This window comes from Onychostoma macrolepis, chromosome 18 (genome assembly GCF_012432095.1).
Source record: "Onychostoma macrolepis isolate SWU-2019 chromosome 18, ASM1243209v1, whole genome shotgun sequence".
In the NCBI taxonomy this organism is placed as follows: domain Eukaryota; kingdom Metazoa; phylum Chordata; class Actinopteri; order Cypriniformes; family Cyprinidae; genus Onychostoma; species Onychostoma macrolepis.
Genome location: NC_081172.1, coordinates 822419 through 892500, shown reverse-complemented (window position 1 = coordinate 892500; position 70082 = coordinate 822419). Strand labels below are relative to the sequence as shown.

Genomic DNA, 70082 nt, shown 5'->3' with positions numbered 1-70082 from the left:
TCATTCAAACACGCCCACTGAGTGGGAAGATTTGCATAACACCGCCCAAATGTTTTCGCAAAGAAAGAAAGTGTAACTTTCATTCTCGCTGTAGTGTTGTTGTCATGGAGACTCTGTGTGTTTCCAAATATGGTAAGGGGCGTAACATTTCCATCACACGCTTGAGGTATTCGGCCAATCACAACACACTAAATAGCTGGCCAATCAGAGCACACCGCTTTGTTTGTTTGTTTTCAAAGTGTATTTTTGTGTTTTGAATTGTGGTTGCTGCTGTAACAATCTAATTTCCAGTGAAGGATTAATAAAGTATTTAATAAATAAAATAATCTGTTTTTTGAACCTTAAACTGTGTAAACACATTGCATTACACCAAAAACACGAAATAATGTTATTTTTAGCATCGTCATATGACCCCTAACCCTTTCCAACTGAGTGACATGAAAATTAATGTGTTCATTGGTAGCTGATGCAATGTCTTAAACCTGAAATTATTATTTTTTAAATCCAGTGGTCAAATGGTTTCTCAAACGGAAGGCTGCATCCTCCGGAGGTCGCATTTGTAGACTGCATGCGTCATAAAGAAGATCTTAAGTGTAAATTGTTGTAATATGCTTATGACTCGCGAATATAATTCTCCGTTAACTGAAATAAACCAGGATTGATGACGTACGCAGCCTGCAAATGCGACTTCCGGAGGATGCAGCCTTCCGTTTGAGAAACGGCCATAGTTACAGAAAAACTACCCAGCAGCACCCAGTACAAATATTAAAAGTAACCCAATATAATGACCCAACAGGCTGAACCCAGCATTTTTTAGAGTGTAGGCTACTTGTCTGATCTCAGTCTGATATTTGTCTCACTCCTCTGTCTGTCTCGTCTCTTCTCTGTTTGTTTCCACACTGGAAAAACAAATATCATTCATAAGACATCAGTACTAATGTTGTAATAGAAAGAAGGCCTGTCCCAGAACTCTCTCTGTGTGGCCTCCATCGCGTCCACATGGTTCGCGTCTGTGCGTGCGCGCGCATGCGGTTGCGTGCGAGACTCCGGCGGCGCGCGTGCTCTGGGGTTTGATGTGTAAAAAAACAACCCTGTGTACTTAAACGAGTGTATAAAAGCAGAATCACGCGCAAGCCTTGTAAAAGTAAAAACACAGCATGTGTAGTCACGCATCCCCTTCCGCCATAAGATCTGAAACTCTGCCGCGCTTTTTTAACCCATAAAATTACACGCGCGCAGAGCAGCGGTGGATTCGCGCCAAAAACTCCAGAGGCGGGAGTGTCAGTAACGGCTTTACATTAATGCTCATTAGCCGAGAAATAACACATTTTCTTGGCAACCCGATATTATACGGGCGATATAAAGTCTCGTTAAGACGTTTGACAGCATGATAAATAAGTGTGTTAAATTCTGTGAGTAAAATAATGTCACATCAAACCACTTAATGAGAAAAAAACCAGACAGAAACAGTCAAAATATGCACAATTACACACTAGAAGTATGTAGTCAGTGATGGGAAACAGTATTGGAAAATCATATCACAAAATTATGTCCTAATATCACTAATATTGATGGCGTGGTTTCACAGACAGGGCATAGTTCAATTAGAACATTTACTAATTTTAATAAAACGCGCCTTGGAAAAATACATTACTGGTGTTCATCTTGAGACAAAACAAAGGCATTGATATATTTTAAAATCAATCAGTGCAAGTTTATTTCATTTGAAACAGCTCAGACATTTTAGTCCGTGACTAGGCTTTCAACCGAGGGTTAAAGTGTTATTTTATGGAAGTCCATTTGCGCCACATAAGAAAAAAAAATCATGCTTTGGTAAAAAAAATAATGATTTTAAAAGTCATTAATATAAGATGAAAAGTGCTAAGTCACAATTATAAAAGCAAAAAAGTCTCATAATTTAGATTTTTCTTCCACTTGGTATGTAATTTCAACTTTTCATCTAATAATTATGACTTGGTATGTCAAAATTTCCACTTTAAAAGTCATAACCTCAACTTTTCATAGTGAGGTAAGCTACAGTGATGATATTCATACTGCACATGCTCTATTAGTCCCTCATCCTTCCTGGAAGAAATCAGCCTCATGTGACCATTTCTTCTACAAAAAATCATTTTCATGGTAAAAAAGTATTTTTTTTAAAGATCAGATTTTTTGTCATGGTATCTAAGTTGTTTACGTGACGCATTGTACAAACATAACATTTTAATCAGAGTTTTCTGAGCTTCTAATAGGCATGTGTCAATGATATTGTATCAAGCTAATTAGCTATATTTATCACGGCTATCAGTGTAGGGACTGTTGTAATATGTTGTTGCAACCGTCCCAGCATGCTGTCCCTTATACGACGACATTGTTTTAAAAGCTTGCCATAACATTACATAATTGCAATTTTATGGATTAATAAAGAACCCCTTTAGGTATCTCTCCTTTTTTAAGTAAATAGGTTAAAAATCTAATTGTTACTTGAGAATGTTTTTCCATTTACTATTCTTTGGTTTTACACAGCCATTTTACCTTATTGAAGACCCTTTCTGTGCACAAATAAAATAAAGACATTGCATTTAATTGCAAATTAAATTACATTTTAATGAATATTGCAACTGTACCCTGTTGTGGGGTCAGTTGCAACATTTCACTTTGTCTATTCAAGTGTAAATTGTGCGTATATATACAGTATGTACACATGTTGCAGCAATATGGGTGAGTATAGCTGACAGATGTGACTTTATGGAATTTAAAATTTTGGCTTTCTTATACAAACAGTCTCTGATAAACTAAAGGAAATGCAAAAAGTGTTGCAACCATGGCAGAAATGGAGTTTCATAGTTGTGTGAACAAAAGTCATTAATGTTCAAATGAAAACAGCATCGACCTCCTGCGGTTCCTTTGCACAAGGGCTTGTGGGTAATATTACCTGAAAAGCATGCATGGATGCATTTTGAAGATCTTAGTAGCCTATACTATTTTGAGTGTGGCTTATTTGGGATGCACTAATTCTGCACCTGGACTGGTCCATCTGGCAACGAGAAGAATTCCTAGTTTATTTAATTACAAGCACCAGAGTGATTCATTTAATGGCGTTTTTTATGTGGCTGCATACACAACAAATACTATAATGAGCACACACAGGTGAGCAGCGCTTTGATCACTTTCAGATTTTTTGGCCATTTTCTGGAGAAAGTCAAGCACAAGCCTGAGTCATGTTTTTCACAATAGAATGAAATACAGCAGCGCCACCTTCAGGCGAATGCGAGAGGTGCCTGCTTCTCCATTTATAGTGTGAACAGTTCTTGCTTTCCTGGGATTTGAACCCATGACCTTGGTGTTGCAAACAACTCATACAGCCTATCACAAAGGCTATAAATTTTGGCTTATGTAAATTTATATATATATATATATATAAATTCATATTAATATATTTATATTAAAAACAAAACGATGTATCAAAGAACAAAACGTTTAATTTAACAAAATGAACAAATGCATGAGAAAGATACAGAATGTAATACATGTTTCATGTGCAAATGTTAATGTATACCATCTTGTTGTTAAGAATTACTAATCTGAGAATAATTCCCATCATATGCTCCAAAGGTCAGTGTATAATTCACACCCTGCCTGTGGTGTGTATGTGTGTAAGTGTGCATGTGTGTGTACGTGTGTATGTCCAGCCCATCAGATAACAGTTCCTGACAGAATTCCTATAGTTCTTCACTATAAACATGTGTGGTTGGTTTATATGTTCTCTGCCAGGATTTTAGGGTTGTTTTGAAGAATAGTGAGAACTGTATTGTTTTGTGGGATGTATGGGTCGCGTTAAAAATAGAGCTTTCTTCTCATGAATTCACAGAACACAATGATGTCATTAATTTTGGGAAAATGATCAAAACAAATCTGAGCTTTACAATACTGGGTGACACATCAGCCTGACATCACAGGTCACAGTATAAATGTGTGTGTGTGTGTGTGTGTGTGTGTGTGTGTGGATGGCTAAGTGTTGCTCTGGTGTCGGTTACACCTGTGGGCTGGTGATAATGAAGGAATCACAGTAATCCAGCCTGTGATTCCTTCATTATCACCAACCCAAAGGTTTAACCAACACCAGAGCAACACTTCGCCATCCACACACACACACACACACACACACACACACACACACACACACACACACACACACACACACACACACACACACACACACACACACACACACACACTCACACACACACACACACACACACACACACACACACACACACACACACACACACACACACACACACACACACACACACACACACACACACACACACACACTCACACACACACACACACACACACACACACACACACACATACATTCTATCTGCATATTAAACCTTACAATCACATATATGAAATTCCACATTATCCTCACGTTAAACTCAATAATACATTACATTACACATTTTAGGTAATATAATCAAACTAATTTTTGATAACTTTTATATTACTTTTTACCTAAATCGTTTATCACATTGATTTAAATGGGATAATCTCATACCATTGATATAAAAATACAAGGAATAGGAAAATATATTCCATTCATTGAAATTAATAACATGAAGTGCAGGAGTTTAATGAAAAGTTAATAATTAATTGAATCATAAAAATGGTAATTTTTAGAATAATATCAATCAAAATAAAACACTTACTAAAAAAGAATAAAATATTTAATTGTTTACCTGCATGTCATGTGATTAACCACATGCAAATGTGATACTTATTAAAATATTTCTTTTAAAATCTCAGGGGTACTTCATGTAAATATATTAGGTGAAAGAAGTTCAGATGACAAAAACGTTTGGGGATGCTTGCATTACATGTAAATAACGTGAATTTGTGTATTTTAAAATTGTGCAGTCTTTGTGTGAACACAAAACCCTTGATTTAGGAGAAAATCGTGTTTTTGAGAAACATTTGTTTTAGATGTTTGTTTTCCTCACAAATCTTTTACGTAGATTCAGCTTTATATCTTTTAATATTGTGATAAACAGAGCTGATTACATGTAATCTGGATTACGTAATCAGATTCCAAAAATTAAGTACTTGTGATTCGATTAAATTACATTTTAAAATACTCAAATTCAGATTTTATTGATTACATGATTGCATAATATTCAAACAATAGTTATAAATTATTCATAATTTATTGATACTCCCTAATTCTTCTTTTTCATCTTTTAAATGTTCCTTTCTAAAATAGTCTGCTGCTTATACATTCAGAAAGTCTTCCAGATGTTTTATGAATCAAACAGTTTACACGTGATTGTTCTGGGATTGTCCTCACACATGCTATTTTGGACTGAATTCTCTAATGTTATCAATCGCAATATGCTCCAGGCTTTCTCTTTGCTTTTTAAGGATGTACTGTTTGGCTTCTTTAATATATACAAAAAGATCAAATTAATGAATATTTTATATTAACATTAAATTAAATTTCATTTCACCACAGTAAATTCACTCATCAAAATCTTTATTTATTGTTTTTTTGAAAAGAGGTATATCCAAACTATTTTACCTTCCAAGAATCTTAAAGCTTTTAGTTAATTTATTTCATCATTTTTTTTTTTTTGATAAAACTTTTGTTTTGTATTATTAATTTAATGTTACATGTATAAATGGTGCTTTGCATGTAATGTCACCGCTTTGCACATGATGTTGATATTTTACAGTATGTTTTCTCTTTGGTATGGAAGACCGTTTCCGCCACTGAATAAAAAATAAAAAAGGGAATTGTAACTTTTTACCTCACAATTCTGACTTTTTTTCTCGCCATTGCAACTTTAGGCTACATCTCAGAATTGTGTTATATAATCTCGCAATTCTGACTTTATAACTCGCAATTGCGAGTTTACATCTCACATTTATGAGAAAAAAAGTCAGAATTGTGAGATAAAAAGTTGGGCTTCCATACTTGGTACCTTGGCATTAAAAAAAAAGAAGAAAAAAAAAAGAAACAATAATTCTTTGGATAATTATTATTTTTTTAAACAAATTAGATGAAGCTTACATATTGGTCTAAAAAATTTCCTAATGCATTTTTCATTCTTTGGACAGATATCCTCCAAAAAGGACGGCTTGTTCTAGTCCTGCACTTTTAGACCTAATAGATACATTTGAATTGGTGGACATTTGGAGACAGAGATTAACAATTTAGACTTGGGCCAATAAAAGTGGATCAAGACAATCTCATATTGATTATTGGCTCATATCCAAAATGTATGTCAAATTTTGATCTAAATGTCGGTATTCAATGTACCCCCTTGACCGACCACAAAACTTTATTAATACCCCTTTAATGGCAGATTATGTAACAGGCCAATGCAGAGCTTCTTTGTGGTAACTTAACAGTTCACTGTTAGAATTACCAGATGTAAAGAATAAAATTAAAGAATGAATTGTTAGCTACTGGAAAGCAGCCACAATTCAAAATTCTTTTGGTACCAATTGGGAGCTTCTTAAGTTTGAGATAGGTGTTTATTTAAGAAAAGTTGGAACTTCAAAAAAAAAAAAAAAAAGAAGGGTTCTTGAAAACAGCCTAATCATGAAATGATCTCAGTCTAATAATTTTGATTGCATGTCTCTGGAGGAAAAATCTGAAATTGGATGAATTATACTTATCAAAGACTAGGGGTGCTTATATAAGATCCAGGAAAAAATGGCTCGAAGAGGGAGAAAACAATTCCACATATTTTTTTAAGCTTGAACAACTATGTGTTGATGGCAAAACTGTTAACGATCCAAAGGAAATAGCAAACTAGTGCCAGTTTTATAAGAATCTTTATAGTTCAAGGTATTCAGAGCAGACAACGTCCTCATTTCTAGACTTAGTTAATTATGTTAAGGTTATATCTGAGGAAGTACAAAGAGCAATTAAGAGTTTGAAAAACAATAAATCCGCATGCAGGGTGTGATGGACTTACAGCTGAACTGTACAAATTATTTGCTGATGAACTTACTCCCTTTTTAACTCAGGTTTTTAGAGAACGTATTGAAAAAGAGGCTTTACCTCCCACATTGATGCAAGGTATCATAACATTAATTCATAAACCAACTTAGACAGCTGGCGACCCATCACACTCCTTAACAATGACTATAAAATTTTCGCCATAATATTTGGTAAAAGATTGTTTGGATACTGTTATCGATGAGACTCAGTCTGGATTTATGAGGGATTGACATAAAATGAATAATATTAGATTAGTTTTAGACTTATTGGATTATAGTGATTTGCTGGAACATAATAGTTTTATTCTTTTCCTGGAATTTTATAAAGCTTTTGATTCAGTTGAACATAAATTTATATTTAAATCAGTGGAAAAATTTGGTTTTGGTGAATATTTTTGTAAGGCAGTAAGAACTCTATATTATAACTGTAGTAGCACAATTAAATTAAAATATGGTACTTCTCCTAGATTTGACTTGTCACGTGTTATTAGGCAAGGGTGTCCATTATCCCCTTATTTACACTGTAAAAAATGACCGTGATTTTAACTGTAAAAAAAGCTACGGTAAAAAACTGTTAAATGGTTAACGGTAAGTTCCCCTAATATATACGGTGAAAAACTGTAATAGACATTTCAGACAAAAAAAACGGTGAAATACCGCTTTTGGAAGTGAAAAAGAATGTAAAATTTACAGGGAAAAACCGTAAATTGACGTTCCCAGAATTCCCTGCGTTGCATTTCAAATTTAGTTTGAATTTGATGTTTTTTCTTTGAAATAACGATGTTTCTTAGTTTTTTCTTATCAGTTATGTTTATTAGGGCTGTATGTTACATCTAATGTTGTTAAATTAATGTTTATTGCATATTTCAGTTTAACGAGTCTCACCATGATGGTGTTTAGTGTTTGTGTGAATGACACTGTGCACCTTCTATACATGTTATTATTTAAAAGCTGCTTGTGATGGGCTTTGGTTCATCATGTGACTCTCATCACCGCCTGCATTTGGTGGTTATCAGTGTATTTCAAAGGTACAAAACAGATTTCAGTACTTCAATAGGTTGGTATATTAACATTATATCAGTTAATGAAATTACGGTATTTAACTGTAAATTTAAGTTAAAACCTAAAATGTTGCTACCGTATATTTTACGGTAGATTTTTTTTTTTTACAGTGACTCATTTTATTAGAAAATCTGTAAAAATAAATAAATAAATATTTTTCCAAACCAGATGGTTTAAGTTTCTTATTAATCTGTAACTATAACATCATGAAAATCTCCTTTTTATAGGCAAATGTTATTAGCTTGGTCCCTCATTTTTAAACATAATTTTACACCTCACTCGTATATAATCTGGAATAATAAGAATCTAAACACAAATCTCGTTTTTTTGAAAATTGGTTTAAAAATGTTATTATTTTTGTGTCTCAACTTTTCAATCAGAATGGTTCAATCTGTAATTACTCTGAGTTTTTAGTTACGCGTGGAATCCCTGTTCGTCCAAAAGAGTTTGCTGACGCAGTGCCACGTGGAGTTCTCATGCGTTTTACAGGTCTTTCTTTTCCAATCTCATATCACTCAGTGGATCTTTGTAAAACATTTGTTGGAAAACAGCGCCTTTCATCATCCAAATCAAAAAAACAATAAGAAAATTAGAGTTTTGTTTCAGATGGAGTAGATTTCTGTGCCTTATGTAATCTCTTATTGGAATGGTTTTGTAACTGATATTCCCTGGAAGAACGTTTGGTCATTACCTCACAAATATTTAATCACTAACAAAATCAGAGAAATTGCATTTAAGTTGATTCATTGATTTTACCCGGAGAAGTGCTCTCTTAAAAGACTTAAGAATGATATTAATACCAACTGTTCTTTCTGTTTAGAAAACCCTGAAACTTCTTTACATTTATTCTGGAATTGTTCTACACAACATCGTTTTGGTGTGACATTCTTGATTTTATCAAATGTTATGTGAATCCTAATTTTTGGCTTTCATTTTCCTGTTAGCTAAATATCATATTCATAAATGTAAATTTTCTAAATGCAAACCTCTTTTTTAAGATTCAAACTTGAAATGAAAATGTATTTTGAATCTGTTGAGTTCTCTACGAACTTAAAAGCAATAAGAACAATGGCTTTGCTAAAGGACTTGGCACTTCCTCTGGACTGAATGACCCTGGACTGTTGTTGTATTGTTATGATTTAACAATAATGACAATTATTGTTTTTTCAAGCATTCAAGTAAAAAAAAAAAAACTCACTTTGACTCACTGCGCATGCGCGCCCTCTAACGGCAGCACGGCGGAATTACAGCAACGCGTGTCCTCACTGAGCCTCCGCGGCTTCCGTCCCAGATGAGCGTCAGTCAGTCAGTCAGTCAGTCAGTGACGGACCTCAGAACTGGAGCAGCACCGAATCATGCGCGCGCTCACCGCGTCCTGACAGCTGCACGCGGCTCGGTTCCGGTGTCGGCGAGCGAGATGGACGGAGGCGAGAGGAAGGTAAGGCGATTTCACGACGCACCGGTTCGATTTACACCCGCTGGCGTCACGTTAGCTTTAGCATTAGCAGCGCTCTCGGGATTAAAGTCCGAAACGACTAATAACGGTGATTTCTGTAATCAAACACTCGCATGTGTGTGATATGAATAATGTGTGTGTGTTAGTCGTGTATAACAGAGCTGACGCGATAGTGAGAGCGACGCGACGCGTCAAAACAACGACGCCCATGTTATGATCAATTAAACAAAACTAGATCAGTTTTACACCGATTAGTCGACTGTTAATGAACGAGTCGGCTATAAACAGCGCAATGAGCCTAATCCACTTATTAAAATACTATAGTAATACTGTGGTAAAGTACCTCAGAGAACCGAGTAAATATTAACGCACATAAACAAGGGAATCATTCAGTACCATGGTATATGTCAAAGTACTATAGTACTGGCGCGTTATACCACAACATGATTATTGATCAGACACAGCTGCTTTATGAAGGTTATTTTCTGTTGATTAGAGTCGCGTCTGTCGAAGGGGATTGTTTGAGTGACATTACAGTGACTCTGATGTTATATGACTGTGATATTACAGTGAGTTCAAGTTTTCACTGGTCATTTGTTGTGTGTGTGTGTGTGTGTGTGTGTGTGCGCGTGCTGGTTTCTGCAAGCTCTGATCACTTCTGATCCATCAGGTTTTTCTGCATTGATCACATTCCTTGCTTGTCTGTGATGTTTCTGTCTGTAGTCTGATCAGTTTCTCTGTTTCTTCTGTTTTGATTCAGTTCTCTCAGATCTGCTCACATCAGTCTCGTATATACGATTTTTAACTTTTAAGATTTTTTTAAGTCTCTTCTGCTCACCAAGCCTGCATTTATTAGATCCAAAGTACTGCAAAAACAGTGAAATTTTGAAATGATTTTACCATTTAAAAATAACTGCTTATTTTCAGCATCATTACTGCAGTCTTCAGTGTCACACGATCTTCAGAAATCATTCTAATATGCTGATTTGCTGCTCAAAACATTTTATTATTATTATTATTATGTTGAAAACAGCTGAGTAGAATTTTTTCAGTTTACTTTGACAAATAGAAAGTTCAGAAGAACAGCATTTATCTGAAATGGAATTCTTTTTTAACATTAGAAATGTCTTTATCATCACTTCTGATCAATTTAAAGCATCCTTGCTAAATAAAATTATTAATTTCTATAACCCCCCCCCAATAAAAACCCCATACTCCTAGCTTTTGAATGGTATAGTGTATAATGTTACAAAAGCTTTTTATTTCAGATAAATGCTTATCTTTGGATCTTTCTATTCATCAAAGAATCCTGAAAAAATTCTACTCAACTATTTTAAATATTGCTGATAATAATAAATGTTTGTTGAGCAGCAAATCAGCATATCAGAATGATTTCTGAATAATCATGTGACACTGAAGACTTGGAGTAATGATGCTGAAAATTAATGTTTTAATTTCTGATTGTGTGTGTGTGTGTGTGTGTGTGTTTGTGTTGTAAGAACACTGCTGGTGTGTTTCCTCAGTCCTCAAGTGGTCCAAAAATTGTAAAGTTTTTAAGTTTCCTCTTTTTTTTTTTTAAGTGACTGATACAGGAAAACCACTAGTTTGTTTATTATTTTACACATTTGAGTTATTCAGAGCTCTTCGATCTAAAACAGGTCTCTTTACAAACTGCATGAACATATAGAAAGACTTCCTTGCATTTGTGCTAGGACCAAAGTGCAAATGTAATGAGGTTCAGCTTTTAGGGTCAGTTTATTATGGGAAGGGTTCGAGTCTCGGTCCTAAAAACACTAAAATGCATAGAGGCAATCCGTTAAAAATGGTCAAGCAACTTGAGGTGAACAAAATAATTGTTTCTGTATGATTGCAAACTCAGTCCCTCTGCCTGCCATCTCTCTCTCTCTCTCTCTCTCTCTCTTTGTCCTGTCGTTCTTCAGCACAACAAACCCTCTGTTTTCTACACATAATCTTGAAACAGAAATGCTGAAAAGACAAAAGTGTCCCTCCTCGCTCTCATTAGTTCAGCCCATAGTGAGCAGACCACCGCTTCTCTCTCTCTCTCTCTCTCTCTCTCTATCACCTCTCTCTCATCACCTCTCTCTCTCTCACCTCTCTCTCATCACCTCTCTCTCTCATCACCTCTCTCTCTCTCTCTCTCTCTCTCTCTCTCTATCACTCTCTCTCTCTCTCTCTCTCTATCACTCTCTCTCTCTCTCTCTCTCTCTCTCTCTCTCAGCCTCATATTCAATTCAATTCAAGTGAGCTTTATTTGCATGCCTTGCACAGTATTGCCTAAACATAAACATCTATAAATCAGTAAGTAAATTAAAAAAAAAACATTTTTCATAAACGAGGTAAAAAAAATTAAGATTGTTTAACTAAAATAAATAAATCAATATAATAAATAAATACATCATGCCTCACGTTCATCTGTACTGAATCTCTGCAGATCTTCTGTCATTCAAGATTTCTTGCACATATTTAACCCCTATGTGTTTATTTATTACATTTTTAGGTTAATTCTATATATTCATACCACATTCTGTTAAATATTAAACATTTTACCACGTTTAAAGGGGTAGTGCACCGAGAAATGATTATTCTGTCTTCATTTATTCTTCACCAATCAAGTTTCTCCAAACTTGTGCGACTTACTTTCTTCTGTGGAAGATAAAAAATGAAACGTCTTTTTGTCCATACAGTTAAAGTCAATAGGGTTTGATATTGATTGGTTCCCATTATTCCTTAAAATATCATTTTTCATGTTCCACAGAAGAAGGTTTGAACTACATGAGGGTCAGTAAATAATGTGTGTGTGTGTGTGAGCAAACTCTAATCTGTCCATTACTTGGTTAATTAGCTTAACGACAGCCTCCATCCTCACTTTAATCCCTGACGCTCAGTTTGAACTCACATCCGTTCATCAGACGTGAGTCTTGATCGCGTACATTTCATCTTCCTGATGTCGAGCCGAATCAACTTTATGTGATCTGCAGGTTAAATCTGGCCGATAGGAGAGTTTACATTTGGAAACGATTATAAAGAAATTATTATCTGCGTGGACTGATGTTATCGTCTGTGATCTGATTGGATGAGAGAGCAGATCTGTGTGTGATGTCACAATCGGAAGAGTGTACAGAGCTCCGCCCACCACCTACAGACGAACAATTACTGCTGTATGCTATAACACACACTCCATTCACACACACACACACACACACACACACACACACACACACACACAGATGTGCCTTTGTTTCTGAGTCTTTGTGTGTTTCATCAAGGAGTCAGGATGTTGTCATTATTATACTTATATATCTTTACTATTACGTTATTATCATATTGCATCTTGGGTCAGGACGGCTCTGACTGGGAAGAGCTGAGCCGGAACCTATTATAGAGCGATATTATGCATTTGCAAAATTCATTAATGTGTGATCAGCCTCAACAATTGAAATCTTTAAGCAAACAGTCTTGCATTCTTTCCCAATTAATGCAAAATTATTTAGACGTTATGAACGGAAATTTGCAGACAGTTTGCCTTAATTTTTACTTCAATATTTACTTAAATACATTTTTTAATATATTCCTGCATAATTCTTAATTTCTGCATAATTTTTCTCTCCTCCTAGTTTAGTGATTTTAGTAGTGCTGTCAAATGATTTATCGCGATTAAAGTTTTTGTTTGCATAATGTGTGTTTGTGTGCTGTGTATATTTATGTATATATAAATAAATACTCAGACATAGTGTATATTTTGAAAATATTTACATGTATATATTTATATTCATATAATTAATATTATTTATAATTACGTTTAATATAGAAACAACATTTTTCTTAAATATATACATGCATGTGTGAGCATTTATATATACATAATAAATATAGACAGTATACACACATATTATGTAAACAAAAAGTTTTATTTTGGATGTGATTAATCATTTGACAGCTCTAGATTTTAGCCTGTCCTGCGACTGTTCTTCTGTTTTATTATATTAAAAATTAAAAGCGTTTATAACACACACATTTTAAACCTGTTGGTGCACATAAAACCATACATTTCAGAATGAGAGGTTGACACTGTTACACCTCTAGTGTCATGTTTTAAACACAGTTTTCCTGTGATTTATAGAGATGTGCGATGTTTGCTGATGCTGTGAGGAGGAAGTGTTTATAACACGCGTGTTCAGCTTGTGATCGCAGCATGTGACGTATCCTGCTGGTTAATTATTAGCTCTTCCTGCTTCGTGATATAATTATGGGAATTTGTTTGTTTGTTGTGTTTCACCTGAGATGCTCAGGAATGTGTGGAATGTGATGACATCACCTGACCAGCAGTCACATGCTCACGTTGGTCGTGTTCCCGCTTTGGATTCCTGTAATTATTTGTTTGTGCTGTAACCCTACTGGACGAACATGTCTGATCTGACATCATTTATTCACCTGCACGATCGCTCTGGACGGCTCAGAATAGTGTACTAGCATACTCTTGTCTGCTGTTAATGCAGTGTAATGATAATTGTATGATTAGTGTGGTGGTGTGCGATGCTGAATTCAGCCACAGACACACAAAATGTGATGCAGGGGAATTTCTGTAGGAGGAAATGCGTGTTTTTCCCGCACAGATCAGCATTTCATATCAGACAGACGCCTCCATCTGATAGATTACCCTTAATGCAGCAGAGCTGTCAAATTCATATTTGATCTTGTTCAACCTATAAAATACAGCATCTGTTGTTCTCTGTTGTTTAAGGAAATCTTTGCATTTGATGTGTTTAATTTTAAAGTGCATTGTTTTGTTATCGCTGAAAATAATGTTGGGTTTCTTACTCTGATCTTAGAGTAAAACAATGGAACTTGTTAATGTGACAGTCTAGGTCTGGACGATATTGTCAATTTATTTTACAATATATTTCTTAAACCTGCAAACTTCTGAAAAATGAATTTGCCAAAAAACCTCCTCTTATAAAACTAGCCTATATAATATTTTAGAAACAAAAATGGTACAAATAAATGAATGTTCACCTTTTATCTGTATTTAGCCTTCATACAAACAAGAAATTTGAAATCACCATCAAATAAACATAATACTCTCAGACGCACCTTATTAATATTAATATATTTAACTTTAAACTATAGCATAGGCTGATTATTTTTATAGATTAAAACAAAAGGGCTTAGTCCAGGATAAAGAATATGAAAAGTGCCCAGAAAACAGGAAAAAACTACATTGTATGGGTCAAAATTATAAATCTTTTATGCCAAAAATCATTAGGATATTAAGTAAAGATCATGTTCCATGAAGATATTTAGTAAATTTCCTACCGTAAATATATCAGAATTTAATTTCTGATAAGTAATATGCATTGCTAAGAACTTAAAATAAATAAATAAATAAATCAAACAGGACAGAAACAAATAGTGATACATTACTGAATTCACAGCAAATGCAACAAACTAATAGCCTACTGCATTTTTGTCACATAGAAATGCACTTGACAGTATAAGCATTGTTTTTGTGCTAGAACGCTGGAAATTTACTGCTAATAAATGCTGTCATCATTTCCTCAACATCATGTCATTCAAAACCTGTATGACTTACTTTCACACAGGTTTGGAATGACATGATGTTGAGGAAATGATAACAATTTAAATTTTTGGGTGAACTATCCCTTGAAGAAATAGTAAACACCTAATTTATATAAGACAGAGACACTGATATTTATCTTTAATCAGCCTCTTACTGAATCAACATTTTACTTCAATTAAAATGAATTAGAACGAAACATTTAAAGAGAAAGAAGCTATTAAAGTTTGTTTACATCGCTGCTTGTTTACATGAAGTGTGCTTTGCCGTGACTGTTTTCAGCCAGAATTTATGATGTTCTCATATCACACAACTGTATAACACAATTCTGTGTCACTCCTGAATGAATCAAGCCATTTGCGCTGTTTTTATTTCTTATAAATCGTGGCAGAAGCGCAGCGGAAGATTTATTTATTTTTTGATGATTTCTGGAGTGTCACTTTGAGTTTTTTGTTACATAATGCACAATGTTAGATTTTGGATGAACTGGAATTGGATTTTTTTTTTTGCATTAAACGACATAAAAATATGGTGTTTTCATAGAATTGTTTATGCGACTTTCGATTATATTTGTTTTATGAGCATTAAAACACTATGCATGTAATAACACAGCTATGTTGTGGCTTTCCTGTAGCTCAAATAGTAGAGCATGGCGCTAGCAACGCCAAGATCATGGGTTCGATTCCCAGGGAAAGCAAGAGCTGATAAAATGTAAAAACTGTAACTTGAATGCAATGTAAGTCGCTTTGGATAAAAGCGTCTGCTAAATGCATGAATGAATGAATGAATGAATGTTATTTCATTATTCTTTCAATAAAAACAATTTAGTGCGCCGCTTGATTTGGTTAATGTTTGCTTAAAGTGCCCTCTTGTGGGCAGCAGCCTTTTTTCTTACTGAAATAGTCTATAGAATATGAATATTAGCAATATTTATGTAAAAAATGAGTGTTACGTTTTTAAATAAAAAAAAAAATGTATAGCCCTTTTGACGGCCCTATAATGCAGCTTAAATGCATACGTGTGTGTGTGTGTGTGTGTTTCAGGATGTGAAGCTCTCTGCTGAAGTAGAACCGTTTATCCCTCAGAAGAAAGGTGTTGAAGCTTCATTATTACCCATGAGTCTGTGCGGTGAGGGTGGAGCTGAGCCCACACAAATCCCCTCCTACCTGATCACCTGCTACCCCTTCGTACAGGAGAATCAGAACAACAGGTACACACACACACACACACACACACATTTGCTTCACTAAATTAGTAACCCCCTCTAATAGATTTCCATTGTTTATCAGATTAATGACATTAAATGATATGAAACTACGTTAGTGATGACTTCACAAGTATAGTTAAACCTGTCCTGCACACATACTGCATTAATAACCTTAATAAACCTTATTAAATCATGTAATGTTTTCTCTTTGTCTCTAGTGTGATATAAAAGTCTATGAAATGCTTTCATGTGTAGAGTTGCATATCTGTGTGTGATTGCCTCTATTCCCAATGGATCCTGCTTCTTTCCCTTCCTGTTCATTTTGAATTGGTGGAAGTGCACACTTTGTGCCACTGTGTGTGTGTGTGTGTGTGTGTGTGTGTGTGTGTGTGTCACAGCTGAATCACAGCATGGAAATGGAAAAAACAGACAGTTTCAAACAGTTTTCCCTGTCTGCCATTGGTCAGACCAACACATAGTCCCGCCTAGGGCTGCGCGATATGGCAAAAACTAAAATCTGGATTTTGTTTTTGTTTGACTGATTCTCGATTTTTACAGTTTTAAACCAGTCAACTTACATTTACATTTATGCATTTAACAGACGCGACTTACAGTGCATTCAGGCTATAAATTTGTTTATCAGTATGTGTGTTTCCTGGAAATTGAACCCACGACCTTTTGCGCTGCTAACGTAGTGCTCTACCACTGAGCCACAGGAAAATATTACTACAGCATGATTCAAGTAAATTATTCTTTATAAACCCTCTGGTTAAAAAAAATCTATTCCAAGTGCTCCACACATAAAGATGTAAATGTTTAACAAGTCACTTGTTAAATATCTTCACAGAAAAGATGCATGAACTACAATTACATCTTGTACAAACTTGTCTTATACATATTATATGTTCAGAAATAATGAGGAAAACGCTTAAAAAAAATCTCAAAATTCAAAGTAATTCAAAATGATTGAAGGTATAACTCCAGTAGACTATTATTAAAGCAATGAACAGCAGCTTTCAGTCTGTCACCGTGATGCAAACGTGAAATATCAGATTTTTTATTCGATTGCGCTGCTTTTTCATAGTTTTTCTGTGTAAACATGGACGCGTTTGACTGTCGCGCTCACGTCTCATGCATGAAACGGCTTTATAAAAACGAAGCGCTCGAGTTAAAAGAAGTTCACTCCCATCTTCTTGCATGTTTACTCTCTTCCACTGTCTGCGTCGCATCTTTATAACTCAAAAGCACATTCTGTGTGAATAGCACCTCGCGATATGAGCGTGTCTTTTCTCTTTACTGTTATCATTGGCATATTGTCAAAGTGTCTAATTCTAATGTTTGGTAATATTTTTATTCAAAATCATAATTCCTCAATTTATAAAAAATTAAATCATGAACATTAAATTCAAATTAATTGATCAAATCTGAAAAATCGCCCAGCCCTAGTCCCACCCCAAAAATATATTACATTTAGTCACTTAGCAGTAGGGTTGGGTACCGAAACCCGGTACCAATATGGCACCAGTACCTAAGTAACTGGTATGTACTAGAACCGAATCAGAACAGAGATTTCGGTGCCATGCTTGAGCGATCGATTAAAATATTTTTCCTTTGTTTCTCCGAAACGAACATAAGAAGCATCATCACCAGCAAAATGTATATTTTAGTCAGAGTTATAGCGTTCTGTCTGTTTGGCGCTCGTTCTAAATGAAGTCTGTGAAGTTTAGCGGAGAATCGCAAAGCAAAAGCTCACGCACTTCTGACAGCAAAATGGAAATATTTCCATGGCTTTCTAACATTTACAGATGGAGAATATGTAAGTTCACATTACCTGTGAAATGTAAGTATGCATTAGGGAAAACCGCACGTCTCAAACACATCAAACAGCACGTCTCTGTCAGCGGCACATGCAGCCTTTCTGTCAGAGCCGCTTTAAACTTAAACTACAAACTATAGGCTAGTATATCTTACGAGTTTTTTTTTTTTTTTTTAAAGCCCTTCATATAAAGCTTGTCATGTTTAGAACAAATTGTATTATGCACTTTCTCTGCAGCAGTTCAGTCTGTGTCCTCCCTAGATATTTTTTCAGCTGCGCTCGTATCAAGCTTATAAAGAATATATCGATATATCATAGTAACTCGATATACCGCCCAGGCCTAGCTTAAATTAAAATGCCTAAAACTAAAATTATCTTGTATTCACGTTTTTAAACCTGTTGTCCAACAAAAGAGAACATTATAACCTTTATAGTCCACAGCAGTTAAATGCTTCCTTTTGTGATCTGATGTAGCTTCTTGTCACAGAATGAGGCAGAACATACAGTGGGGCAAAAAAGTATTTAGTCAGCCACCAATTGTGCAAGTTCTCCCACTTAAAAAGATGAGAGAGGCCTGTAATTTTCATCATAGGTTTTCTGTAAGTCTTCACAAGGTTTTCACACACTGTTGCTGGTATTTTGGCCCATTCCTCCGTGCAGATCTCCTCTAGAGCAGTAATGTTTTGGGGCTGTCGCTGGGCAACAGCGGGTTGAGATCTGGAGACTGGCTCGGCCACTCCAGGACCTTGAAATGCTTCTTCACGAAGCCACTCCTTCGTTGCCAGGCGGTGTGTTTGGGATCATTGTCATGCTGAAAGACCCAGCCACGTTTCATCTTCAATGCCCTTGCTGATGGAAGGAGGTTTTCACTCAAAATCTCACGATACATGGCCCCATTCATTCTTTCGTTTACACGGATCAGTCGTCCTGGTCCCTTTGCAGAAAAACAGCCCCAAAGCATGATGTTTCCACCCCATGCTTCACAGTAGGTATGGTGTTCTTTGGATGCAACTCAGCATTCTTTCTCCTCCAAACACGACAAGTTGAGTTTTTACCAAAAAGTTCTATTTTGGTTTCATCTGACCGTATGACATTCTCCCAATCCTCTTCTGGATCATCCAGATGCTCTCTAGCAAACTTCAGACGGGCTGGACATGTACTGGCTTAAGCAGGGGGACACGTCTGGCGCTGCAGGATTTGAGTCCCTGGCGGCGCAGTGTGTTACTGATGGTAGCCTTTGTTACTTTGGCCCCAGCTCTCTGCAGGTCATTCACTAGGTCCCCCGTGTGGTTCTGGGATTTTTGCTCACAGTTCTTGTGATCATTTTGACCCCACGGGTGAGATCTTCGTGGAGCCCCAGATCGAGGGAGATTATCAGTGGTCTTGTATGTCTTCCATTTTCTAATAATTGCTCCCACAGTTGATTTCTTCACACCAAGCTGCTTACCTATTGCAGATTCAGTCTTCCCAGCCTGGTGCAGGTCTACAATTGTGTTTCTGGTGTCCTTTGACAGCTCTTTGGTCTTGGCCATGGTGGAGTTTGGAGTTGGACTGTTTGAGGTTGTGGACAGGTGTCTTTTATACTGATAACGAGTTCAAACAGATGCCATTAATACAGGTAACGAGTGGAGGACAGAGGAGCCTCTTAAAGAAGAAGTTACAGGTCTGTGAGAGCCAGAAATCTTGCTTGTTTGTAGGTGACCAAATACTTATTTTATCGAGGAATTAATTCTTTAAAAATCCTACAATGTGATTTTCTGGATTTTTTTTTGTCTCTCATAGTTGAGGTATACCTATGATGAAAATTACAGGCCTCTCTCATCTTTTTAAGTGGGAGAACTTGCACAATTGGTGGCTGACTAAATACTTTTTTGCCCCACTGTATGTTCCACAGGCTACTAATACATCGATTAGCAATGGATTATAAATATACTTAATTATGAAAATACCAGCGATGGCTTGAATAACACAGATAAACTATATATTGTTGTAGTCGAGTGTTTAATGTATTTGTTTTATCATTCAAAACATTTATATCTTCTGTTTACTCAGTTATAGCAATAGCAATGCCTTTGTCCATATTGGGGATTTCCTGGAGCGTCCTGAGTTCCATATACAGTATATATATATATATATATATATATATATATATATATATATATATATATATATATATATATATATATATATATATATATATATATATATAACAAGTATCGGTTTAGGCACCGGCACCGTTTTAAAAGTATCGATTTGGCACCGGTATCGAAAAAAAAAACCCAAACGATACCCAACCCTACTTAGCAGACACTTTTATCCAAAGCGACGTACAAATGAGGACAATAGAAGCAATCAGAATTAACAAAAGAGCAATGATAAGCAAGTGCTATGACTAGTCTCAGTTAACTTAACACAGTACACGTAGCAAGAGTTTTTTTTTTCTTATTATTGTTATATTAAATATAATATATTAAATATTATACCCAAACATTCTTCATACAGTGGACTACCAGTAAAATTGATAAGAATGTGGGACCAAAAATGATTCAGACACTTTGACCTGAGCATGTTTTGTTTGTGTTTTTTCTTTAATTGCTAATGTGACCTTTATACACACAGACTGAACTAAATGAAGCGTTGCTTGGTAATTAGTTGAGCTAAATTGGTTTTATCTAATTGTGTTCTTAAATTTAACAGCTGACAGCTATTCAACCCAATTCATTACATACCTTTCTATCAAAGTTATCTGACATCATCAAGATCAATTTGTTCTGACACAGTTTAACTCTGAGTTCTTCTCATATTTTATTACCATTTTCTAAACTATAGTGTAATAATGTGAGAAATGTTGAAGGTGTCGGAAAAAAATTTTGGTTTGACTGTACGTCACTTTTCGTGATGTTGGTTCAACTTTGCTTTTTGAACCGGAAGAACGAAATGGGTCTAAAGAATGAAAAAATAACCACTTTCCCCTTAATTATAGACATAATGAGTGCTATTATTGTTTTCACTGATGTGCAACCTGTACACATATGTTAACATCTCAAAAAATGTGTTTTAGGGTTTCATAACACTTCCTTAAATTCGCCCAGCCCTAGTCCCACCCCAAACACATTAGTCTTGATTGTCCTACCCATAAGACTCTGAGGGCCTTTAGACATGTTTCTTTATAACCTCTGATTGTGTATCTCGTTCAGTCGGCAGCTGCCTATGTATAATGGCGATCACCGCTGGCAGCAGCTCAACCCGAGCCCCGGCGGGCCGTACCTGGCGTACCCGATCCTGTCATCTCCACAGGCCCCCGTCACCAGCGATTACCCCACGTACTACCACGCCATCATGCCCACCCCCTGCCCTCCCGTCATGGGCTTCTACCAGCCCTTTCCGGGGCCGTACACGGGGCCCCTGCAGGCCGGCGTGCTCAACCCCGTCTCCGACTGCAGCCAGACGCAGAGAGGGAGAGGCGTCTCACGAAACCCCGTCCTGCAGAAGGTAAGAGACGATTCCTTAAAGTGATAGTTCACCCCAAAATGAAATTTAGCCCATGTTTTACTCACCCTCAAGGCATCCTGGGTGTATATGACTTTCTTCAAAAGTCCATCCATCAATCGCCCATCAATCCATCCATATTAAAAGGTGCCTCACACGGCTCCAGGAGGTGAATAAAGGCCTCCTGTAGCGAATCAATGCATTTTTGTAAGAAAAACATCCATATTTAAAAAGTTATAAACACTTTTCTCTCACTTCTGCTAACTGTCGTAGATGGAAGCCGTTCTGGTGGATGATGTATGTGTAGCGTAAGCGCCGGTGATTAGTGGCGAAAGCGAGAACCAGGGGAGACTGGTTTTCCTTTGCTAAAATAAGGAAACTTTGCTTCCTTTGCTCCTGTAAACAAACGTTGGTTTTCGCGAGACTCACTTGAGTATGTGCTTTAATGTGGATGGATGCGCTTTATTTGACTACTTTTAGACTGTTGAACAAAAACACCCATTCACTGCCATTATAAAGCTTGTAAGAGCAAGGACCATTTTTAATATAACTCCGACTGGATTCATCTGAAAGAAGAAAGTCATATACACATAGGATGCCTTGAGGGTGAGTAAAACATGGGCTAATTTTCATTTTTGGGTGAACAAACCCTTTAACCCACACACTCAAGATGTGAGCGTACTGCTCACTAGTTTAAACTAACGCTTATGTGCATCACTCACAGCAGCCAGTGGCTCAGCCAATGAGAGCCAAGCGTCCCGTGATGCGGAGCGTAGCGGTACAGAAGGAGGTGTGTGCCGCCGGGCCTGATGGGAGATCCAAGACAGTGCTGCTGGTGGATGCGGCGCAGCAGACAGGTACTGAGCTGACCGTTGACCTTTACAGGGTTTTTGCAGGAATTAAGTCTTTTACACAGTGGTGGTCAAAATATTATTATATATATATATAATATTAACATATTTGACAGCATTTTTACACAAGTGTCTAAAACTTTTAACAGCACTGTAGCTTTGCAGGTAGCTTTCTGGAAGCATCTTGGATTATTACAATTAATGGCAAAATGAATGTTTGGAAATGTAAACAAATATTTTACTACACTACAGCAAAAGATAGAAATAACTGACTTAAAACCATTTTTAGCGGCTGAAAATACTAGTGTTCTAATCATTTTGCCCACCACTGTAAGTCTTGCTTCACTCTTCCACAAATTAAAGCCTAAAAAGCTCTTAAATTGAAGCAGAAAGACATGGCATTAAATGTTGCGTGAACTGGAGATGCAAAAGGAAGATATGAAGTCTTGTTTTCTGAAAAATTGAACAAAATGAAGTGAGTTTTTTATGATTAAAACAAGAACAAATATCTGTCACTGGGGAATGAAAACTTTTTAAATTAAGTGGATTTTTCAGCGCCCAGTAGCAGACATTTGTTCTCATTTTAATTGTAAAATCAATTCATTTTGATCAGTTTCTCATAAAACAAGACTTCTTTAGTCATTTTGCGTCTCTAGTAAATGTATCTTGATTTTAGAATCTTTAGACATTTGCAGTGGAAACAAGACAAAAATACTGAGGAAGAGATCATTTTTTACAGTGTGAACAGAAGAATATTTCCATATTCTAGTGTTTGGAAGCAGATATGTTCAAGCCATAAACATTTTTTTGTAAAATGAATTTAAAAGTAATGGAGATCTGCAGGAAGTTTGGTAACATTTTATTTTATTTTAAGGTGTCGTTGTTACACATATTACATGTATTTACTATTATAATAACAATAAATTATGCAGAGTTACATGTAAGTAACCCAAAGCCAAACCCTAATCCTAACCCTAACCATATAGTAAGTACATGTAGTTAATTAATATTAATCAGTACTTAAATCTATGATTACACTGTAACAAGGACACCTTAAAATAAAGTGTAACCGAAGTTGTATTTTCAAACTGTGAAGTGTTGCTAATACAAGACATTCATATTTAGAGGCCATATTCCACCTTCAATTTCTTCCTTACTTGGTCTTAAACTCACTTTCATAAAGACTGCAGAACTCCCGCTTCATTCCTGAACCAGTGACCCCTGAGCTGTGAACACTCTGTTCCGCGTGCGTTTTCAGATTTCCCCGGCGAGGCGTCTGGCAGCGTCAGATGTGTGTCGGATCAGGCGAGTCCTCAGTGGAAGAATAAAGCTCGGCGCAGACGCACATCGCAGCAGGAGTCGTCCAGCGAGCAGGGAGCCAGCGAGGCCGACATCGACAGCGACAGCGGCTACTGCAGCCCCAAACACAACCAGGGAGTCGCCAACACCTCCACCAATCAGCACACGGCCGCCACGGTACGTTCAGCTCCTCTGTTCGATTTCATTATGCTGAGGATGATTGTGGTTGCTGTATCCATAGACGCAAACTCCTCACCTTTCAGTGACAACTCACTTTTTTTTTTAAAGGGGTCATCGGATGCCCATTTTCCAAAAGTTGATATGATTCTTTAGGGTCTTAATGAAAAGTCTATAATATACTTTGGTTAAAATTTCTCAATGGTAGTGGAAAACAACACCCTTTTTACCCTGTCAAAAACAGCTCTGTTCACAGCGAGCCGTTTTCTTGCATGCTGCTTTAAATGCAAATGAGCTCTACTGACCCCGCCCCTCTCTTCCAAGCCGCTCACTGAGAGACGGTGAACTTTCGTGAAACGTCATTGTAGGGTGGTTTTGTACACACACTGCCAACACAAATTTTTGTTCAAACAACATGTAAAAGTGCATTTTGCATCCGATGACCCCTTTAAGATCAAAGTAGTTCACCTGTGAGATTTGCTTAGATCCAATGATAAAGTGTTTTTATGAGTCTTACTTGTGATATTACAAGGGTAAATAAAGTTGTTTCAGTAAGTGTATATAGTATTTTCTTTTCCCTTTAGTTAAAAACTAAAAAGGGTAATATTTTATGTGTTTGAGGTCTGAAGGCCGTTTCACACTGAGTGCGATGAGAAAAAGCGACGAACGTTACTTTCACACACCGAGCGCGAAACAATTAATCGCCTTCTGCTAATTCACGCCTGCACGCTAGGTGGCGTCGACCAGCAATGCGTTTTTCCTCATGTAGCCTATGTATCTCGTATTTGGCTTTTACATCGTCCACTGCTCAATATACAGCATTAAATTAAGATAAATAACTTTTGGTTCTTCATCTGAAACACAAACTATCCATAATGCTTACAAGAAAATATAATTAGAGGTACAATTAGCATCAAGCTACATTTCAAAATGTATGTAATTAATGTTTTTGCTCAAACCCCACTTTAAACCATCATCGAGTGCTTGTAATAACTTCTGATTGTGGATTTTGATTCTATAATAGGCAGACATGCACTCTTTGTATGTTAAAATTGACTGAACGCTACCTGCTTGTCATTTGTCATAAACATCCTTTATTGTTATAAAAATACCATGAGCTGCATAAAAACATACAGAAAATATATTGTATGAATATACCTCTAGATTTGTCGGACCAGTTGGTGCGCGAATGTTCGCTGTCTGTGTGGAAGCATCCATAGGAATCTGTTGTTTTATTCCAGCACATAATTGCGCCCGATATTTGTTTCGCTTTTTCGCGTTCAGTGTGGGAACGCTGAAGAGAGAGGAGGGCAAACATTTTGCATTTTAGGTCAGCATTGCCGTCTAATCAGGCAATATTGTCTCAAATAGCCTGCATAGCACTTCATCTTTTATAACATAAATTTTGACCAAATATTCAGTTAAAACCTTTTTTTATTTTTTTTTTTTTATGAAAAATTACAGTTTTGGACATTTAAGAATAAAAAATAAAAGTAATACAAAATATTATAAGCATGCCACCGATCCGCGCAATGTTCTCACCTTTTTCCCCCCTTACCTGTTTGCATCTCTGGTTCTCACATCTCTCTCTCTCTCTCTCTCTCTCTCTCTGTGTGTGTGTGTGTGTGTGTGTGTGTGTGTTTGCAGGCTGTGGATGCTGGTGTCATGACAGGTAAGATCCTTCACTTCCATAACCATGTTTAGTTATCATTTTAGTTATCGTTATAATTATCGTCATAGTTATCGTCATACTTTTTATCATCATAGTTGTCATCATAAGTATTATATTTATAGTTATCGTTATAGTTGTTGTTCTAGTTGTCATCATTGCTATTGACGTCATTATAATCATCATAGTTGTTGTCATAATTATTGTTAGAATTGTCCTTATAGTTATTATCATTATAGTTGACTTCATAGTTGTTATAGTTATCAGCCAGTGTCGTAATAGTTAATGCTATAGTTATCATTATTTAATCATAATACTTATTGTTAGTTTTCATCAAAGTTATTACAGTTATTGTTAATTATTGTTATCTTTATAGTTATTGCTATAATTATTGTTATAATTATTATTTATTGTCATTGTTATCATCATAGCTTCAGTTATCGCTATATCTGTCATAGTTATCATTCTAGTTATGGTAATGGTATCTTTTCAGTTATATTCTTATAATTATCTTTGTTGCTATGGTTAATGTTGTAGTTGTAGTCATCGTTATGGTTCCTAAACAGGCCTTTAATGTACGTGTGTGTGTGTGTGTGTATGTGTGTGTGTGCAGCTGTTAGCTGGGGGAATGTAGCCTCACAGACCGTCCAGAAGCCGTGGGCAGACAGGAACACAGCGTATCACAGAGGCAGAACACCTGAGCTGAGGAACTACACACAGGTGACACTCGAGCATCACACACATCACATGACATGCTGCTCTGACACGTGAGACTAAAGCCCTATTCGGAAGGGACTAGTTTTTACTACAAATAAATAAAAAATAAAACAGTTAAACTAAAGTAATCACACATTAACCATGGTTTTGCTATACTATATAACTTCACCATGGTATTTGTAGTAAAACTGTGGTTACACTATCAATCCGAATGACTAAACGCAGTGCAGGCATACAGAGCGTGTGATCTCTGCAACACCCAGATGTACAAAACAGCCCCTCCCATCACTGTAATAAACACGGAGTTAGTCCCGTCCGAATTGGTACATGAAAATCGCAGACGTCAGTTGATAAGAATCGAAACTCAAACGTAGTTTAGAAAACTAGTCCCGTCCGAATAGGGCTTTATTATACATCATCTGACCCGCAGGACTTCCAGATGAGCTTTGGAGGTTGTGCAGGAGGACAGAGATCAGCTCCTTCAGAGACGCCCAACACACACCTCACACCTGAGCCACTGTACTTTCAGGTACACACTCACGCACTAACACACACTCTCACACACACACTAATACAGACTCTCTCTCACACACACACGCGCACACACACGCACTAATACAGACTCTCTCACACACACGCGCACACACACGCACTAATACAGACTCTCACACACTAACATACACGCACTAACACAGACTCTCACACACACACACACACGCCACACACACACACACGCACTAATACAGACTCTCACACACACACGCCGCACACACACGCACTAATACAGACTCTCTCACACACACGCTGCACACACACGCACTAATACAGACTCTCACACTAACATACACGCACTAACACAGACTCTCACACACACACACACACGCCACACACACACGCACTAATACAGACTCTCACACACTAACATACACGCACTAACACAGACTCTCACACACACACACACGCACACACACGCACTAATACAGACTCTCACACACACACACACGCACTAATACAGACTCTCACACACACACACGCTGCACACACACGCACTAATACAGACTCTCACACACTAACATACACGCACTAACACAGACTCTCACACACACACACACGCACACACACGCACTAATACAGACTCTCACACACACACACACGCACTAATACAGACTCTCACACACACACACGCTGCACACACACGCACTAATACAGACTCTCACACACTAACATACACGCACTAACACAGACTCTCACACACACACACACGCACACACACACGCACACACGCACTAATACAGACTCTCACACACTAACATACACGCACTAACACAGACTCTCACACACACACACGCACTAATACAGACTCTCTCACACACACACACACACGCACTAATACAGACTCTCTCACACACACACGCTGCACACACACGCACTAATACAGACTCTCACACACTAACATACACGCACTAACACAGACTCTCACACACACACACACACGCGCGCACACACACGCACTAATACAGACTCTCTCACACACACACGCGCGCACACACACGCACTAATACAGACTCTCACACACTAACATACACGCACTAACACAGACTCTCACACACACACACACACACACACACACACACACACACACACACACACACACAGACACACAGAAGGCAGGACAGTATTCCCTGTATTTATTGTGCTGATTGTCTGCCTGTTGTTCAGGATGAGGACGAGTTTCCTGATCTGGCCACCGGTGGCGCTGTTCAGCGGAATAAACCAGAACCAGTTCAGCCCAAACTGCCCAAGAATCTGGTGAGAGTTTGACAGAAGCAAAGAGGAAATCTGAGCTAAAAAAAAACACTCTAAACTGGAGATGCACGATATTATCAGAACGTTATCAGAACTGGTCAATAAAGGCTTAAAATGTAAACATCTGCATTGGACGATTTTTAAAAATTATGCCGATATGCCTTGCCGATAAAGATGAATAGCTCGGGGTGTGATAGTGATAAGATCAAGTCAGCAGTGTGGTCATTCTTGAAGCAAACCTTTGCCTGAATGGTGATTAGAGTCACTGTTTTGGATTGCACATTTTATTTGAGAATGCACGTACAGAACGATGCGTCCAGTGTGCGAGAGAGTCAACAATTTCTCCTCAGAGCGGATGAATCTTAATGCTTTACTGCACCGGTGTGGATACTGTACTTTGGAATCACAGATTCTACGTCTTGGAAGTATGACCCAAATAAACATTTTCATTGGATATTGTCATCTGAACAAGTAAATAACAAGTCTGCCACTTTTGATCGGACCAAATTAGGAAAAAAGCATCACAATAAATCACGCTACCAGTGGTGATTAAATCTAACGATTGCTTATTAGTGTGTATTAGCGTGTAGATTTCAATTTCTGTACAGTCTAATCTCTAATTGTCATACCATTTTGAATTTCATATTAAGAAATTATTTTATCCCAAGAAGCAACTCTTAAAGTACTCTTTAAAATACAAATATTGTGTAATCCCATGTAGGCTATTTGTAAACATGCACATTTAAAACCGGAAAATAATCTAATTTCAGTCACTTACATGTGTTTCATAAACACACAATCCTTTCTGGATTCTACAATCCACCATCAAAATGATAAGTTTAATTATTCCAGCTGCTGTGAGAAAAGGCTATAAACGATCCGCCTACAAATATACTTGATCATTATGAAAATACCCGAGATGGCTTGAAGAACACAGAAAAACCATATATTGTCACAGGCAAGTGTTTATTGTCCTTACATTTAATCATTCAAAACGTTTAATGTTATATCTTCTTTTTATTCAGTTACAGCCATAGCCATGTCTTTATTCATATTAGGGATTTCCTGGAGCATCATCAGTGTTACTTCTGTGATGCATATGTGGATTTTCTGCATGAGGTCGCCCTCTGGTGTCCAGTGTGAATGAAACACACATTACATGTGTTTATAGCGATCAATAATGGAAATCACAAATTAATAAAAATCACAAACACTTATGAAGTAATTTAATATATAAAGATGTATTAATATGTAATATTTTTTTTTCAAATGGATAATGAAAACTTAAATACAAGGAGCTCTAAAAGATTTTTAGAATTTTTACAGCTCTTTTGCTTTAGACCATCTATTAATGATAAATCCACAAATAAAATGTTAAGGTTTCAACATCAAAAACCCCTGCAGAGATTGCTTTTATTATAGTTATTTTCAAGGCTTTCAATGTACTCTCATAAAAGAACTTTAATAATGTTTATTAGATCTAACAAATACGTTTTTGCTTAAAACTAACCAAGATAAAAAATAATTTTTTATAATTTCTGCAAGGAGAGACTTGATGTTGTTTCAAATCAAAGGGAAATGTATATATCGGTATCGGCATCGACTATCGGCCAAAATGATTTGAAAGATATCGGCAAAAATCTAATATCATGCATCCCTACTCTAAACCTCTCTCTCTGTGTGTGTGTGTGTGTGTGTGTGTGTGTGCAGCTGGATAACCTTCCGGAGAATTCTCCCATAAGCATTGTGCAGACGCCCATCCCCATCACCAGCTCTGTGCCCAAGAGAGCCAAGAGTCAGAGGAAGAAGGCACTCGCCGCCGCTCTCGCCACAGCGCAGGAGTACAACGAGATCAGCATGGAGCAGAAGAAACTACAGGTACACACACACACACACACACACACACACACACAGTCAGTCCTGATCATCAGATCTGTTGTGGTCGGAGAACTCAGCATGTGTGTGTGTGTGTGTGTGTGTGTGTGTGTGTGTGTGTATAGGAGGCTCTGTCTAAAGCAGCAGGTAAGAAGAGCAGGACACCGGTGCAGTTGGATCTGGGCGACATGCTGGCGGCGCTAGAGAAACAACAACAGGCCATGAGAGCACGACAACTCAACAACACCAAACCACTGTCATACACAGGTACACATACACACACACCACTGTTATATGTGGAAAAAAGACCAAAACCTTCCTAACAAACATTAAAGGAATAGCTCAGCCAAAAATGAACACTTTCTGAAAATGTGTTCACCCTCAGTTCATCCAAGATTAGGATGAGTGTTTCTTCATCAGGTTTGTAGAAATGTGTCTCTGCATCAGTGTCTCAGCAATGGATGCTCTGCAGTGAATGGGTGCCGTCAGAATGAGAGTCTGATAAAAACATCACAATAACCCACAGCACTCCAGTCCATCAGTTAACATCTGGAGAAGACAAAAGCTGAGACATCCAGCATTAAGACGCTCTTAACACAAAAACGAGTTTCAGCTTTTGTCTTCTCCAGATGTTAACTGATGGACTGGAGTGCTGTGGGTTATTGTGATGTTTTTATCAGACTCTCATTCTGACGGCACCCATTCACTGTAGAGCATCCATTGCTGAGACACTGATGCAGAGACACATTTCTACAAACTAGCATTTTTGTGTTAACTGTTTATTTAAAATATAAAAACAACACCTAACACCTGTGCTGTTGTCAGTCGGGACAGTGGGCGCTCTACACAGTAAAGATGGCGGCGGTGGCAGTCGAGTGACGGGACTCAAAAACACATACACCCCCCCACACAACATCCTGGACTCTAGCGCACCGCGCGTCAAGAGAGGGAAAGAGAGAGAGATTCCCAAAGTCAAGAAGACCACCGCCATGAAGAAGGTGCTCCAGAAAACACACATGCAGCACTGAGCATAACAGGATATGACATCACAAAGCGTTAACCCCTCGCTCCCTCTGTGTGTGTAGATCATTCTGCAGGAGCGTGAGGTGAAGAAGGGCAAGAGTTCTGCTGATCAGAGCGTATCTGGAGCCGACGAGCAGAGAGACGCTCTGAGCTTCACTGACCCGCTCACACAGGAGCAGGATGGTACAAACACACACACACATGGCCCATATTAAATACATATTAATATTTTTTTTACTTTATTATATTGTCTATAGTACAATGGTAATATTATAGTAATATGTTTTTTTTATAAATATAAAGTAATATTGTGAGATTAAATATAATATCACAGTTCAAAATTATTTTCTGTGCAGATGCATTTCCTCTACAAAATCTAGAATGATGAATTATTTCCATATAGAGCTATAATAGAAGTCATCTATATTTTTGTGATATTGCAATATATTTGCAGAAAAACAAAAAATGGCAATGTCAGTTTTTTCCCCAGTATCATTGAGCCCTAATAAGTGACCCTGCAGCACAAAAGCAGTCATAAGCAGCACAGGTATATTTGTAGCAATAGCCAACAATACATTGTATGGGTCAAAATTATACATTTTTCTTTTTTGCCAAAAATCATTAGGATATTAAGTAAAGATCATGTTCCATTAAGATATTTTGTAAATTTCCTACCGTAAATGTATCAAAACTTCATTTTTGATTAGTAATATGCATTGCTAAGAACTTCATTTGAACAACTTTAAAGGCGATTTTCTCAATATTTAGATTTTTTTGCACCCTCAGATTCCAGATTTTCAAATAGTTGCATCTCAGACAAATATTGTCCGATCCTAACAAACCATACATCAATGCAAAGATTATTTATTCAGCTTTCAGATGGGATTATGACTGGTTTTGTGGTCCAGGGCCACATATGATCACAGACACAATCATGTGTATTTGATGTGTAATGTGGGCAGCAATCCTCATCGGTCTCCTGTGTGTGTGTGTGTGTGTTACAGAGAACGGACTGAGCATGCCCAGTGATGCGTCTCTGTCTCCAGCCAGTCAGAACTCTCCGTATAGCATCACGCCCGTGTCACAGGGCTCGCCCGCCAGCTCCGGCATCGGGAGCCCCATGGCTGCGTCCGCCATCACCAAGATCCACAGCCGCAGGTTCAGAGAGTGAGTACACACACACGCAGGGGTCAGAGGTCACTGAGGTCATAGCAGTGCAGATTCCTGCCTGATACGGCGGCCCACGGTTTCTTTCTGTCAGATCTCAGATCAGCCTTTGTGCTGCTGCTTCTGCAGGCTGAGAGTGGGTTTGGAACAGCAGAGTCGCTGTGCTGCTCGGTACAGTGTGTGTGTGTGTGTGTGTGTGTGTGTGTGTGTGTGTGTGTGTGTGTGTGTCTGACACACACACATAAGATGACCAGCTTAAATCAGCTGAATTCCGCAGTGTTCAGTTCATCTCTCTGATCCAGATGTTAGTGTGTGTTAGTAAGCAGTGCATTTCTGTCTCTCGTCTTTATGAATGTGCAGCTGTAGCTAGCTAGTTTTATATATGAAATAAAAACTAAGGCTGAAGAAGTTTATTTGAATGTTTTTGTTGTAGTTAATGTCTTGTCTTATGTAAGTTCTTTAATTAATTTCATGTTTCAATGTGTCAGTTGTGAAATAGCTGTAACACACAGATGTTGATCATCAGGATCACTCTGAGATTATCAGTCGGTTTCATGACATTTAAAGCGCTCTCTCTCTCTCTCTCTCTCTGTGTGTGTGTGTGTGTGTGTGTGTGTGTGTGTGTGTGTGTGTGTGTGTGTCAGGTACTGTAATCAGGTGTTGAGTAAGGAGATCGACGAGAGCGTGACGCTGCTCCTGCAGGAGCTAGTTCGCTTTCAGGAGCGGGTTTATCAGAAGGAGCCCAGCAAAGCCAAAGCCAAGAGGCGGCTGGTCATGGGGCTGCGAGAGGTCACCAAACACATGAAACTGCACAAGATCAAGTGTGTCATCATCTCACCCAACTGTGAGAAGATCCAGGCCAAAGGTCAGACCGAGAGTCAAAGATTGAATCAGCTGTGCCTACACCTGTAGAGACAGGTGGCAGCTTTCTGTGTTTTATATTTTGTGGTGTGTGTGAGCGTGGTTTTGTGACATATGAGGACACGAATTTGTATAATGACATGGGTATGACAGGTATTACAAGGAGAAGGTGATTTATGAGGACATTTCCCCATGTCCCCAAATTTCAAAAGGCTTATAAATCATACAGAATGAGTTTTTTTGAGAAAGTAAAAATGCAGAAAGTTTCCTGTAAGGGGTAGGGTTAGGTGTAGGGTGATAGAAAATATGGTTTGTACAGTATAAAAACCATTACGCCTATGGAATGTCGCCACAAAAACAAATGTGTGTGTGTGTGTGTGCAGGAGGTCTGGATGAGGCCCTTTATAACGTCATCGCCATGGCAAGGGAGCAGGAGATCCCATTTGTGTTCGCTCTGGGTCGAAAAGCTCTGGGCCGCTGTGTAAATAAACTGGTGCCGGTGAGCGTCGTGGGAATATTCAACTATTCTGGAGCAGAGGTACACACACACACACACACACACACACGCACACACACACGCACACACACACACATGCTCACTCAATTCCTAGGGAATGCATGAACTGATGAAGTATTTACCTGAAATGCAATGTAAGGATAAAAGCGTCTGCCAGGAGCATGACTGTATCTGTGTGTGTGTGTGTGTGTGTGTGTGTGTGTGTTCAGGCTCTGTTCAATAAGCTGGTGTCTCTGACGGAGGAGGCACGGAGGGCGTATAAGGACATGGTGAACGCTCTGGAGCAGGAGCAGGCCGAGGAGGCGCTGAAGAACGTCAAGAAGGTCCCGCACCACATGGGCCACTCCAGAAACCCATCCGCCGCCAGCGCCATCTCCTTCTGCAGCGTCATCTCCGAGCCCATCTCAGAGGTCAACGAGAAGGAATACGGTAAGACACACTTCTAACGCCTTTCCAGGTTAAACTTCCAGAAAGCCGACTGTTATACCGAGTGAGTAACAAACCAAGATCACTTTCACAAATTATTGCACTTAAACTGTCAAATACACACAAGGTTATGTCACATTTGTTTCTATAGCGCTTTATACAATACATATGATTTTAAAGCAGCTTCAGAGTAATAAACAGGAAAATAACAATATTAATGATGCAAAAAAAAAACACAGGGTTCACATAAACACAGTTGGAAGAAAATCGGATGTGTGTCACTATATTAGATCTATGCGTAAGGTCTTAAAGTGACAGCAGCCTAATAAACCTGCTACTCTCTGTGTCGCTAATGTTAATCAAATGACAAACAAAAATGAGAAAATCACTCACTGCTTTTGATTCAATAACTTTTCACAGCTTTAATGAAAATGAATGCATATTGAATTCTTACAGTGAAGACTGTGGTGTTTTTTTTTTTTTTTGGATTATTCAATTTCTTACTTACCCAGGTTGCTGCTATTAAATGGACCTCAAGGTCAAAGTATCTTTATTAGTACCCAAAGGTGAATTTGTTGTGCAGACAGGAAGTTCAGCAGTCCGTAACTAAAAACAATCCAAAGAAGCATCTATGAAATGTATAAGGACCTGCTGTAGCTGTAAAATTTAAATAGGGGTGCTCCGATTGATTGGCTTTCGATCGCTATCACCCGATAATTGCTTTGGGATGTTTGATCGGCGGTCTCTATAAAGGCCGATCTCATAAACCGCACAGATTGAGGCAATGTCGCATCATCTCTAACGTTTATAAATTGCATTTCTTTTTAATTCTTGCCCGTGTTTTTTAACACGTATCCCAAACCTTTAACACTTTCTGGATCCACATTTCACTCTGTAACTTTAAGCAGTTTTCATTTATTTGCGGTCAGTGTTGATGATCGCATTATTTTTCATATGCATATGCTTACATATGAGATCGCTCGTTTCTGCATCTTCCTGGTCTGTGTTTTTGATCGAGTGATTCTAGACTCATTCAGGAGATGCGTAATAGCGCCCCCTAGCGTATAACAGCGAGAATACGGAAACCCAGAAAATTCCATGTTTGGCAGGAAAGTGTTGTATGTATGAAAGAGTTAATAATAGACATAATGAGAGTTCAAGTTGTTTTCACTGATGTGCTACTTGTTCATATTTGTTAACATCTCAAAAAAGTGTTTTAGGGTTTCACAACACTGTGTTGTCACACGTCGATTAACCGGTGGGAAGATTTCCTCACCGTTACAACCCTAGCATCTGACTGACTCTGAATCTTCTCCCTGCAGAGACCAACTGGAGGACGATGGTGGAGAGCGCAGACGCTCCAGAGCCGCTGGAGACCGAACCCGTCAGCAGAGCGACCAGCAAAGAGCAGCGCGAGGTCAGCTCACCGCCTCCGCAGCCGGCGGTCACTCGCGCTCCAGAGAGAGAAGAATCATCCCGCTCGGATGACCGGCTGGAGTGGGCATCCCAGCAGAGCACAGAGACCGGCTCCCTGGACGGCAGCTGCAGAGACCGGCTCAACTCCTCCATCACCAGCACCACCAGCACACTGGTGCCCGGCATGCTGGAGGAGGAGGATGAGGAGGAGGAGGAAGAGGAGGAGGACTACACGCCCGAGCCCATCTCTGTGCAGGTGCCGCCGCTCAGCTCCAGGATCGAGTCCTGGGTCTCCAAAACCCTGGAGAACCTGCAGCTGCGCAGACAGAGCAGCACCGAGGACGAGGATGATGACGACGAGGAAGAGCGGCTGAGCGACGAAGAGGAGCTCGACTCCTCTGATCTCGCCGAACCGGCGGCCGACGACAAAGACGCGGCGGATTCGCGCGCAGAATGAGAGGTCGCACCTTCCACAAACACAAACACTGACTCAGGAATCAATAACGGACAGACCAACTGCTCACACACGCTCTCTGTGAATATCTCACGCTCATATCTGCTCGCTCTCCACACGCCTGACTAGGGCTGCGATGATAAATCAATGCAGAATCCATTCTGAGATCTTCCGAATGCATGCGATTCTCTGTGGAATTGATTCTGAGCTTATATTGTAACAGCAGATGGCGCTCTACTCTAGTTTTTATCCACACACTCAAATGCTGATGAAGAAGAGCGATGAAGAGTCTGTAATCTCACCTCGGCTCAGAATGCTTTTATGACACCAGATTAATGTAAACACAGTCCACTGTGAACACCCTTGTATTGGCTTCAATCTTTTCGAATCTTATGAATGATTATTTTAGGTTCGAGTGTGTGTAAGGATTTGGAAACGAGCTGTTTCTGTAGCATGCAGCGCCACCTGCTGTTCAAAACTCAGAGTCGACTCCAGAAACAATCACCATGCATTCGGAAAATCTCGATGCTGAATCATTTCTCGATTTGCGATGCATCGATTAATTTTCCCAGCCCTACGCCTGACTCTACGTCTTCAGATGACGCTCGGGCTGCTCTTCAGGATCACGGCGCTCTAGAAATGACACCGAAGCACCGTAAAGCATCATAACAGTCGTCCATATGCTTAGGGTTCATACTTCAAATCACTCATTCACAAAGTGATTGACAGCAAACACGCCACTGGTTTGGATGTGTAACCGGACTTGAGGTCCTGAAGGATTGGTTCACCACCAAATCATCATTTACCCACCCTCATAAACAAATATATCTGAAAGAGCTTTAGGCGACAGCCAACTTTGACTTCGTACCAACAGAGACTTCTCAAAATAGATCATTTTGTGCTCTACTAAAGAAAGAAAGTCAGTCACACAGGTTTGAACGGCATTACTGATGACACAATTATCATTTTTGGGTGAACTATTCCTTTAAAGCATGATATTTAAGAGCTGTACTGAATCGCTATCATGATGCTTTACAGTGTTTTTGTGCTTTTCCCTTAAAAACGAGCGGGTGAACGTTCTTCTGAACAACTCATCCGTGTTCCACTGAAGAGATAAAGTCACGTGTTTAAAGTGAGTAAATGAATTATTTCTTAAAATCAATGAAGGAAACGAGTTTGTTCATTCCTCCGCACACGTCTGATCCTCTGCGGCCGCGTGTGTCCTCCGTGGCTCTCGTCTGGAGGTGTGTTTGGTTTAACCAGGAAAAGCGAACGCAAAGCATTAACAAAGCAGCAGCAGACGTCTTGATGTGTGCATAACTAATGACGTGAACAAATGAACCAACCCTGTGTAAATAACATGTTTGAATGTTTCTAATACTCCGTCGTCTTCGGTTCTATTTATGGTGTTCGGACGGACTCGGAGGGCGTTTTATCCCACGTGTGTCTCTCTCCGGCTGGACTCGTTTCTCCTGGTACTGACGGATCTGTGGTTTCCTGCTCCTGTCTGTGTGTGTTAGTCTCTAACCACGTTTACTCTGATTTACTCTGCTCTTTCTCCTCCGCTGGAGAGGTGATCTCCACATGAAGGATTTGTGATGTTATGACGATGATGTTGATTAATGTCTGTGTTTATGGCTAATGGATCCGGTGCTGGTGTAAACCGTGTCGATGTTCTGGAGCAGCAGGATCTCGGTGCAATAAGCTTCTGTAGCAGCGTTGGGTGCGGTGCTAGCGGATCCGTCTCTCTCTCTCTCTCTGTGTTTGGAGTGATCTTCATCGGCGTGTCTTTTGCACTATGTACATAAACGTGAACATGCTTTGGTAACTAATGTGAAACTAGCACGCATCTCTGACGTGTGTTTTCCAGCGGTTCTGATGGTGAAGTCGCAGCATCTGTACATGCAGTAACTGTTCTCTGACTGATCGTTAATACAATTAAACTGTTTTCAGTAAACTATCTGGCGTACCATGTGTGTGTTTATGAGTCGTTCTGGATGTTTTACTTCTGTAGTGAGAGATTTCAGTGAGAAACGAATGATTTTATCCATCAGGAGTTGATGTTTTATATCAGAGTCGAGTCCTGAAGCGACACTCCGGAGGAGCATCTCCTCCTCATTTCCCGCGTTATTTGATATTATTGCTTTTACTGTATTGATAAGCAAAGGTTTAAAATAAGCTGAAACAGCTAAAAATGAAGATGGAAGCTGACATCAGATTTCTTATTTTAATTAGTTCACTTAACAATTGTCATTTTTATTAAGAACCAGGGGTTCTCATTGTCTTGTGGATATATGATTGATATATTGTGAGTTTTCCATATTTTACTGGGGAAAAACTGCTATTTCTGAGTCATAAATAGAAAACAAGCCTTGTCCTGTAATCACAAGCCACTGGAAAAATCACATGATTTCATTGATCTTTAACTGTGTAAATCCTAAAGAATGTAATTATTTTATGCAATTATTTGACTTAGTTGTTTGAATATTTTGCCAAAGGTTGAAAAAAATTTTAATTTAATTTATTTTTTTTTTTTTTTTTTGGTAAATGTGCTTTTGTCATTTTTATTATTAAATATTACTAATTATATTTATTTTTATTTCAGTTTTAGTGGGGTTTTTTTTGTTTCCACTTAGTAATTTTAGTGCTTCAATTTGAACTTATTTCGGTTTAAAGCTTATTTCCAAGGCAACGTTGTTAATTTTTGTTTATTTTAATTCTGCTTTGTTTCAATAAACAAAGATGTTTTAATTTTAGTGTTAAGTCTACATGAGTAGCTATGGAGTCAAAACTGCTGAACTAGACTGAACAAAATAATAAACAACACTTTTGTTTTTGCCCCCATTTTTCATGAGCTGAACTCAAAGATCTAAGACCTTTTCTATGTACACAAAAGGCCTATTTCTCTCAAATATTGTTCACAAATCTGTCTAAATCTGTGTTAGTGAGCCGAGATACTCCATCCACCTCACAGGTGTGGCATACCAAGATGCTGATTAGACAGCATGATTATTGCACAGGTGTGCCTTAGGCTGGCCACAATAAAAGGCTACTCTAAAATGTGCAGTTTTACTGTATTGGGGGGGTCCGGGGGTCCAAAAACCAGTCAGTATCTGGTGTGAGCACCATTTGCCTCACGCAGTGCAACACATCTCCTTCACACAGAGTTGATCAGGTTGTTGATTGTGGCCTGTGGATTGTTGGTCCACTCCTCTTCAATGGCTGTGTGAAGTTGCTGGATATTGGCAGGAACTGGAACACGCTGTCGTATACACCGATCCAGAGCATCCCAAACATGCTCAATGGGTGACATGTCCGGTGAGTATGCTGGCCATGCAAGAACTGGGATGTTTTCAGCTTCCAGGAATTGTGTACAGATCCTTGCAACATGGGGCCGTGCATTATCATGCTGCAACATGAGGTGATGGTCGTGGATGAATGGCACAACAATGGGCCTCAGGATCTCGTCACGGTATTTCTGTGCATTCAAAATGCCATCAATAAAATGCACCTGTGTTCGTTGTCCTTTTATTGTGGCCAGCCTAAGACACACCTGTGCAATAATCATGCTGTCTAATCAGCATCTTGGTATGCCACACCTGTGAGGTGGATGGAGTATCTCGGGTCACTAACACAGATTTAGACAGATTTGTTAACAATATTTGAGAGAAATAGACCTTTTGTGTACATCGAAAAAGTCTTAGACCTTTGAGTTCAGCTCATGAAAAATGGGGGCAAAAACAAAAGTGTTGCGTTTATAATTTTGTTCAGTGTAGATTAACACAGGTCGAGCAAGTTAGTACATTTAGATGAAAGATTATAATGACAAACATCTGAGCAGCAGTGTGTATCGAGAAAGTAAATGGGGTCCGACTACGAACTTGGTTTAACACTTGCAGTCAGAAGGTGGCGCTCTCGTCTAAGCGCAGACTGAAGTTTGAGGAGAACAAAGCTGGCACAGATCTGAAGTCAGAAAAAAACACGAAACATGCAGAGACGCTTCAGATTTCATCAGCTCATAACCGCTGTAAAATCTGACAGGAAACCTTCTCAAGTCAGACAGAAGAACTGCTTCCAAACGGAGAGTGTGTTGAGTGAGTGTGAGTTTGGGTGGAGAGCTGCAGCGGCGCAGGCTGACGTCAGACAGCTGCTCACGAGAATCTCTGTCGTCTGCGCTCAGAACGAGACCGAGGGGCTTTCCAGAATTCCTCAGCTGGACAGAAGAACAGAGACGCAGCGACTGTCAAATATCACTGCGCTGGGCTGTTGTGGCTGGTTGCCGGGGTTCTGCTAGGCGGTTGCTAGGGTGTTCTGAGTGTTTTCGCAGTCAGATGTCCTAGTAAAATCAGAGCACTTCTCTCGGCAGACAGTTTAACCCACGCTGACTATAAAGCACTAGTAACACAAACAGGGGTGAACTGCTCTCAGTGAATATTTCACAGCGGCTCTCAGCTGATGTTTAGTCATCTGAAGGCATTATGGGACGTTAGAACAAACTCCAGACTGATTACTGTAATTCATGTTTCTCAAATCTCAAGCATCTTGAATTCTGTCATAACGCCACAATCACAAGATTCCAGTGCTTAACGTGCTGAGAAGCCGCGTTAATTCCCAGCATGCACAGCCCAAGGCCAGTAACGCTTTTGGAATTCATGTTTTTGATTATGAGAGCGATCACGCCGCCTGTGAGCGACTGGCCTCTTCATGAAAGATCCAGAATCTGCTGCAAAACAGTCTAATGAAATATGAAACGCAAGCTTCGGATACTGTGTGTGTTTGTGATTTCACTGCGACACGACTGAACACGTCTGTAGATGACAACATGCTGCTTTGTTTGCAAACAATTAACGGTCACGCAAGCTCCTTTCAGACCAATGTATGCTCTGCAGTGAATGGGTGCCGTCAGAAAGAGAGTCTGATAAAAACATCACAATAATCCACAGCACTCCAGTCCATCAGTTAACATCTGGAGAAGACAAAAGCTGAAACAAATCCATCATTAAGACGTTTTTAACTAAAATCGAGTGCATAATCCATAATAACGTTCATATCCAGACACATATTTGTTTAGAGCTGTTTTGTCTTGTAAACGCTGCTTGATCTGCAGATTTCGCTCCTGATTCAGACCAGAACACTTTTTCACTGAGGAAGCGTTATTATGGATTATGGATTTTAGTTATAAACGTCTTAATGCTGGATGTTTCAGCTTTTGTCTTCTCCAGATGTTAACTGATGGACTGGAGTGCTGTGGATTATTGTGATGTTTTTATCAGACTCTCATTCTGACGGCACCCATTCACTGCAGAGCATCCATTGCTGAGACACTGATGCAGAGACACATTTCTACAAACCTGATGAAGAAACAAACTCATCCTGATCTTGGACAGCCTGAGGGTGAGGATATTTTCAGAAAGTGTTCATTTTTGGATGAACTAGTCCTTTACTCCACGTGCCCTTGTAATCTTTAATCAAAAACATGAACTCAGTAGGAATCTCTCTCTTCTCTGATGGCGTATGCATGAGGGCGGGACAGTAATCCCAGAGTGACCTGTCACTCACATGAGATCACAGCAATTAGCAAACCACAACGATCCAATCAATTCCCGATGGACAACATCAAGTCCTGCCCTACATTTTTCTTGTTCAAGAAGCCGTTTAACTTGGATACAAGTCAAAATATGCAAGAAAAGACTTTAAGTTCCTGCAGTCTAAAATAAACAATATTTTTTCTTCAGTGTTTGTGGTTTGCATGTGATCATCACTAGTACTCTACGAGTGTGTGTTGGGATTGAATCATCAGGTGTCGGTGCTGTTGGGATTTTTACCGTCCGTCTGACAGCATCATGTGACGCATCCGGAGCCAACAGTGATGCACACTGAGAAATATGCTGCGCGTGCGTGAGCGTGTATTAATCTTCACCACTGAGGGGCTTTTGTCAGGGTCATTACAGACAGCAGGAAAACAAGACCATGCAGCTGTGAACATCAGCTGCCTGTCGCCCTCTGCATCTGTCAGTCTGCCCTTCTGCTGTTGATGGAGCTCATGCATGCGCACACACACACACACGCTGATCTGATTGGATGAGATCATCTGAGGGTCGTTATTTGTCTTGGGTAACGTGCGATGGGCGAGTCGGTGTGAGTCAGCGAGGGAATTACCTCAAACATCAGAGATGCACGTGATGCTCCGGTTCTAGAGCCGTGATCGAATGCAGAGCGTGAGTTCATCACCTGCTGATGTCAGACGCTCTAATGAGGCTCAGTGACTGCTAATAAACTCGTACAGATTTACATCAGTCCGCCAAGAAACAGAATTAGGTTTAAAAGGCACCAAGTATGAACTGAAGCACTGGATTTGACAGTTTGAGATCAAATCTTAAAGGGGTCATGAACGGAGAAACCAAAATTCTCTTGATCTTTTGACACATAAAATGTCATTATGCAATAAAAACATCCTGTAAGTTTCAGAACTCAAAACTTTCTCGTTTGTCTAAAAACAGCTTTTATTGAAGGCAGTCTGCCAAAACGACAACTTGCGGAATGTTCTACTCTATGATGTAGTAGAGTAGATAAACCCCGCCTCCACAGAAGATCAACGCCTGCTCCTACATCACTGCCTGTTTAGCCCCACCCACCGATCCTACCTCGCTGCCTGTTTAGCCCCGCCCACTGATCCTACAGCGCTGCCTGTTTAGCCCCGCTCACCGATTCTACATCACTGCTTGTTTAGCCCCGCCCACCGATCTTACACCGATAACTGTTTAGCCCTGCCTACCGATCCTACACTGATGCCTGTTTAGCCCGCCCACTGATCCTACAGCGCTGCCTGTTTAGCCCGCTCACCGATTCTACATCACTGCTTGTTTAGCCCCGCCCACCGATCTTACACCGATAACTGTTTAGCCCTGCCTACCGATCCTACACTGATGCCTGTTTAGCCCCGCCCACCGATCCTACAGCACTGCCAGTTTAGCCCCGCCCACTGATTGTACCTTGCTGTCTGTTTAGCCCCGCCCATTTAGCCCCGTTAAAACAGGACAGTAAATAGCTTATAACTTCTAAATTATGTTTTTTTTTGTAAAAATCTTGATAACATTATAAGTGGAGCTCAGATTACAGTACAAAATAAAAAACAGAGGTAGTTCATGACCCCTTTAAGACATTTGAGTTTTGATTGGTTTGACAGCATGTCCTTGTCTCTTCTTCAGGTCAGTTGTGAGCTCCACCTGAGCACCAGCCATCTTGTATGATTTCATGTTTGTTTGGGAAACTCACTCATCGGCGTGTGTAGACGCACATGTGAATGCATGTATGCATGTTTACATGTGCATGAGTGTGTGTGGGTGCTGGTTTGGCCGAAAGACCCGGTCGACCCAAAACACAAGAGTTTTCCAAACCGTAGATGGTCAAAAATGTGAAGGGAGGTCGTCAGTGTTTTCCTGCGAGCTGTGTCTCTGTGTCAAAGGAGAGAAATGAACCTCAGGGGCTGAAACATCCAAACAACAGCAGCGCCGAAGGATCATGGACGACCGGCGATTCGATCAAAGACATTCTCATCTCTGTCTGCAGATATTCCCCTGATTATCTACAGTGATGAGCAGCGTCGGGGGTAATGCATTACAAGCAGAGCTGGGTAGATTACTTACAAATTGAAATCCGTCACTGATTCCAAATTACATGACAAAAATTGTAGTCCATTACATTACACACTTTAGGTAATATAATCAGATTACTTTTGACCTAACTCGTTTATCACATTGATTTAAACAGGATAATCTTGTACCATAATGATGTAAAAATACAAATAGTGAGAAAATATATTCCTTTCGTTGTAATTAACAACATTAAGTGCGTTAAACATTGTATTACATCAAGGTTTACCAAACTGGGGTTTGTAAAGGAAGTTTAATAACATGTAATTAATCATAAAAACGTAAAATTAAAATAAATCATTTTAAAATAACAATCAAAATAATTCTCTAAAAAAGAATTATTATTTTATGTTTACCTGCGCGCCATATGACCATTAACCAATGTCAGAGAACTGTGAACATGCAAATGTGATGCTTATTAAAATATTTATTTACTTAAACTTTTTTAACTTTAGTTTGTGTGTAATGTTGCTGTTTGAGCATAAACAACATCTGTAAAGTTACGATGCTCAAAGTTCAATGCAAAGGGAGATAATGTCTTTTACAGAATTGCTGATTGACCAGCCCTTTACAGTAAATATATCAGGTGAAAGAGGTTCAGATGACAAAACGTTTGAGAATGTCTGCAAATAAGAAATAATGAGCTGATTTTAATGAGTTTGAAAGACAAAAGCCTTTCAATAATACATGGTTAAATAACCTACTGAGTGATAATTCAAATAAAAATGAATGTGTTCATCAGTAGCTGATGCAATGTTGAAACACTTCTTAAACCTGAAATGATTTTTGTGAATCCAGTGTTCAAATGCTGTGTCGCCGCCTGACTAATGACTAGTCTACGTGTGAATGTCCACAAAACTGGACTTTCTGAGTGTACAGTATATAAGCGGTAGACTATTGTAGAAAGGAAAATTTCAAAAATCAATAAATGATGAATAATTTATTGCTGTTGTGTGAATAATATGTAATCAATAAAAAAGTAACTGTAGTCTGATTACGAGTATTTTAAAATGTAACATACTCTAATTACAAGTACTTCATTTTTGGGATCTGATTACGTAATCTAGATTACATGTAATCAGTTACTACCCAGAGTACTTTTCCAAAGTGACTAGTAAAGTAACGCATTACTTTTTAATTTACAAGAAAACATCGTAGCTGCTTTTTAAATAAGTAACACCAGTTACTTTGTTTTACCATGTATTGAGTGACAGCTCTTGTGTTGCCAAGTTGAGAGAAATCAGGAGTAAGTGCAGAGCGTTGTGTGTGAACATCATCTTACTGTAGTTCTAGACTAAATATGAACGTATTTACTCATCTCACCTGCACAAAACAGGTTCCTCAAATGAATTGAAACTGTGAAATGCAAATGAAAATCTTTATTTGTTTGTGTTGTGAGCATTTGCAGCACCTGCTGTCAAACTGATGGAGATGTTTTCTTGATTTGCTGGTGCTTTTTTTTATTTGCATGTGTTTTCTGAAGTTGCGGCGCCCAGATGAGAAAAGGTTACGCTAAAGTAACATAATTACTTTCCATTAAAAGTAACATAACATAAGTAATGCAATATTATAATGCATTACTTTTAAAAGTAATTTTCCTCAACACTGATGACGAGGGCCAGAGAATTAATGAGGTCACAACACTTGACCTTATGATGCATTCAAGAGTGTGTTTACATGAAGTGCATTCAAATCTTCCTGGGAAGTTCATTTTTACAAACGGAGAAATCCCAGTTATGGCATTTGATGCATTTAAATCACTTTTGTTTGTGTAAGATGGCAGTGTCCTTTTTGTTTAATAATTGCAAATAAATTTATGTAGCTATTGTAATGTGAGTCGTTATATTGTTCTGTTTTGTACATGCAACTTATCTAGTTTCATTGTAAATAAGAAAAATCATACACCATCAACTAGATGCACCATGCACTGCATCAGCCATGTTTTCTCAGTGACCCGCCAACAACAACTTGGAAAATCAAGGCTCAAAGAAAATCCCCATTTGTTTCCCAATTCATGAATACAATCTTTCCAACATGACTTGAAAGCACCCAACAGTATTCATGTGAACGCCTCAAACCGTGTTGTTTTTATATAAACACACTCACTGTCAGTGATTCTGAACTGACCTTTATTTTATTTCTGTCTTTCACAAGGATGATGCAGAACACGGCTACATCACGAGTCAAGCAGCAGATGCTCTACATACAGGCTTCAGCGAATAGCTCATTTGAATCCAGCAGCTGGTTAATGAGAATTTAAGGAATATGAATTTGATTGATTAAAGTCGGTCGTGTGCGACTGTGCCATTGACCCTCGCAAAGATTTAACAAGCACAAATCACCCGATCAAAGGAGAGTTTTTATGAGAGAATAAAAATGACATGCTCATATTGAGTCTATCAGTCAGGAAAAGGTTACGCAGACATTTCCAAAACCCTGGATCTGAACAGACCAACAGCGAGAGCCATAATGTCGAAACGAAGAACTCTTGGAACGCTGGTGAAACTCCCCAGGAGCGACTGGCCTGCCAAGGTTTCTCCAGAGGCGCAGCCTAAAATCATCCAGACCGTCACAGAAGATCCTGAAGCTGTGTCCAGAGAACCGTAGGCTCCTCTTAGATCAGCGTTTGTGATGCCACAATCAGAAAGAACACAAACGTTTGTCTATCATTGGCCAAGAAGCACCTAGATGATTCCAAGTGTTTTGGGAAGGTGTTCTGTGGGGAGCCGAGCATGAATCCGTCTTTAACGCTGCTTTATATCAGAAGAACATCCATCCGTGATCCAGCTGGAGATGAAGCAAAGCTGGATGATGTGAAACACAACTGCATATTCACATGAGACCGGCAGAAGAGAAGCACGAAGCCCAGTGTTTACAAATGTACGCTGTGAAATCCTGAAACTTGACGACTCAAGATTAATGACTCGCTGAAGTCTTAAAATAAAGGGTCCAAAGACGGTTTCACAGCAATGCCACAGAAGAACCATTTTTGGTTCCTCAAAGAACCGCTTTTTCTTAGTTTGAAGAGCATTTCGCTAATCTAAAGAACCTTTTTGCACTTCTTGTGCAATGGAAACATTCTCCACTTTTAAAAATAAAGGTTCCAAAAGCTGATGCTTTAGAAGAACCATTTTTGGTTCCCTAAAGAACCTTTCAGCGAACAGTCATTCAAAGAACCATTTTTATTGGTGAGAACAACATTTTAATAATGTTTTGTGCAATGAAAATGTTTTAAAACTTTTAAAAATAAAAGTTCTAAAAGCTGGTTTTCGCAGTGACGCCTTAGAAGAACCATTTTTGGTTCCCTAAAGAACCTTTAAGTGAACAGTCCCTAAAAGAACCATTTTTATTGGTGAGAACAACATTTTAATAATGTTTTGTGCAATGGAAACGTTCCACACTGTAAAAAATAAAGGTTCCAAAAGCGGCCTTTTGCAGCGATGCCATAGAAGAACCATTTTTGGTTCCTCAAAGAACCTTTCGGTGCTCAGTTCTTGAAATAACCACTTTTTCTTAGTTTGAAGAATATTTCAATAATCTACAAAACCTTTTTGCACCTTTTGTGCAATGGAAACATTCTCCACTTTTAAAAATAAAGGTTCCAAAATCTGGTTTTCGCAGTGACACCTTAGAAGAACCATTTTTGGTTCCCCAAAGAACCTTTAAGTGAACAGTCCCTAAAAGAACCATTTTTATTTGGTGAGAACAACATCTTCATAATGTTTTGTGCAATGGAAACATTAAAAAACAAAGGTTCCAAAAGTGGCTTTTTGCAGCGATGCCATAGAACCACTATTTTCGGTTCTCCAAAGAACCTTTCAGTGAACAGTTCTTAAAAGAACTACTTTTTCTTAGTGTAACAAACTCTTAATATTCTGAAGAACAATGCGATGGAAAGGTCCCATGAATGTTAAAGGTTCCTCACAGAACCTTAAATGCCTCGACACCTGACATCACAAGAGCGACTTCTGCAGTTTCAGAGGCAAAAACCCAGCCGACGCACAGGCGGCTTTACATGAACCTGAACGCTCTGAGATATCAAAGCAATCTAGAAGTGATTAATAATGATTGATTCTGTGAGATTTCAGATACTCCTCCCATATCGCTGATCGTCTGGGAGTCGGAGCGCTCGATTCCTGGAGTCCAAAACCACGGGAAATGAAAGGAGACACAGTCGCTCCTGAGCCAAAGCAAATAAACAGTGTGAGAAAGTTTGAGTAAGACGCTTTCGCACAGGCACACGCTCCCCCGCCCGTCCCTCCATCCGTCTGCGATCCGCACGAGGCCGGGAACAGGAACAGGAATGGGATGCTGTTATTGGGTCACGTGCAGTGAGAGAGAGGACTGAATTCCTCAAAAGTAGGTCAGTATATTGGAGCATCTGTTTAAGCCATAGCGCCGAGCCTTAGAGAAAGTAAACACAGAAGAATGAGCAGAACTTTGTCAGTCGATGGGACCCAGAGACACACGGCCGCCTTCTGAAAAATGACGTTACGACATAAATTAAACACAACGTGCTCACAAGCCATTTAAACCCTGTTTATATTTACAAGTGATACACAAGATTCGGTGTGAAAAATGAATAGGGCGAGACTTTATTTTCACCATAATGAACTGAGGCTCTGTATGAAGGTGGTTGATAAGTAAAGCAGTGGCATTATTTTTATGATTATAGTTTTTATTAATAATTTCAACCTTTTACTTAGACATTTTCAATTTTTATTTAATATAAGTTACATTTTTAGTTATTTTTTGTGCTTGTCATTTTTATTTTACTTATTAGGTTGATTTTTTGTATTTTATTTTAGTTTTAGTTTATTTCCAGTTAGTAATTTTAGTGTTTCGACTTTTCAGTTATCTGCCAGCTGCAGCAACATTTCTTATTTTTATTTACTGAAGTTTTTTTAATTTTATCTAATAGTTATATTTTATTGTAATTTCAGCTTCATTTCAATTGACAAAAAAGTTTTAATAGTATTATTTTTAGTTTCAGTTAACAATAATAACCATCCTTTAAGCATGCAGAATTTATTCAGAGATGGCAATGGTTTTGATATGCGATGACACTGCCAACATACAAAATTTCAACATACTGTATAGGTACTAATAAATACAAAATACACATTTCTGTAGCTCAAACAGTAAAGCACAGCGCTAGCAATGTCATTGATTCAATTCTAAAGGAATGCATGAAAAAAAAAAAAAGAGTATAGGTTTAATGCAATGTAAGTCTCTCTGAATAAAAGTGTTTGCCAAATGCATAAATGTAAATGTAAAAATATACAATCAACTCCACTTTGCATTTCTGTAATGCCACAAACCTGCAGCTGTAAAGTTTTATTCTTTTATATTTTTTAAATTCAGCTAAGAGGTTGTCATGTACTTTTCTTCTATTAGTCACACAAGAATATTCACATGATACTACATCGCGGGTCAGAGTTCACCAAACTTGAACTTTTGAGTGCATGAAATGTATTAAATTTGCAATGCGTATGAATGGAGGTCAGTGGGATGAAAAATGTAGTGTGACCAAGCGTCAGCTGGAATGGATGAACGAATGATTGCATTTAGATGAAGGATTGTGAAGAAAAAGATTTGTTCAGAACACACTGATGAAATCAAGAGCATGTCTTAAGAAAGTAAATGGTCTTAGTTTCATGTTGACTTCAGTCTGCATTCCTTACGGATGATTACACTTCTGATGCACAGAGCGCACCAGAGCTTCGGTCCGGTCCAGAGAGAGGAGGGTGCGGCTCGGGTTTCTCCACCCACCGTGTGCCATTGTTCCTGCATCAGTCTCAGGCTGGACGCTGTTGGGTTGAGATGCAGACGGGACGCTCCCCTCCTCTGACCGCAGACGCAAACACCCAAGTCAGGATGCAACAGCTCATTTTATGTTCAGTAAGGGGAAACCAACTTCTTTCCCTTACTCTGAAGCATTGGTGCATCAATGCAGTAATGTAGCGTGGTATTATTTGATACCATGTATCCAGTGTTGCGGAGTAACTAGTTACATGTAACGGAATTACATAATTTAATTACAAAATAAATGTAACTGCATTCTGTTAGTTACTGAGAAAAAAATGTGTCATTAAATTAGTTACTTATGAAAATGTTACAAAGGGGGTTACATCTGAATATTTTCACACACACATATAGATATGATTGATTTATTTTCCAAATTGCATTGACTGCTGTAAAATATGACACACCAATGTTTCAGGAGTTTAGGACACAGAATAGGACACATGCTTATTTTACAACAGTTTTATTTCCAATTTGGGTTTATGTATGTGCTTTATTTTATTTTTTTGAGATTAACTGTTTTTTTTATCATAGCTATTAAACTATATCTGGTTATTATTTTAAATACAGATTTAAAATAATAACCAGATATAGATATAAATACAGACTGTATTTAACCTCAGAATGATCTCAAAGTAAGATAAGGTGTTAAAGTCCGATTTTGTGGTGGCTGTGCTTTAAAATTAAATTATTGTGATCTTAATTAAAGTGATGAAGGATTTTGAAAGTCTGACAGTAATCAGTGTCGAGCTCTTCTGTAAGATTCACCCTGCCTGCGTTTCAATGATTAACAGTTAAAAACACTCATTAGAAATTTAGAAATGTAATCAGTTACATTACTTTAATAATATTACATTACATTTAATAGGGTAACTTGTAATCTGTAAACTATTACATTTCTAAAGTAACCTTCCCAACACATGGTACTGCCATGGCATTAGCTCCAAAAGTCTGTGTTTTGTAAAAACGAGACCACATGCTTCTCTAACGCGTTGACAAGGTTTGAGTTGTGTATTGTGCAGAACGTCTGGAGGGTAAAAGTCATAAATTGTTTCCCATGAGCCTCCTCTCTCATTGTGCATTGTTCGTGTTCTCATTACAAGAGTCAAGGTGCTGCCAGCGTGCGCGCCCCCGCGCCAAACGTGACTGGGAACGCGGACAAGAGATGATGCGGCGCGCTCCCGAGCAAGAGTCTGTCAGCGAGCGAAAGTTAGAAAAACTAAATAAAGACGCCTCCTGACGGAATTAATTGACCACAAACCCTCTTTTTAAGGTTTTTGTGAAAGCACCATGGTATTAGATCAGCGCTAGAATGATTACCATGGTATTTATACGGTATTTCATCTACATTTACATTTAGCTGATGCTTTTATCCAAAGCGACTTGAAGCAAACCAACAAGAGAGCAATAATATGTAAGTGCTATAACAAGTCTCAGTTAGCATAACCCTTACGAAAATTAATCATGTTTTTTTTGTAGCAAAAGCGTAGTAACCATGTTTTTTTGTTTTTTTTTCGGCGTATTGATTATCTTTTGTATAACCACAGTTTTACAACAAATACCATGTTTAACTATGGTTAGTGTAGCGAAACCATGATGGTTAATTTGCATAATTGCAGTCACCATGATTTTTTCTTTTGGTTTAATTTGTATTGTAAATCCATGGTTAATTTTCGTAAGGGAAGGAAGTACACGTAGCAAGTTTTTATTTACATTGTTTTAATGTAAATTAAATAATAAATAATAAATAAAAATAAAACAGACAGAATAGAGAGTGCTAGAGGGTCAAATAAAAATGGAAGAGATGTGAACATCTGAGTTATAATATGATGAAGTCCATGTTCTATTAAGCACCTTGAATATGGTGATTATCTCCTCATACTGATTGATTTTATTCATATTCCCTGCGGATAAAATCGTTAATCTCGCAGTGATTTGAGTGTAATAATAACCGCCGCAGCGCTGAGTTCGCGCAGGTTCTCGCGAGATCCGAGGGGAGCGAGTGTTTGGATGAGATTTGAGTGGCGCAGCGGAATGAGCGCTGATGCAGTAACGCAGCCGCTGCGCTTTGTGTTGCACCTCTGAACCGCTTTACGCTCTTTTTCTCACCCTGACAACTTTCACCAGGCACTTTACAGACTTTACTAGTGCAGACTTACTGGAGGAGACTTCTTCTTCATCTTCTTCATCATCTGCTGGAGGTACAGAAACTTTCTTTCCCTCAGTTTTATTTTACCTCAGTTTTATTTCATCCTCTGCTCACAAAGTTTCTCTGCTGTCGTATTCTCGTTTACTTTCCATAAACGCGTCTGACTGACGCACACTAAGCTAGTTTCTTCTTCACTAGGTTTGTGTTTTTGTCAGTTTTGTTATTAATGTGAGCTGTTGGTCTTGCAGCGGGAGCGCGCGCAGAATGAGGCGGCTGCTCGTGCTCGCGGCGGGAATCTCAGCGCTCGCGTCGCTGTGTGTATCAGCGCAGACGCTCGACGCAGGCGCAGACAGAGCTGCGCAGACGCTCAACGCAGGCGCAGACAGAGCCGCGGAGCAAACGAGAGCGAACCGATCGAAGCGACGCGGCGGCGGGCAGGACGTGCTGAAGGGGTAACGACTCTCTCCATCACTGAAGAACCGCAACATTTACTCTAAACACTGTGGTAAAACTGTCATTAACAGCCGTTGGGGAGGCTGTGTGGGAACCCGGTTTCCCGCGCTCCAGAATCCGTTAACTAGCGTTAGCGTCATAACATTAATGACAGTTTAGGTTTCATGGAAGTGCTGTTTTCTTTGGTCTGTTGAGTGTTTGTTTTGCAACATCTCCAAGTCTTTGTGTTCATTTAGATGATCCTAATAAAACACAATAATCAAACATTAAATTATAGGAAAAAACCTAAGCTGTGCACAAAAGTCACTGTGATTTTTTTTTAAATCTCACAACTATGAGAAAAAGTCAGAACTGTGAGATATAAACTCAGAATTCTGGTGTTTTTAACACAATTTTAAGTTTATATTTCTCAGTTCTGACTTTTTTCCCCTTTGAATTCTTTTTTTTTCTTCTTTTTTTGTTTCTGCCACAGAATTAAAAAATGAAAGCGGTAATTTGACTTTTTACCTCACAATTCAGACTTTTTTTTAATATGTCGCAATTTGGACTTCTTGCGATTCTGAGTTTATATCGCACAATTCAGAATTGTGAGACAAAAAGTCGCAATTTCCTTTTTCATTTTTTTGTTACGTGGCAGAAACAGGCTTCTGTACAAACCAAACCAACATAAAAAATATAGAAAAGAGCATAAACATTAAAAATAAACAGGAAAAATTTAAATAAAAAGAAAATGGGAATTACATTTCCTATTCCTATGGTCTCTTTATTCATTTTTTTGTTTGTGCACTTTTCTTATGAAAAATTTTACCTGTAGAAAGACTGATATAGTATTTTCTTGTACAACATATTCTAGTAATGTTTTATTTACAACTTCAAAAAATCATTTGTTACACATGTTCCTTTCTATTCCGATGTTCTTAACATGTTAATTTTATTCTACATTGGTGACCAAAATAATTAGAACACTAGTATTTTCACCAACTAAAAAATGGTTTGAAGTCATCTTTTGCTGTAGTGTGTCAGAAGGAAATATCAGTTTACATTTCCAAACATTCATTTTCACATCATCATCAGTCTGTCTGGAACGACATGAAGAACCAGAGACAGACTAAATCCAGAAGAACTGTGTCTCTGCTTCAAGAAACCTTCCTGCGAAGCTACAGCGCTGTTAACAGTTTTAGGTACATGTGTAAAAATGCTGTCAAAAATAATGTCATAAATAGATTTTCTTTATCAGTTAACTTCTATTGACTAAATGAAATCAACATGTGTTGTGAGCATCCTTTGTGTTTAAAGCAGGTTTTGTCCTCTTGAGCAGAGTTTCTCAGGAGCTTCGCAGGAGGTTTCTTGAAGCAGAGACACAGTTCTTCTGGATTTAGTCTCAGTCTGTTTCTTCATGTCGTTCCAGACAGACTGATGATGATCAGATCACATCTCAAATTATTTCATTAATTATTACAATTAATGGCTAAATGAATGCTTGGAAATGTAAACTGATATTTCCTGCTGACACACTACAGCAAAAGATAGAAATAACTGACTTGAAACCATTTTTAGCTGCTGAAAATTCACACATAAAGTTTAAATTAAGTTCTGCTGAACTCTTCCCGCAGGCCGAATGTGTGTGGATCCCGTCATCATGCGTACTGCTGTCCCGGATGGAAGACCTTGACCGGAGGCAACCAGTGCATCGTCCGTAAGTCCTCATCAGCTTCCTGTTTGCTGTGTTCTGCTCCAGCTATCAGTAGTGGTTCACAGAGGAGGGCGGGGTTCTGCGAGCTCGGCGCTGGATGATTGTTTTTCGCTCTCGTCCTGTAAATGAATAGATTGGCAGCGCTCAGGAAGGCTGTGCTGGTGTTGTGTGACTCTGGCCGTCTCTCAGGCGCGGTGGGTGGGGTGATGTTGTTTACATGTGAAGGTCAGGCACGCTAATGGATCTCGGTCACAATGGCCCAGAGTCTCTCTGACCTCCCGACCTCTCGCTGACCGCACTTAACAAGAACATTCCGGTAATAATCAGAGTTTGGACGCATTCCAGTTATATGTGCATCGTGTAATGGCATTAATCCGATTAAGCCGATATTTCCTGAATAAGACAGCTGGCATATGCCTCGATGAACTGCAAGTCTGTCTCATGGAAAGACCTGGAGCAGGACCAGACCTGTATCTGCAGACTTTGGTTTTCTGGGATGGATTTAAACATGTTAGTGTGCATGTAAGAAACAACAAGACACAAGAGATGTGTAGAACGGTCAGAATATCACCTGTACCTGCATGTTTATTGATGTCTGTGAAGGTCAAGCAATCAATAGATGTTGTCAATCATTGTTTTTGCTGTTCTCAGCGATTTGTCGCAGCTCCTGCGGAGATGGCTTCTGCTCCAGACCCAACATGTGCACCTGTCCGAGTGGCCAGATCGCTCCCACCTGTGGATCCAAATCAGGTAATTCAGTCCGTCAGAGAGGAGATGAAAGTCACATGACCGTCTTGTTCTATTTCCTGTTTGCTTAGTGTTTTAATCATTCCAAGCAAGCTTTAATTCCTGACATGTTTGATGGTTGTGTGTTAGATGGTAACCTTGATTCTGTGAGGTATCCACTATAAGCAGCAGTCCACTGATGCAGAGTTTAATGGCCGATGAATGGCAGATGTTATATATACATGTCATAATTTAATTTATTAATTCAATTCATTTTAATTAATTGATCAATTTCTTCCGTTTTTATTTGTTTGGTTTTTATTGTTTTTTATGTCTTATGTAATTAACCATATTTTGCATTTAATACATGCGTTAAAAGGCTTGAACGTTATTATACTTTATTATAGTTATCATGCATGCATTTTTAAAATGTTTTCGTTTTTATGACGATTATTATACTTAAAATGCATGCATTTTAAAAATGTTTTATTTTTTTATGACCATTTTTATACTTACGATGCATGCATTTTTTTAATGTTTTCTTTTTAGAACTATTTTTAATCTTACAATGCATTTGCAATTTATTAAAATATTTTTTTTTCTTTGATTGATTTTATGCTTGTTTATGGCTATTTATAGCACTTTAAATTACCATTGTATATTAAATGTGATATGTAAATAAACTTGCCTTAATGACAGCAAATAAGATAAGCTGAATTACATTTTTTTAAAAATTAATTTCATAAACATTTTCATAAGAATATTTGAAATCAATCATTTTGCATGACTGTTTTTTCGAGCAGAATGATGCACTGATGTCAGTCAGTAGGATGCGCCTATCACCAAATGATCTCAAAATGGACAAATAATGACCCGGCCGATTGCAGCAAACATAAATCTTGCAAGATTTTTCCCAAATATGGTTTGGCATCTTAACACGAAAGACGATGAAAGATGGTCATCTGTTTAGGATGTTGAAAATAATGGTTTAGTGTCTCGATCGTCTCAGATTCTTGTGGTTGTTTTACTGCCGTGATTGTGAATAACAAATATTGTGAATATTAGCTGTGTCTGGATGGGTGTGTGTGATTTGGAGTCCGTCCACAGTCAACAGGCCTCACCCCGCAGCTCCAGCTCCTCTCTGGATCACTGCTGCAGCTCCACGGGGAGGAGACGCTCGTGTGTGTGTGTGTGTGTGTGTGTGTGGTGTAGTTTGGGGACACATTCGTCCCCAGATGTGAGCTCAAGTCTCCTCAAGCCTCCCTTTGTGGGCGTCCACAACAGGAACAATGATTCATGCACACAATAGGGTTTGTGTTGGTCTGTAATTGCCTTGATATTAAAGGGGTCATGAAATGCAGTGAAATGTTTCTCTAGGTTTTTTGCACCAAAAAAGGTACAATATTTGAAAAACTTTTCACTCTCTGTAAAACACTGCTGTCAATGTTGGGGGTAACGCATTACAAGTAACACAAGCTATGTAATCAGATTACTAGTAAAGTAATGCATTACTTTTGAAATTTATAAGAACATACCAGAGTTACTATTTAAAATAAGCTATGCAGGTTACTCTATTTTTCCATTTATTGACTGTCAGCTCTTGTCCCTGTGTTGAGAGAAACCGGGAGTAAGTGCAGAGGAGGAAACGCCTCAAGTTAAGGCTTATTAATTTCTCTTTTGGTGTGAAAAAGCCTTTTCAGTTGCCAAAAATGTAACTTTGGGGTTTTTTGTTATTAAAAACTAATAAGCAAGCCCAGCCCAGGTGACAAAAAGTAACGCAAAAGTAACATAATCTATAAAAAGTAACAAAGTAACGCAATATTGTAATGCATTACTTTTAAAAGTAACTTCCCCCAACACGGACTGCTGTGATTGGCTAACTTCATCGCACTGTAGCCACGCCCTCCTTTACAGCATGTCATGTGTTTCGATACTCGAGATGGCAAGCGTTGTGATAGAGCCGTATATGTTTGAGTCCGAGGCAAAAGGAAATGAAACAACACAACCATTTGTAACACAAAACAACATAAATGTTACTAAATATCTATATAGATATTACTCTCACAATAACACTTGTGAGACTTTACAATAAGTTTCATTAGTAATTACTAATTTAGTCAACATGAACTAAGAATAAACAAGCATTTATTAATCATAGTTAATGTTAATTTCAGCATTTATTAATGCATTATTAAAATCTAAATTTGTGCTTGTTGACATTAATGAACTAACATGAACTAACAATGAATGACTGTATTTTCATTAACTAATCTTAACAAAGTTGAATAAATACTGTAATAAATGTATTGTTGTTTGTTTATGTTAATAAATGCATTAAATAACATTAACTAATGGAACCTTATTGTAAAGTGTTACCAAAAGTTATTAAAAGGCGACGACAGTAAAACACTAGCTACATATTGTGTGGTATGTTAATAATAGCAAAAGTAACATACTGTGTGTGACCCTGGACCACAAAACCAGTCATAAGGGTCAATTTTGTGAAATTGAGATTTTTGCATAATCTGAAAGCTGAATAAATAAGCTTTGCATTGATGTATGGTTTGTTATGATAGGACAATATTTGGCTTAGAATAAAATCTGGAATCTGAGGGAGCAAAAAAAATCGCCTTTAAAGTTGTCCAAATGAAGTTCTTAGCAATGCATATTAATTATCAAAAATGAAGTTTTGATATAATTATGGTAGGAAACTTACAAAATATCTTCATGGAACATGATTTTACTTAATATCCTAATGATTTTTGGCATAAAAGAAAAATGGATAATTTTGACCCATACAATGTATTGTTGGCTATTGCTACAAATATACCTGTGCTGCTTATGACTGCTTCTGTGCTGCAGGGTCACATATTAACTATATTTTGAGAATTTTACCCGACATTTTTTATCCAACAGCAGTGTCGCTCTTGTAAGATTTTAGTTAGTGCTGAGTTCTGAAACTTGCAGGATGTTTTTATTGTAGTGTAACCTCTCATATGTGTAAATATCAAGAACATTTAGTGTGTGTGTGTGCAGTATATACAGTAATTAACATGTCTGATGTTTGTCTTCAGTCCAGAACTGTAACATCCGCTGCATGAACGGGGGGACGTGTGCGGAGGAGCAGTGTCTGTGTCAGAAGGGATACTCCGGAGCTCACTGCGGCCAGCGTAAGACTCCCGTAACCCTGCAGCACACATACGGATGCACACACGGCAGACGCTAACCGTGTCTCTGTCTCCTTCTGCAGCGGTGTGTGAGTCCGGCTGTCTGAACGGAGGCCGATGTGTCGCTCCAAACCGCTGCCTGTGTAACTACGGCTTCACTGGAGCTCAGTGTGAGAGAGGTGAGACGCACCTAGATTTATAAAACATCACAGACACAAACCACAGACATACACATCAATAATAACTCCTCTGACTGTAGTTTGTAGTTCTAAAGATTGATTCTTTCGGAATTTGGTTTCCTCTTAGAAGCCGGCTGAGGCCTGTTTTTGTGTGTGTGTGTGTGTGTGTGTGTGTGGTTCTGTGAGTGAGTGAGTGTGTGTTTGTCTCTCTCTGCGTGTGTGTGTGTGTGTCTCTCTCTGTGTGTGTGTGTGTGTGAGTGTGTGTGTGTGTGTGTGTGTGTGTGTATGTTCAGGACCTGCTTTCTGGACTCTGATGTTCTGTGGATGTTATTAGCTGCAGATGTGCTGGAGTTCAGTGTTTGTGAAACAGGACAGAGCGTTCTCTGTTTGTTTGCTGCTTGTCTTGTTGGAAATCATATTTATGTGCAAATGGCAAGTGGAAACATCCCTTAATGACACATCCTCGTCCTCCCTGCTGGAGCAGAAGACACGATCGCGTCAGGAGGGTCGGGTGTGTTTATCAGCTTTAATGATCGCTGGGGCAACTAAAGACAAGTGTGTGTTGCATTTTGGGTTAGCCTTGTGTATATAAAATAGGCTGAAGTGTTGAGAAAACTTGTGAGGTCTGAAGTTTATACAGACGTCTGCTGTCCTGCATCAGATCAAGTATGTAGACATTCACACAGGTGTGCAGCTGAGAAACCACAGGTGTAGAGAATCACATTCACAGCAACATGATCAGAAACCCATGTGATGCTCCGCCCACTCACCTGCCAGTCAGCTGTTGTGCTAAAACTGGAGTTTGAGATGAATAGAAATTCATATAGATAGATATTCTGGTAGCTGTCCAATCAAACAGTTGGGAACGTTTATACATGCATTAAAAGGCATAGAACTTTATTATACTTTTGAAGCATGCAGTTTTAAAATGTTCTTTTTAAGACTATATTTATACTTATGATGCATGCATTTTAAATGTTTTTCTGTTTTTATGACTTTTTATACTTATGACGCATGCATTTTTTAATGTTTTATTTTTATTTTTTTTATACTTATGCTTGCATTTCTCGTATGTTTTCTTTAAATTTATTTAAAGTTATGATGCATGCATTTTAAAATGTCTTTTTATGACTATTTTTATGCTTATGATGCATGCCTTTTTAAAATGTTTTTTATTTATTAAATTTTTTACATATGATGCATGCATTTTAAATTTATTTATGTTTTTATGACTATTTTTATGCTTGCATGCATGCATTATCAAAATGTTTTCTTTGTCACTATTTTTTTTTTTCATGTATAGCACTTTGAATTACCATTGTGTATCAAATGTTCTATGAGCCGTCCATGTACTTGACCCTGATCTGGTGGTTGTAAAGGGTTAATGGAGTCAAGTGTGTGTGTGATTCACACTCAGCTGAAGTCACATTTTTGTAAATGATTGTTAAATTGGATTTGTGCAGGAATGAGGTGCACAGAGAGCGCAGTGAACACAGACATTCCCAGAGATTTATTCAGCTGATGAACTGCAGGAGATCATGAATTCCATAATGAATCAAGCTCTGCTAATGCGGCCTGTGTGTGCTGGTATTCACTACATTATGAGGATCAAATGTCCCCTCAAGTATAATAATACAAGTAAATTTTGACCTTGTGGGGACATTTTTTGGTCCCCATGAGGAAACAAACTTATAAACCATACAGAATGAAGTTTTCTGAGAATCTAGAAAAGCTATAGTTTTGTGTGAGGTGTAGGATAAGGGGATATAAAATACAGTTTGTACAGTAGAAAAACCATTATGCCTATGGAGAGTCCTCGTAATGATAGGACTACCAGTGTGTGTGTGTGTGTGTGTGTGTGTAAGTGAGTGTTTGTGTGTGTGTATTTGTATGTGTGTTGAGTGTGAGTTTTATTGCTCCCAGATGTTGAGCAGTGCAGGGAGTGTCCCCTTCAGACAAACACACACATGACATCACACACACACACACACACACACGTGCAGGGTGTTCCCAGTGTTCACATGAAGCAGCAGTGAGTTGATCAACACTGTAAGAACATCAGCGATGTGAGACTCGTGATTGTTCCTCTTGTCATCATTAATTTTTCATTATCTATTTCACTGCTAGTATAAGTATAAATGAAATATTGTTTGTTTTAAATGATTAATAATATTTATTTTTAAGCTTTTAAACAAAACAGCATGTTCTGTAGTATATCAGTTTTATTGGAATATTATAATTAGTATTGAGAATCATCACATTTGATTGGTTTTGAGATATTGTATTAGTGTCACGGTGCACGCACACGAGGGAAGCGAGGAGACGAGGATGAACTCAAATTAACAGTCTTTAATCCAAACAAGGCAATACAAGGCAGGGCAGACACAGGAACACCAGGAGTAACGAGTAGACCAGACCAAAAGGGGTAACACTTTAGAATACTGTTCCATCATTAATGAATAACTGAGTAAACACATGAGTAATGCCATATTAGCACTCTAGTAACTACTAGTGACTAACAAGAAACTCTGATTAATGAATTAGTAAGTGATAGTGTTTAGTCGAATGTGGTAGTTCACTATTACCTAATCAGTAACTATTATTTTTTCCATACCTCCCCAAGAACTACTAAGAACTACTGTATACAGATTGATCATTTATATGAATAATACATAATGTATAATTCATTCTAGAGTAAAGGTCATGGTAACCCACTAGTAATGACTCAAGTATTACCAAATTCTTCAGAAGGAATTACTCATTATTTGGATCAGTATTCTAAAGTGAAGATTGTGATAATTCTCTAGTAATGACTGAAGTCATTGTAAACCTTTGAGGTTTTTGTAAGGTCCTGGTTAGTAATTCATTTAGCTAGATTTGGTAACACTTAAATCATTACTAGTGGGTTAGAATACTGATCCAAATAATTAGTAGTTTCTTCAGAAGGATGTAGTAACATATGAGACATTACTATCCAAAACCTTACATATATCTCAAAAGCTCACAATGACATCAGTCAATATTAGGAAGTTATGATAATTTTTACTTTAGAATACTGATCCAAGTAATTAGTAGTTCATTTAGAAGGATTTGGCAATACTTGAGTCATTACTAGTGGGTTACCATGATCTTCATTTTAGAATTAATTATTCATTATGCATAATTCACATTAATTTTGAACCTGTATAAAGTAGTTCTTAGGAGTTCTCAGGATATATGAAAGAAAATAGTAGTTATTGGTTAGCTAATAGTGAGCTACCAGTTTCAACTTAGCACTATTACTTAATAAATCGTTAATCAGAGTTTCTTGTTAGTTAATAGTAGTTACTACAATGTTAATAGTGCATTAGTCATTTGTTCCTGTGTAGTTATTCATTAAGTTATTCTAAAGTGTTACCCGAAAAGGAACTGAACAGCTGTTCTGTTAAAGTTACTGGAAGAACGTTTGCTTATAACATTGAGAGAACCTTGGTAGAACGTTCCGTGAATGCTCCCTCTTAGGAGTGTGTTGGCATGCTGCAACTTCTGAAATGTCATGCGAACAAAGTGTTGCATTAGTGTGTTTAACTTGTTCTGTGTCTCCAGATTACAGGACGGGGCCGTGTTTCGCGTCGGTCAGTAACCAGATGTGTCAGGGTCAGCTGACCGGAATCGTCTGCACTAAGACGCTGTGCTGTGCGACGGTGGGACGGGCCTGGGGTCATCCGTGTGAGCAGTGTCCAGCACAACCGCACCCCTGCCGCCGCGGATTCATTCCCAACCACCGCTCTGGAGCCTGTCAGGGTGAGACACACACACATATATATACACACACACATACACACACTCACGCATGTTTGTTTTTGTGAATTGTGGGGACTCTCCATAGGTGTAATGGTTTTTATACTGTACAAACCATATTTTCTATGCACATTTTGTATGTCTCCCTATATCTGACACACCCACTTCAGGTCTTGCAATCTCCACTAATGAGCTGATGAGTTGAATCAGGTGTGATAGATGAGGGAGACATACAAAATGTGCAGAGCTGGGGGTACTCCAGGACAGGTTTGAGAACCACTGCCTTTCTGGAAACTTTGTGCATTTTTACTTTCCCAAAAAAACTCATTCTGTATGATTTATAAGCTTTTTGAAATATGGGGACTCGGGGTAATGTCCTCATAAATCACCTTCTCCTTTTAATACCTGTCATACCCATGTCATTATACAAATTTGTGTCCTCATATGTCACAAAAACACGCACAAACACACACACACACACACACACACACACTTGGAGACGTCTTGGAGACGTTGTTCTCCACAGTTCTTCTGGATTTAGTTTGTTCTGTTTCTTCATGTCATTCCAGACAGACTGGATGATGATCAGATCAGATCTCTGTGTGGAGCAAACAAAAATCTTACTGGATTATTACAATTAATGGCAAAATGAATGTTTGGAAATGTAAACTGAGATTTCCTACTGACACACTACAGCAAAAGATAGAAATAACTGATTTTAAACCATTTTTAGCTGCTGATAATACTAGTGTTCTAATCATCTTGGCCTCCGCTGTACATGAGCAGACTGTAAATAAATGCCATGTCAGATGCCGCTTCTGTTTAAGTTTTGGTATCAGTCTACAGTGCTGTGATTGATTGAAGTAATTGGTTCAATTTAAGTATTTGACAAAAAAACAACAGAAGCATTTAATAAAGTAATTATAAAACGTGCCCTTACAAAGGTGAAAAATCCCCTGGAAATCAATTCCTGGGGCAAATATGGCCACTTACTGGAAAAGTTCATTTCTGACCCTGACATAGACACACACACACACACACACAGATGGACAGACAGTTCACTCTAATTGAGTCAGATTGGTTTTGGTTCTAATGAAGGAATGCTCGCAGTCATGCAAACAAGGACACACTGTCAGAACACATAGACGCATGCCTCAGCGAGCCAGACGATCCCACACACACACACACACACACACACACTGATCAAGATCTACACTTATCAAGAACAAACACACAGATCCACTGTGAAGCACTCAGTACACACACACACACACACACACACACTGACTGTAAACGAATCACTCAATGATGCACCTGTTGATCTGAGCTGAAGTGCTGGGTTAAGATGGGCCGGATGTGCCGGTCTGTGCTGCAGGTTTTGAAGAGGATCTCCGGTATTGTCACAGACTGGCTCCGGTGTGTGTGTGTGTGTGTGTGGTTTGGCTGTGACTGTAATTCCTCCAGCTGGGTAAATTCTTTTATCGTCTGGCTGTCTGAGTCGCTCTGGGAGGGTGAGCGTGGGCTCGTCTCGCTTTCGTCTCCTCTCTCTCGGTTCAGTCTCACACTTCTCCTCAAATCAATCAGGTTTTTATCTTGTCCCTTAATATTTCTTCCCTATTTACTTGTCTCCCTGTTCCTCACTGTCTGTCTGTGTGTGAGATGCAGGTGTGTGTACAGTATCACTATCACAGTAGATATTATCCCTCACTACGCTGATGGGATCAACGCATCTGAATGCACTAGCAGTCTCCATTACTGTTCAAAAGATTTAAAGAACTAAGCACTTTTATTCATCAAGGACTCGTTAAATTGATCAAAAATGACAGTAAAGACTTTTATAATGTTACAAAATTTCTATTTCAAATAATTGCTGTTCTTTAGAACTTTCTATTTACATTTGAATCCTGGAAAATAAAATGTATCACAGTTTCCACAATAATATTGGGCAGCAGAACGGTTTTTAATACATTGATAATAATCAGAAATATGTCTTGAGCAGCAAATCAGCATATTAGAGTGATTTCAGAAGGATCATGTGACACTGAAGACTGGAGTAATGATGCTGAAAATTCAGCGCTGCGTCACAGAAATAAATTACATTTTAACAGATATTCACATACAAAACAGTTATTTTAAATTGTAATAATATTTCACAGTTTTTACTGTATTTTTGGTCAAGTAAATGCAGCCTTAGTGAGCAGAAGAGATTCTTTCAAAAACAACAAAAAAGCAAACTAACCTCAAACTTTTGAACTCTAGTGTGTATCTTTTTTTTTTAGTTTTTTTTTTGCTTTATTGTGGGTAAAACAGTAGGATTTATGCAATAGAAGAACATTTGACTGTGACATGATCAATGACACTCATTTATTTACATTTGATTAGTCAGATTATACAGAAATGAAGCACAGTCTAAAAATTATGATTTGTTTATGTCTTAACTCTTTGCTTTGTTTTCAGGCTTCACAAACACACATGAAGCGTTGCGACATGAGACCGGAGCGCTGATATTTCCTCCTCATGTTGTTCTGTTTTGAATTATACACACTGATTTGAGTGCATCTGTTGTGTTGTGTTGTTAAAGCATTTCCTCTCTCTCTCTCTGTGTGTGTGTGTGTAGATGTGGACGAGTGCCAGGCCATTCCTGGACTCTGTCAGGGGGGAAACTGTGTGAATACTGTGGGCTCATTTGAGTGCAAATGCCCTGCTGGACACAAGTTCAACGAAATCACACAGAAATGTGAAGGTAATGACACACACACACACATCAGAACTCATTGTTCAGCTCTGCAGCTGAAGTTTTTCTCTACACACATGATATCTCTTTAACATCTCAGATGTTTCTCCTAGCAAATGGAGAACAAACAGAGACTTAGACCGAAGTTCTCAGATGTTTCTCCTGAGAAAAAGTCCCTTATAATGTCAGCACAACAACATTATTTCATCATTCGTGGAATGTTTTTCTGAAACGTTTTAGTTGGGCTTTTGTCTAATGTTTTTAAATAACATTTTTAGAACGTTCAGAGAACATTCAAAAGTAACATTCTCATGATCTTTGCAAAATGATCAAATGGAATGTTTGTATATTTTTAAACATTTCAAAATACCAGACGTTTTGAATGTTCGGAGAATGTTCAGAAATAACATTTTCACAACTCATTGGGAATGTTAGCAAACGTTTTTGGAACATATTTTTGATAGTTGGAAAGATACAGAAACCTGCAGTCAGATCTCAATATGAAACATTGAAACAAATGAAACATTTCTCATCAGATGAAGACTAGTGACTCATTTGGGCCTGTTTTCATCTCTCTTGAGGTCTTTTTGGAGAAACATCTGAGACGAAGCTCCTCTGAGTATTTATCTGCATGTATTTTTGTCGTCTTCAGCTGTGAGTGTATTTGTGGTTCAATCTGGTTTAGTTCAGCTCTTCAGTTAAACACGTATGTTTTACAGTCGAATGAATGTGGACGGTAGATCTACGACTCTCTCACATAATCTCTATCTAATTGAACTCCATCCACAGTTCAGTGTGGATTCCACTGTCATTATTTTCATCATTTATTTATATGGATGATGATGATCACAGAAGACGATGTGCTGGTTCCCAGGCGGTCTGACATCACTTAGAGAGCCGCATTAGCGTGAGTTTGTTTAGACAGCAAGTCTGAATCTTCTGTCATTATCTCAGAGTCGACGCTTTCAGACATGTTTATAGGACAGACAGAGAGAGTCTGGCTGCTTTGCTGTGTTTACAGCAGGGCAGAAAGGTTTTATTTTTACTTGTGTTCGATCAAACGGGTCGTTACTGAACTGGAGTGAGACTCTAAAGCAGAAGCGAGCTTTGTGTGTGTGTGTGTGTGTGTGTGTGTGTGAGATCCGTACCCACCCCGCACCCAGAAATAACGGCCCAGAGCTCTGGAAAGCACCCGAGCGAGAGCCAAACTCAGACTGCTGTCCATTATTAGTCAAGTCGTATTTCACTGCAGAGATGCTGCGGTCAGTCGTCTGACAGTAAATCTGACATTCATATTGCTCAATAATTCACATCACACAGCAAAACCCCTTCAAACAGGGTTGTGTAGATGACGGCCCGTTGCTCTCTTTAGTAGTTTAGGAGTCTCAAGTTAAAAAAAATTTGACTTGAGACTTGGATTCCAAATTAGCTTGTTGAGTGTTTCTAAAAACTCACCCTCAGTTCATCCAAGATTAGGATGAGTTTGTTTCTTCATCAGGTTTGTAGAAATGTGTCGCTGCATCAGTGTCTCTGCAGTGAATGGGTGCCGTCAGAATGAGAGTCTGATAAAAACATCACAATAATCCACACCACTCCAGTCCATCAATTAACATCTGGAGAAGACAAAAGCTGAAACAAATCCAGCATTAAAATCCATCAATCCACCGATATTATGGATTATGGGCTCGTAATTTAGTTAAAAACGTCTTAATGCTGGATTTGTCTCAGCTTTTGTCTTCTCCTGATGTTAACTGATGGACTGGAGTGCTGTGGGTTATTGTGATGTTTTTATCAGCTGTTTGGACTCTCATTCTGACGGCACCCATTCACTGCAGAGCATCCATTGGTAAGCGTAAGAGAGTCCTTTCAGAAACCTTAAAAAATCTTACCGACCTCAAGTAGTGTAGTGTGTGAAGTGACGTGTGGCCAGGTATATATCAATATATGTAGATAATATATATATAATATATGTAGATATCAATTACTACTGCAGTCATTATCCAGAAGATCAGGGTTTCAGAAGACGTGCAGGTAAGTAGTTGCACTGTGGCTTTGACTAGCATGATTTTCTCGGACAGTCAGCGTCATGAGTCTGGTTTTGATTGTGAAGCGGTTTGTACTGTAGCGGCTGGTTTAAGCGTGATGATGGGTTTTGTGTCTCTCAGACATCGACGAGTGCTCTCAGATCCCGGGCCTGTGCAGTGGAGGTCAGTGCTCCAACACCATCGGCAGCTATTTCTGCAGGTGTCCGGTGGGCTTCGACACGGCGCTGGACGGCTCGCGCTGCATCGGTGAGTCCGGCCCACTCTCACCGTCACAGTCTGATGTATTAACCTCTCCTCCTGTCTGCTTCCTGCTCTACGTGTTTCCTCCATGTGTGTTTGCAGAGGAACTATTCACATTTTCTTAATGTTCAGATTTAAAGTTGTAATAAAATCCTAAAGGAGGAGGGCAGTAGATCCTTCAAAATCCAGTGTAAACTCACATTCAGATCTGAAATGAAAATTTCACACCATCTCATCAGTTCACCATGAGAAAAGCATATCCTGCGTGTTTTTCTCATTGAAAATTGTTTTGCTTAAAAAAAAAATATATATATATTGTCGTTTAAGGATTTACAATTTTTTTTTTGTCAGCCAAACCTAAAATATTTCCTTGAAGTCTCAAAGTTATTATTTCAATAATTTAGTAGCACATTTGCATGTTAACAGTTTCTGATGGTAGTGGTCACATGACGTGCAACTAAAAAGAATAAATTGTTTCATCTTCGTTAGTAAGTGTTTTATTTTGATTGTTTTTTTTTGTTATATATAGTAATTATTTGAATTTTTAATGTTTTTATGATGGACCTTTTAGTAAGTGTTTAATTTTGACTTTTTAATTTTTAAAATCATATATTTATTTTAATTTAGCATTTATATAGTTTAATTAATTTTAGTAAGTGAGTAAGTGCTTTATTTTGATAAGCCTTATTTTTAAAACAGTTGTTTTATTTTTACTTTTTCATTACATTTTTAAGTGTTTTATTTGGATTATTTTTATTTGTGAAATCATTTGTTTAGATTTTTTATTTCTATAATGTTTAGCGTTTTATTTTGTTTTTAAAATCATTTATTAATTTTTGATTTTGCATTTTAAATCATTTTCTGAAGTATTGTATTTTCATTCATTTTTATTTAAAAAATATTTATCATATTTTTTTCATGTTTATGATTTAATGGCGCCTGATCCAGTTAACCGGGTTTGAATATAATTTGACTTGATCTGACTGTGGCAGAACATGTACAGTTATTCATCAGGCCAGTGAAGCACATTCAGCTGAAGCTGATGAATTACATGAAACTGTAAAAATAAGCGTTTGTGTGTGAGGCCTTTAGAGGAGGCCGTCCTCTGTGTGTGTGTGTGTGTGTGTAAGTGGGTCAGTGGTCTTCAGCTGATGAGTGTTGGCTGTGTTTGTGTGGAAGGAATGTGCGCTATGACTCGATCCACTCCAAACGTTTCCTGAGCCAAACATCCCTCTTTTCTCCTCCATCATTGCGCTTCGCTCCACTCGCTCCCTCACGTTATTCCTGCAGCTGGAGATGCTCTGTCATTATGCAGACTGCACCGTCACACTGCAAGTGTGTGTGTGCATGTGTGTGCATGTGTGTGTGTGGCCACGTAGCCAATGTGAGGTGACATACGCATGTACCCAGCTAACAAAAATATGCTCCAAGAACGTTGAAGCTGTGAAACATTATTTCTGAAAGTTCTATGAACATTCAAATCATCCAGTTTTTTAAAAACATTTTTTATGAGAATGTTAAGGTAACATTCCATTGTATCATTTTTACAAACATTAAAGAAACGTTACTTGTTCTCGGAACGTTCTGAAACAAGTAGCAACATTTAAAAAAAAACAATAGATCAAAGTCCAACTAAAATGTTTCAGGAAAAATTATTCCATGAATGATGTATAAATAATGTTTTTGTACTAACATTTTAAGAGCATTATTAAAGGCCGGATAACTCTGAACGAATGTTGTGTTAATGTTTGATCATAACTTAGCTGGCTAGATGTGTGTTTGTGCATCACTAAAGGATGTTGTGTGTTTGTGTCAACGATTCACAAGTGTTTTTTTAAACAGATGTTCTCTTTAGCCAATCAGATGTGGGTTTTTAACCCAGTCAATCATAATATGCACACATGATCATTTGCAAATCAGATTCAACAGTTTCTACATGCAGAAACTTTGAGAAACGTGCAAACACACTTATATATTTTAATTGTTTTTCATTTGCAAATAGTATTTTGTGATTGTGAATGAGGTTGAGTTTGTGAAATGCTGTTTGCAGATATATATAAACTTGTTGCATCAGTGAATCGTGTTGTGTGACTGCATTAGATGATGGTAGCTCATGCAGCATTCTTTGTTCATGTGCTCCGCTCCAGACGCTCGGACAGGCTTCTGCTACGGTAACATCGTGAACGGACGCTGTGCTAATCTGCTGCCGCAGCGTATGTCCAAGAGCCAGTGCTGCTGCGAGAACAGAGGATGCTGGACTGGATCCACCGTCCCAGAGATGTGTCCCATCCGCGGAACAGGTGAGGATGAGGATTCATCGCTCTGTCAGTCTCTCAGTTCAATTCAAACAGCTTTATTTATCAGCTTTATATTTGTTTTTTATTTAAATGACATGGAAAACAACCAAGAACAGCTGAACAATTGAAACGGTATTTTGAACAAGCGCTACAAAAGACAAACACAGATAGTAAATAACTATTATTATTAGGGCTGAAACGTTTAGTCGACGTTATCGACAACATCGACAATAAAAAACTGTCGACAAGTATTTTTGTTGTCAAGTAGTCGCTTTATCTCATGTAAGAGCCTGCAATAATGCAGTTTGACCAGTGTGGAGCTGTAGCGCAAGGCTGTAATTCAGCCCTCCTGGATGCAGTTCAAGAGAAGAAGACACACACGCACTTCAGAGCGCCGATTAGACATAAAACAGCCGAACCTGAAGCTGCTGAGCGGTATTTGGATGAATATGTAAATATATGCTGCATGCTTTCCTCTCAATAATGAAATAAACACAACAAAACTAACAGTGGTGAGAAAGCAGCAGTTAAGAAAGCATCTGATTACAGTGATGTTGATGTTTGCACCAGTTCGGCACTCCAGTAAAGTCCAGTCATGCCACACTTATTTATACAGTACTGTATGCAATAGATTGCCTTAAATCAAGAAGCTTTACAGTGTTAAACATGAAAAAACAGAGTCAGTGTCACTTTCAGTTAGTTACAACTTGATTTTCTGTTATAAAGCAGCTCTCTTGTGTGGAGGTAGCTAATGATAAAATTGTTTTATTAGTGGTGAAAAAATATTTAATTTAAGTGATAGTTTGGTTTGCAGAGATCAAAGCTTGATTTAGCTCAGAACTGTTTTTATTAGCTGTGATTACAGTTATTTGTTAGAATATGTATGACTTGACATTTTAACTAATTGCAAAAGCTGAATAATCAATCAAATTTTACTGACTAATCATTCTAATAATCGTTAGATCAGTCGATTATCAAAATAATCGTTTGTTGCAGCCCTAATTATTATGGTACAGGAATTGTAACATCTTCACTCTAACCAACAAACTGTATAATATTAATAGAATATGAATATGAAACTGAATAATACTCTCTCTCTCCCCACTCAGAGGAGTATCAGAGACTCTGTCTGTATGGTCACACGGTTCCTGATCCAGACAGACCAGATCTGGGTCCGGGTCCGGGTCCAGGTCCAGGTCCAGGTCCGATTCTGATTCCGGGTATTTTTCCTCATCCTGGTCCTGGTCCGGGTTTTCCTGATGACCCA

At 38.4% G+C, this 70082-nt stretch overlaps 2 protein-coding genes and 1 non-coding gene across 5 annotated transcripts in view; all 3 read left to right on the top strand.

The window, feature by feature from the left end:
* The first annotated feature begins 9346 nt into the window (after positions 1 to 9346).
* Positions 9347 to 37855, top strand: secisbp2l (SECIS binding protein 2-like). Of its 2 annotated transcripts, none has more exons than XM_058751810.1 (18): positions 9347 to 9511; positions 16169 to 16335; positions 21346 to 21640; positions 22365 to 22494; positions 23747 to 23964; positions 25612 to 25636; positions 26247 to 26353; positions 26781 to 26879; positions 28070 to 28159; positions 29867 to 30034; positions 30157 to 30298; positions 30857 to 31029; positions 31117 to 31237; positions 32059 to 32221; positions 32866 to 33086; positions 33466 to 33620; positions 33809 to 34028; positions 35348 to 37855. In XM_058751810.1, the coding sequence occupies exons 1-18, from the start codon at positions 9365 to 9367 to the stop codon at positions 35896 to 35898; spliced, it is 3192 nt and encodes a 1063-aa protein (XP_058607793.1). In that variant the 5' UTR covers positions 9347 to 9364; the 3' UTR covers positions 35899 to 37855. The 2 variants fall into 2 exon arrangements, with proteins under 2 accessions (XP_058607793.1, XP_058607792.1); XM_058751809.1 differs by having other exon boundaries at positions 22362 to 22494.
* trnaa-agc (transfer RNA alanine (anticodon AGC)) lies at positions 15748 to 15822 on the top strand. Its single transcript has one exon. It is a non-coding gene; the product is annotated as a tRNA-Ala (tRNA).
* Positions 37856 to 50572: 12717 nt separating the features above from the next.
* fbn1 (fibrillin 1) overlaps positions 50573 to 70082 on the top strand; it is a 90683-nt gene continuing 71173 nt past the window's right edge. The window contains exons 1-12 of one of the 2 annotated variants that reach the window (XM_058751342.1): positions 50573 to 50766; positions 51480 to 51553; positions 51750 to 51953; positions 53568 to 53650; positions 54299 to 54397; positions 57448 to 57543; positions 57624 to 57719; positions 61305 to 61502; positions 64117 to 64242; positions 66399 to 66524; positions 68666 to 68818; positions 69925 to 70082. The exon at positions 69925 to 70082 is cut by the window's right edge and continues 70 nt beyond it. In XM_058751342.1, the coding sequence (XP_058607325.1) occupies positions 51766 to 51953; positions 53568 to 53650; positions 54299 to 54397; positions 57448 to 57543; positions 57624 to 57719; positions 61305 to 61502; positions 64117 to 64242; positions 66399 to 66524; positions 68666 to 68818; positions 69925 to 70082 (1323 nt within the window). In that variant the 5' untranslated portion in view covers positions 50573 to 50766; positions 51480 to 51553; positions 51750 to 51765. Of the gene's footprint in view, positions 50767 to 51369; positions 51554 to 51749; positions 51954 to 53567; positions 53651 to 54298; positions 54398 to 57447; positions 57544 to 57623; positions 57720 to 61304; positions 61503 to 64116; positions 64243 to 66398; positions 66525 to 68665; positions 68819 to 69924 lie in introns of those variants that run through there. The other variant, XM_058751341.1, reaches the window with a different exon arrangement.

Bases quoted from the DNA above. Each gene is read 5' to 3' on its own strand.
- secisbp2l (XM_058751809.1), top strand. From the start codon at position 9,365: ATGAGCGTCAGTCAGTCAGTCAGTCAGTCAGTGACGGACCTCAGAACT. The intron at 21,641-22,361 runs GTAAGAGACGAT...CATCACTCACAG, and splicing joins GAAACCCCGTCCTGCAGAAG to CAGCCAGTGGCTCAGCCAAT. The intron at 30,299-30,856 runs GTACACATACAC...TGCTGTTGTCAG, and splicing joins CAAACCACTGTCATACACAG to TCGGGACAGTGGGCGCTCTA.